The 72,089-nt window shown below is 40.5% G+C and overlaps 1 long non-coding RNA gene across 1 annotated transcript; it reads right to left on the reverse strand.

Annotated features, from left to right (window-relative positions):
* Positions 1-25,616: 25,616 nt before the first annotated feature.
* Positions 25,617-34,183, reverse strand: LOC124285848. The gene is made up of 3 exons (XR_006900896.1): positions 33,975-34,183; positions 33,568-33,573; positions 25,617-25,626 (listed from the first exon to the last, which is right to left on the reverse strand). It is a non-coding gene; the product is annotated as an uncharacterized LOC124285848 (long non-coding RNA).
* Between the last annotated feature and the right edge of the window lie 37,906 nt (positions 34,184-72,089).

The following is a 72,089-nucleotide window of genomic DNA, read 5'->3' on the forward strand; positions in this document are numbered from 1 at the left end:
ACTCTGAGAAAGGCCTGGCGCAATACATCGGCTGTGTTCGGCCTTGGTATGACATTATTCAGTCTCCTCTGAATTTCATCCCAAAGATGTCCAATTGGGATTAAATCAGGACTAAGGGCTGGCCACTGCATAATGTTGACACCGTCTGCTGTAGGAAGTCCCGTGTAGCTCTGGCAGTATGGGCCCGGGCGTTATCATGCTGGAACATGTTTTTCCGGTGACGTGCGAAATGTGGTATGACGTGGGGTCTGAGAGCTTGGTCGATGTAGCGCACCGCTGTGATGCCGTCTCCTCTCCCTGGGCCAAGGTTCTGGAACACCACAGGACCAAGTCTCTGGTTCAGGCCTATTCCACCCCAAACCATGGTGCTTGCACCTCCCCATGAGTCTCTGTCCATAACACATTGGTCTGAGTAACGCTGGCCACGTCGTCGCCATATTCTTGTGTTGTAGGGCAAGCTGTAGACGTTCACGCCGATGACGAAGGGTGAGGATAGGTCCACGGTAAGGTCTACGGCAATGGAGGTTCCCGCTGAAAGACGTCGGCGTACTGTATCAGTACTGATTGGTCTTCCGTGTGTTCCCACTGTCTGGCGTGCTGTTTCGGATGCCTGCGTGAAGGGATTCTGTACATACTGTCGCACAACATGTCGGTCTTGTCGTCTTGTGGTCACCCTTGGTCTGCCAGTACGGGGACGATCATTTGTGGTGTTGATGGCCCTGCTGCAGCCTGTAGATGGTCGGAACGTTGACCTGGAAGTGATTGGCAACGGCTTGTGCAGTGTGGCTAGCTTCAAGTCTTCCTAGCGCCTGGTTCCTCTGAGTTGTCGTGAGACGCGGCATCCTGCTGACGTTGTAATGTGAATGTTTCAACCAGGTTTTGGGGTGCATTTTATAGGGCTGGTCTTTGTGAACAGCACGTGCAGCATGAGTTGCATGAAAAACATGAAGAACACCGTACCATCTCCGAGATCAGGTTGCGTTTTTGAAACAATTTCCTGGGTTCCATTCTAAGTTTGGGAAGGAATGTCTTTGCTCAGATAAAATTGTAGATGTTGTCAACAATATACAATCAAAACATTAAATGAGTTTACAGTTATCCGTTTCTGCGAAGGAAAATTTCAAACTGACGTTTCTTTTGCTGCTTAGTATATGTTTTAAACAAACAATGTGTTCCTGAATCAACATCACATAGTTATGAGACTGAATATTCCTCCAAAAGGTCAGCATAACCTGACCTGGCGGTGGCACCAGCCACAAACTGTTTTGATCCAAAAGTCTATAAAATACTTAAAATCCCGCCCAATATTCTCACGGGCGCTTCTGATTTCGTCAGTTCGATATTGTAATATTATCTTCAATAAAAATATAATTTCAAGACCGATATTTGCTCAGAATTATTATTCTTATTTCCTTTTCCTCTCGCAGCCAGTATAAACGGATGCCACAACATGACTTCTCCTTTGAAACAGCTCACCGGCACTGTGAACCAATTCAAATTAATCAAAACTATATTTGCAACGCTTCGCTATCTTATATCCGGAACACCATGTATTAACACTCTACTCAAATTGCAGATCCATATCCTAGTCACCATCCGCCACGACCTCTGATAAAATATTATGCAGAAAAAATACAACACTAACTGCTTGTTTTGAGGTGCATTTGGCTGATTCCGAATGCCTCAGCCTGGGAGCAAACAAAGAGCTTCTCCACCTCCGTGGCTATTCAAAGCTGCAGTGGTGATAACTGCCATGTTAGACCTTGATCCGTTTCCTATGTTGACATGTGAGAAATTAAAGTATCGAGTACACTGACAAGTATTTGCAGAAAATACTAATTTGCTCCTCCCAAGATGGCCCCGGGCACCTTCCACGAACCATCTTGGGATGCAAATGATGAGCATCGACTGCTCCGGCCTTGCTTACCATATGTGCCGTGCCCTGGTGATGGGGATCGTGTCAAAACAATTATGTTCATTGAAACAATTTTGAAATGAGAAAACTGCCAGCGAAAATATGTTGAACCAGAGGGTTGTGAATCGAGCATTGACAAGACGAAAGGGCTGTCGGACAAGCAGATCGGTTGGCAAATAGCAAGGTACATATATATTGAAGGTGTATATTTAGGATGTAACAAAAGAGTTGATCGATCGAAGGATGGCCATGCATAGAATGAGACAGAGAGCGTACACATATGGTATGGTTTAACCGTGGTTTGATACAAAATGTTTAATCAGCGTCAGGGTTTATGTACAGATTATTTGATAGTCGTGGCTTATTCCTAATAGAAAAAGTATATATACCAGACGTTTTTCTCTGGTTTAATATCTTGGATATTAAACATCGATTTCTGCTGAAACAGTGTATGAGTGTGGTTAAACACCGCTGGGAGCAGTATCCCTGTTATGTGACGGGAAGAGGGATTCTTTAAGAGGGAAATTAAAGGTTTCTCACCTGCATTTAATCCTTTGCGTTACATAATATTATTCAAGTTCCTGGAGCTGAAATAAAACGGCAAAGTGACTAAGATTTTTATGCCTCTTTTCGGAATATCACGACGGGGGCTATCACAAATGGGCTTTTAAACATTGTTCCCCTGTGGGGAATCAAACCAGAGTCTCAGGCGTAACGATTGAACGCTTAACCAGAAGGATACACTATCAATCCCTTATTACCTAAAGCAAACTTGTGGCTTTCCATCACATTGGTACATCCCTTGTGACACTGGACTCCAGCATTGCTGCCAAAATACAAATTGTCTGCGTTCTGTGGACATTCCAGCTCCTTCATCTCTAGAAGAGTCTCCTCTAAGTGCATGCGATCGGTTCCCATTATTACAGCTGCTGTATCATCGTTCAGTGCTTCGATTAATATAGAAGATGTGATAACCGTGGACGAAGTTGGAAGAGAATTTGTGATGTAGCATCAGAGGCAGAACAAGTGGTAGGGCGACTACTACTACTACTACTACTACTACTACTACTACTACTACTACTATTACTACTATTACTACTACTACTTCCGATCGTTTGTTGCTTAATGCACTCAGCAATCTTCCAACTATAGAATTGATGTTCAGTAACCCATGCTTGTCGTAAGAGGCGACTAACGGATCAGGTGGTCAGGCTCGCTGACTTTGTTGACACATGTCATCGTATCCCAATGTGCGTAGATCGATGCTCATGCTGTTGATCACTGGTATGTCCAGACACGATTATGTACAGACACCGCCATATAGCTGGAATATTGCTGATTGCGGTGTTAAACAACAAACAAATCCTTTGAAAGAGGATGCGATATCGCCATGCTTTGAGACTACATTAACGCTGACATTTCCGAAGGCGGTGTATTATTATGTGTATATTTAGTTCTCTACTTCCATGACACCAACAGCAATAAGTCTTTTATATTGCGATATTAAGGTGAAGAATGGGGCGTAATCTTGTTTTTATCCCTTTTTGGCCACCGCCAGCTACAAGTGACCTCTAGTAAACTAGGCTAAAATGATTACCAAGACCATGAATAACAATACCATATGCTGAACGAAGGTAATGTGGCCATTAATCTTATCAAAAATTGAGTAATATAGTCCACGGAGCTGGTAATAATGTTGTCACCTCACAAACGCTCGGACGGTAATTACATTGGGAAGAAATCTTGTCACTCTTAGAAACAGGATTGATGAGAAAGGAGCCATGGGAAAAAGGGATGGTTGCATCGACGGTGACGCAGAAGACGTTACCGTGTCACAGTTGCAGCAAATAATGACAATTTACCTCCTACGTACAGTTAACACGAATCACGTATATTCTATCATTCACATATATTCTATCATTTCAGCAGTACCTCAAGCTAGCGTTACAAACTAAGTAAAAATGTCAATACCAGAGAATAACCACACTCGAGTGTCCTCCAAAGCAAATTGCATCGGGCTTAACAGGCATTTTGAGGTGAACACTATATGAATGACACCTGGTGTTCAGAAAAGGGGAAGCGCTGGGCTACCGGCAGCATCTGTAACACCCAAAACATGCGTAGAAATGTAAATGCTTGAGAGTGAGTGAGTGAATGAGTGAGTTTAGGTTTACGCTCCTTTTAGCAATATTCCAGCAATATCACGGCCGGGACACCAGCAATGGGCATCACAAATTGTACCCATGCGGGGAATCGAACCCGGGTCGTCGGCGTGACGAGCGAACGCTTTAACCACTAGGCTAACCCACCCGTTTGTTAGTGTCTGACATGCTCCAGCTGAACTCCTGCAATACTCCGGCAACTGTACAGTCACGTGAAGGACTAAAACTTCAGTGAACTATAGTGCATATATATACCAGAGCAGCTGTTTTTGTTGAAAACTTTTGAAAAAGGCGTGTTAATTTTTAATTACGTTTGAGAATATGCAGTGATGCTCGAGTGAGTGAGTGACTTTAGTTTTACGCCGCACTCAGAAATATTCAAGCTATATGGCAGCGATCTGTAAATAATCGAATAGGGACTAGACAACCCAGTGATCAACAGCATGACCATCGATCTACGCAATTGCGATACGATGACATGTGTCAACCAAATCAGCGAGCCTGACCTCCCGATCCCGTTATTCGCCTTTTTCGACACGAATGGATTGCTGAAGATCATTTCTAACCCGGATCTTCACGGGTCACGCATGTTCTGAAACTAAATATGATACGTTAATTTTGATTAAAGAATTTTTAGGCCATATTTAAATAACCTTAGTAACCTTTCCCATAAAACAGATGCAAGCCATGTCGTATTTTGTAGTGGAATTCAAGCACTCAATACCAGGCGCGATCGATTCTTTTCATGCTCAAGCCTTGTAATATTTTGGTAAAAGGGAGTGGGCAAAATGGTTCAAACACTTAATCTTTGTTGAGAGCATGAACGTTCTCTGTGTCAATAACAGCTGCATTCAACAACATTGTTCTTCATCCTTGACTTTCCGCGGAATATTGCTTGCGTCTGACGAAGGATCAAATATGCTGGTTAGCCAATGGAGGCTATGTAATAGCACGAAACTTGTTTAAGTGAGTGAGTTTAGTTTACGCCGCACTCAGCAATATTCCAGATATATGGCGGCGGTCTGCACATAATCGAGTGTGGACCAGACAATCCAGTGATCAACAGCATGAGCATCGATCTGCGCAATTGGGAACCGATGACACGTGTGAAACATTCATCAGTTGATGTAAGTAATTCCTCGAATGCCGCCGGTTAGACTTTATAGCTTTGATTACACCAAATTCAAACTATTAGCCGTAAAACATGGATAATGTGAAATAACTTATACTTCGCCATGTTTACTGTTTTGAATTTATTTTTACCATTTTAAAGTATCATGGACATAACTGGCCGAGGAACGACAGAAATAATTGAGAGCGGGCAATAAGGTTGTGGTTTGTATGCAGTGTTCCAGAGATGTAAATGCTTGTATGTTAAAAGGATAGGTCCTTGGAAATTCTGGTACAGGTAGTGTTCAAGTTGTATATACATTAGCCATAGGGCGGTACATGTACCTCTGTGTCAGATAGACATATGGAGGTACCTCTGTTGCTGAGAATAGCCTGAAGGTACCTCTGGCTCTGTGGTAGAAATACATTTTAATGTATATCTGTGGCAGAATCATATTTGAAGCTATCTCTGTGGGAGAGAAATATTTGTAGTTATTTCGGAATTCGAAAACTTTGTAGGTATTTCAGTGGTATGCAAACATTCGAGGGTATTTCTGTTGGAGACGAACATTTGAAGGTGTTTCTGTGGCAGACGAACATTTGAAGGTGTTTCTGTTTCAGACGAACATTTGAAGGCATTTCTCTTGGTAAGGTGTTTCGAAGGTTCATCAGTGGCAGAGAAAAGTTTGAAGGTTCATACGTGACAGAAATTGTGGTATGCAAACATTCGAGGGTATTTCTGTTGGAGACGAACATTTGAAGGTGTTTCTGTGGCAGACGAACATTTGAAGGTGTTTCTGTTTCAGACGAACATTTGAAGGTGTTTCTGTGGCAGACGAACATTTGAAGGTGTTTCTGTTGCAGACGAACGTTTGAAGGTGTTTGTGTGGCAGACGAACATTTGAAGGTGTTTCTGTTGCAGACGAACATTTGAAGGTATTTCTCTGGTAATTTTCGAAGGTTCATCTGTGGCAGAAATAGGTTTGAAGGTTCATCTGTGGCAGAAGATAGGTTTGAAGGTTCATACGTGGCAGAATTCATTTGAAGGTTCATCTGTGGTAGTAATAAGTCTGACGGTTCGTCTGTGGCAGAAATAAGTTTGAAGGTTCATACGTGGCAGAAATACATTTGAAGGTTCATCTGTGGTAGTAATCAGTTTAAAGGTTCATACGTGGCAGAAATTCATATGAAGGTTCATCTGTAACAGAAATTCATTTGAAGGTTCATCTGTGGCCGAAATACATTTGAAGTTTCATATGTGGCAGAAGAAAACGTTTGAAAGTATCTCGGTAGACAACCATTTAAAGGTTCATCTGGCAGAAAGGTACCTATATAGCTCTGCACTGTTATCAAGCCCCAAGTCTTCACCAAAGTTGTGAACAATCTGTACCATTTCAAACTTTCTTCCACAAATATAAACTTGTGATAGCAAATACAAGACTCAAAAGGATGTTTTATATTGGCATGAAACCCCAAGTCCATCATTACAGTTGCATTTACACTATTTTAAGATACCTGTTCATCTGTCATATTCATCAATACCTAACAAATGACAGGCACAGCGTGGTGCAAAGCTATTCCTGGTTCATAGTCCTCACCATCTATCTGTATGTTATTTCATCTTGCCATCTATCAAGAAGATTTTTAACTCTTGACAACGAAATGAACTAACACTTGAAATTACACCGTTACATAAAGTAGTACATGTCATCATATTTCGAAATGTTTATTGATGTCTATTTCATTAAAACCCTGTAGGAAGATCCAGGGTATTAAATGACTTTGCGTTTGATGTCATGTTTTCTTCCGAAACCTCGAAATCATAAATCATTTGCGTGCGAGATATAACGAATCTTGTGACATTTTCTGTTGAGTTGTCTTCAAGTGCAGGAGTAAGTTTACATTTAAAACCCTTTCTACGTCTTAATATGAATCATAAACTTAATATCTGACGATGGTTGTGATTTCAAAAGCAAATCCGAATGAACTTAAGCGGTACATATGAAACCGTTTTCAAAATGAGTATTTCTTAAGATAACTTGCTGACAATGTCATCTTGAATATTTCAAGTCAAAATAGGACAAAACATTTGTTAGTATGACATTTAACATTTGTTACAAAGATCCGTTTTACTTCAGCTAACTCTCAATCTCAAATTACCAGAGTATGATATTAAACTGAAAGTTAACTCTTTTTAGGTCATATATGAAGCATCGGAACAAATACAAAGACTTATCTATTTTGAGATCAGATACCAGATAACCTGAAAGGAAGAACGAACAAAACACATAAATCTTTCGAAATTAATACTTTTCAGAAACATATATAATAACTTCAGGTACAGCTGAAAAACAGCTTCAGAACGGCTCAGACTGGTGTGTCCAGCGAATAGTAAATTTATTAAAGCCTTAGGCAAATATGTTTAACGCAATACTTCAATACAGAACCGTTTACAGAATGAAAAACGAAAGGATAGTAAAAAGAAGGGAATATTTCATTTCGAGGTGATATTAGTTGGGAACCAAAATGTATGACTGTGTATGGATTTAGAACATCATTATTCCATCCACAACATGTTGTGAATTACGACGTGCAAACACGTTAATTTCGTGCGAGCATTTTTCATGCATAATGTGCACGTAAACACGGCTAGGCCAAAATTTACATTAACACATGTCAGTGTGTGTCTACATCTATGATAAAAACCAGTCTGAAAGTTGCTCATATTGTTTTAAACTCAATTAAACATTTTTTTGACATGCTGCGTCTGCAGGAACGGCTACGTGCAGTTGGCATGTTGGAAGGTGGAACAAGAAAGAGCATTTTAGAACGAGCAAAGAATGTTGATGGCACACGCTTATTGGGTCAACCAAGGCAACACAAAACTGTTTCATCAGAATGACTATGTTAAAAACCGTTGTCAAAGTGCCTCTCCATTGGAGATGAGCTCCACAGAGCTACAGGTGTTAGAGTGAGTGAGTACACGATTCGCAATCCGCTACACAGATGGAACCTTGATGCCAGAGGTCGACGCGTTAATCCCATGATTCACGGACCGTTTACGCGCCGACATTGACATCGTTTTGTTTTTCAGGATGACAACTCAGAAGCACACCGGGCTCATATTGTTACTGAGTACCTACAGCAGGAGATCAGACTCGCCTCACTATGGTCAGCATCTGTCACCAATCGAGCTTGTCTCGGATACTTGGACCAACCACCGACTGCTTTCAACGAACTTGGCGCTGCCCTACAGGAAGAATAAAACTGAATGAACGAAGCTGACATTGGACGTTTGATGAGGGTATGCCTCGTTGAATCCGGTATTGTCGTGAGAACAGTGGCAGATTGACGTCATTTTAATGAGTTTGACATTTCATGATGAATGACATGATGGGCGTTTGGCCACTCATCTAACAAAATGTATCAGCATCTGAGGTTCAAAAACTAATAATATTCTCATTAATTAGATGTCCCTGTTACATTGTTAAACTATTTATCTCATTAAAGATGAAAATATCAAGTTATCACACCTTTTGTTTTAAATATCCCTTACTTTTAATAGTATGTGTACCTCGACCAGCATACTCCATCAGAGTCATCTGCAGCCTGAAATAAAAGATTGTGACGTGATTTATTTCATCTTGGTAAAAGGCTCTGGCCTTGTTCCCCAGGGTAGTGTATTAACACAACACATTATTCCCCTCAATCACCGAGGGCAACAAAGAAACCTGAACGGCATTACCTTCCGTACCTGCTTCGTCATTGACCGAAGGTCAGGTTGAACGTCAGGTAGCTAATGCAATTTCATTGGTTGCTTGACTTCAGATCAAAAGTCCCCTGTCATGTGGAAAATTAAAAAAAAGCTTTCGTCATGGATACCATACAACACATTACTTAACGGGTGTTAATTATTCATTATCACCATTGCGTAAAGTACAGGCGGGTTTCAACGTTAATGTCGGTTGCTATTCTCTTGGTTTGCTCGCATACATAACACACTGACATGAACATAGAAAAGTAATTTTGTATGGGAGGGATGTTTCCCATTTAACAAACTACGTGTATATACACTGCATCCTCCTGTTTGTGGCGCTCTCCGAATATTGGGATGAATAATGAATGACGACGCGGTTGTTGACAGCCATCAGCGATCCACGGTTTCGGGCTTAATAGAATTACATCAGTTTTTATCAGATTATGAAATTCTAGTAGTAGGACGTTAATTAAGAATGTAACATGGGACGAGTTGAATCCAGATATGTTACGGGAGTGTTGTGTCTTTACATTATGCATATTATTCATAACACATCGAACAATCAAGTTAACACTTTAGTCCAGCTACAACGAGTCGAACTGGATGCCTGAGCGGTTAATGTTATTAGTTCATGGGAATAGCAAACATATGATGGGAGATTCCGACGCCTGAATAAAAATGGTCATATTGGTTCTGATGGCTTCTGCTGTCATGGAGTGGTTGGACGATAGAGAGGTGGTCAAGCGACACAGAAATCTTGCTTCCAGGACATCTGTGGGCACAGCAGTTGATGACAATCTTTAATGACTCTTCTAACAATAATCTTCCTCCGCAATAAAGGCAACCTGTTTGATAGGGCTACCTTCGACAGAAAGATTTTGGTGGTACAATTCTGATCATGCTTCCTGCACTCTAAAATAGATGCCAGTGGTGTTGCCGGGGTATTGCTATAATCGATGTAACGCTGTACTTACTGACTAATACGGTGCCAGGCCTATAGTAATCGTAGTTTGTCGAACCGGATGGAGCAATATTGCAACAGCTCCAGCCTTTGGTGTTACCATTTTCCACCTTTTGATTTACCATCGAGCGTGCTCTTTTTGTCAGGATTTCAAAGAGCGCCATACCACTCTTAATCAGAAGTTGTTTGATCAAGGTTACAACATTCAAGGCCTCAGTAAAGCTTTTAAAAGTTTTATGGTAGACATGTGGAGGAAATTTCCAAATTTAATGCAACAGACAAAAATGATGTCCGGTGCAATTCCCTATTTTGACTTATACCATACGTTCATGAATTATTTCAGGTGAACAATTGACTAGACTTAGCATATTATGTTTAAGACGGGTGCCGCCGCTGGGGCATGATATCCTCACCTTTTCGGCAACACCTGGTTTCATTTACTGGTGATTCATAAACACATGCTCTGTTATCGTATCGCATGGTTACAATCACTGGATTGTCTGGTTCTCCATTTGTTTACAAACAACACAGTACAGCTGAAATACTGCTGAAACAAAGTTGTACAGTCGACTCTGTTTTAGCAGAGATTTCTGATGGATTTGGAAAGGGTTTTGTCGCTTCTAGTCTATTTCAAAAGAAGGACTGTGTTTATATCCCATTTATCGAGTAGTTTCTGGTTAGAAATACCATTGGTATTTGCATCAAATGTTTACTCATGTATGAAATTTATGAGCGAATTAATTGTACTATTCGTTTGACAATATCAATATTTTCTTTGATGTTGACAATTGCTTGGGTTAAAAAAGTTTCATTTGCAAAAGCTGAACGTGTTTAATAACAGTAAAATAAACAAACGTAAAAGAGATTGCTCCATTGGCGCAAGCAGAAAGGCCTATTAACAGCTGTGTACAAATGCAAACTCGACAGTATATCTTTTAGATCATGTTACAGGGCAGTGGTGAGAGACGAATGGTATGACTGTAATGAGGATATATTAGTTCCCAAATCCTCAGCAAAAACATCAGTTCAAGTGATTTTAACCTGGAGTGTTACCTTACTCAAAGACTATAATTAGTTTATACATTAATTCCCGGCCTGCGTTGACCCCGTGTGTAGAGCCTCAAATAACGAATGATTTGCGGTAAGCAATGGCAGCCCTCAATCAGTAGCCTTCCTTCAACAGGCCATAAACAAGCACTACAACTGATGAGATACCCATCATCGGATGCTAAAGATACCCCTCTCTACTCCTTACAAGTTACAACAATGGTTTGATGCTATTTACGATCTCCCGTTGATTGCTTCAGTTGTCCCATGGGTTTGAATGAAACACAGACGAATCTGAAAAGGGACTTAAGAACAAAGACGTTGTGGATAAGATATGCAAGTTTCACACGGATTCGGGGGCCATCAAGAGCAGAATCAAGTTGAAAGATTAAAACTAGCTTTGAATAAAACCCTGCGCTGGATCTTAGCACTTGGATAAATATCGCCATTTGAGAACATGGCCAGTTAATGCAATTGGTATCGTTTACCGAAAGCGTTTTGAAGACGAACCCCCAAAGACATTTTTTTCGGATTAAGTGATTGCTTCACCAAACACTTGTTTTAAATATTGCCTTTGAACGTCTGTGATTGAAGTTTGTTGAAGTAAAAGCCTGTTTTATATTAATATAGATTATTCCAGAGCAAATTTGTAAATGTAATTTTGAGATGACTTCTTCAACCATGCATGTAGTGGTGCATGTTATCCGAAGCCAGGCAGCCCAGCGTTGCAAAACTGTATCGTGAAGATTCTGGACATGCTTATAGCACACACGCCACATCTTTGGAGCCAAGTAAAGTACATGTATTTAATTAGCCTGAAGTTGTCGCTTCCTGCTTAGCTCTCTGTATTGTTACCATATCAAATGTCGACACATTGTTCAGAAGGGCACACACCACCATCACCATCAGATGCTTTACAGCAGAATAGGGCATGAACTTCTGACAAAACACTCATCAACGACTTGACTGAAAAATGTGCTTCAGACGCTGGTTCTGATGGGTAGTTATACGCTCTTGTCAATATTACCGTTAGCCCTGTACAACCCCAATATGTAAAATAAAAACAATATGTAAAAACTGACGTAATATGTAAAACCTTAACGCAAAACTTAAAAAATAACGCAATATGTAAATGATGTCTTTAACGCAAAAAGTACAACACCTAACGCAAAATGTAAAAACAATTTTTAACTTAATATGTAACAAAATAACGCAAAATGTAAAATCCAGTTTGAATATTGGGTGTGGCAATCGAAATCCATTTTTTTCACAAATTTGGCAAAAACTGACTTTATTGGCAAAAACTAAGACATCACTTTCTGTCTCGCTGTCCCTCTGATCTGGACAACTTTCTCTCTCACTGTCCCTCTGATCTGGACAACTTTCTCTCTCACTGTCCCTCTGCTCTGGACCTCATTCTCTCTCATTGTCCCTCTGCTCTGGACCTCATTCTCACTCACTGTCCCTCTGCTCTGGACCTCATTCTCTCTCACTGTCCCTCTGCTCTGGACCACATTCTCTCTCAATGTCCCATTGTTCGGGACTACTTTCTCTCTCACTGTCCCATTGTTCGGGACTACTTTCTGTCTAACAATCGACCGGAACTGTGCTACCTCTATCTTTGTCCATTCTACCTGTTCTACTCTTAATTTGATCAGGTGGATTTGGACTCATATAGAGTTTCCCTTCATTTTCAGGAAAGTAGCCAAGATGTATCACTGGACTCTGTACGGGTAGAATCTCTTTGGGGAGAACTTGTGTCACTGTTCCGTTTACATCAAAGATTCTGACCTCTATCATAAGATTCTTGATATAACCGCGAGATTCAGGTGATCATCATGTGCCCCGTGAGTGAGTGAGTGAGTGAGCATTTGTCTATCTACCAAGAAAAGTAACTAATAGATCAATTCCATTTAGGAAAATGTTTTGCTATTAATTCACCACTAAATAGGACAAATCTGACAATAAAACTGGTCTCTCAACAAATCAATGAAAAGAAAAAAAATACAACCCCCCAAAATGATGTCTGCAGAATTCCATGTTACCATACCCAATAACATTAAAAATTGATAAACCACTTCTTGAGATATAGTGCAAACCAGTTGTTTAGACGGACAGACTGACGGACGGAGGGTAATTTTATATCCCCATCTTTGCGCTACATGCGCGTTGTGGGATAAAAAAGGCCAAAAGTTAAAACCGCCTTGAATAGGACATAATGAATACATCCCATATGACCATTTATGTAAAAATACTATGAAGAATAAAATGATTTCCTGAATACTGTCAAATATAGATTATGATATCAAGCATCGCTATACATGTATATTACACAATTATCGGCTTTACTTTGATTTTAAATGACCCAAAAGATCAGATATTAATTAAGTTAGAAATGAGGTTAATTTTGACAGAAATATTGCAATAACTTAGTTATTTTGAAAAACAATAAAGTAAAGTTTCGAAAAAAAATGAATTTCAGTCGCCAAGACTTATAAACAACAATAAAACTGCATTTTACAGATTCCTGTAATCCTTTATAAATTGCGTTAAATATTGTTTTTATATTTTGCGTTAGGTGTTTACATATTAAGTTAAAGACTTTTTTTACATTTGGCGTTAATTTTTTACATATTGCGTTAGTTTTTACGTTTTGCGTTAGGGTCTTACATATTGCGTTAGTTTTTTACATATTGTCTTGATTTTACATATTGGGGTTGTACAAGTGTAGCCCCCTGATGTTATAAGCATTCACACATCCGCCGGGGTAATTTTGGTTTGTCGTGTTTGGGGCTCAGTGTTTCTCTTTAACATCTCTTGGACTGAGTAGAATGTTTGTAAAGACAATGTATTCGTTATTTTTGTCAGCTTGGGTTCATTAAGTTTTACATGACCCTGTGTTTCCGACCGGAGCGTGCAAGGTCCCCTTTCCGAAAGTATCCGTTTGTTCGAAAATAACTGTTGGCAAACGAGTTTTTTATAAGACCAAACACATCATCTCATATGCAGGATGAACACAACACTCAAATGATACGGACTGTTGTCCTTGCGGGTATGTAATTTTTATGCCTTTTTTGTCAGTTTGTCTGGCCATTGTATCCAACAACTGTTCAAGTTGTCGAGGTCACGTTGGCTGTCGAAAGCGAAAAATATTTTGTTCGTTTTGTTCACGGTCTAGAATTTCGAAACGATCTTAGTGCTACTGTGTTATCATGAATCTTTCGAAAGGACATCGAACACTGTCGTGGCTAATTCAAGACTATCGTATTCCAGAGTTTGTCCTAAGTGTATAGTTCGTCTTCATCCAAGATGTCGACACGCTTTTGCATAGAATTTGAATAATAGATTTATAGGACAACTATGAATATTCCTGGACAGAACTCACAGAATATGGAGCACTGTTGTACTTTGAAATGCATTGCCAGGCTATATTTCAGTATACTACGCGTAGTATTCCTGTGAGTCAGCAACGCATAGTTTATAGTCCACGTCCCTTCACACCCAAAAATCAAAGTTCTTCTCATACCGGTTTTGGCCAATGCCGTGGTTTCAACCAGCCAGACTGCTATGGTCATTGGTGTGTTCAAAGTTCAAAGTTGGTTCGGATCAGCCAGGTTCATTGCTGTCTCTGATCATTCTCGAGTAAATTACCTGCAATTCAGGACAGTTTGAAATGTTGATGTTTCAGTTTCGTAAATAAACGAAATAAACATTGCGATAAACATTGACCTTTCAAAAACATGAGAACGTATCACAGGTTTCGTATCAGAAATACTGAGACATACGCCTTTGGCTTGAGACTCACGATTTTTCATTGACTTTCATGAGAAGGGAATTTGCAATTATGCGTTGGCTTCAGGGGGCCTTCGCCACACTGAACCCCCTACTACGTTCAACCCTGGACCCGGCTGAAGCCAGTAGTGACCATCTCAAGAATGTCTCTCTTTGGGTTGGAACGGCTGCTGACAGCGATCAGGATAACTATAGAGTCATTCCCCTGAAACATATTTGTATCTATGCTGAATGAAGAATGGAACTACCTACCTTCATTTAAGTCTGGAAAGGATAAGTCATGATAGTATCTGCAACCTGACTGCGACGTAAACGGTTTTTGTTGAGTTGGATGGTTGGGAGTGGTCTCCATTTGTACATAGTTTGGAGTGATCTCCCTTACACAGTCCCTAAAACTAAATAAAGTTCATTTGGTAACTTTGACATTTTAGCAAGAATTGATATCTCTATATGATAACAATAAATGCAGCTAACCTCTTTCCACGCCCATCTCTGCTAAAAGCGAGTCGAGTGTACAATTCTGACGATAGCATCAGCAAAAATATATTTAAAGCCTTTAAATACCAACACAAAGAATATATTTATGAGTCCGTTTATTCTTGAACTAGATTGTATGTATAAATATAGCAATAACATCTAGTTGGCAAATTGGACATGTCAGTTATTGGTGCGCTGTTTGGTTTTGAGTTACAAAGTGTGATGCTGGTGTTTTAACCACGAACTTGAATTTTGACATAAAACGACGTTTTATCAAACCCATCCTGTATACATCAAACGTGACCACGTATTTCAGTGCTGAATGTCTGTAGATCAATCATGGCACCAGAATGCTACAAAAAAGAAGAGAAAAAAGAACCAACAACTGGAATCTATGTGATCTAGTGACACCTAAATTCGTGATACGTCGACTAAATGTGACTGAAGCATGCAAGCCTTCAGACAACTGTAATACATGCAGCTAATATTGATTAGCGTGTGTGTGTTTTACAGTGGATGGACATGATGGAATTCTTTTGTGGCGATGTTGGAGAGTGGGTTAATACAGTAACTATTATCCTGTTTACTAGCAGAAAGATATTATTCATAGACAGCTTCTCATTCATGACACGTTTAAATGCATATAGTTGCTCATGTTTTCACTCGTTTGCGATCTATTGCATAGCCTTGCTTACGCCAGATACTTGCTGTTTTCAAGGTTTACAAAATCTTAAATCTGTCAATGTGGCAAATGATCAATATTGAATGAGATATTTGAAGCCACATGTTAATAGGAAGAATGTGTTTATGGTATAAGGGCGCTTAGTTATGTTTGATAACTGCACTAAAACACCGGAAGTAGAGGCGTCAGTTACCTTGTACAGATGCATAAAACGTAGAGAAGGATCTGTTCTTAAGATACGAGAGAGGTTATTATAATTGTTTGGTCAGTGATATGATACTCCACTTAGTAACCAACAACTTCAACTTCTGTATTGTGTTAAGGTATATAGTCAAGACGTGTTCATAAGAACAACACGTCTACATGTAGGACTTTAGGGGAAATTATCCATATCAATGTGTGTTAAAGAATGCCATCTGAATGACGATTATCATGAAGTGGAGTAAGTTTCTGTGTTTTGGTTGCCTTCGGCTGGGAACAGCACTCGTGAATTCTTTACAAGAGTTACGATAGGTGTTCTAGATATATCTACGATATGCCAAGGATTAAGACATTTTAGAATCTTTAATCTTATCGTAAACATAAGATTATCTTTATCCAAAATGTAAAATCAAGTTCATATCACTCCAAGACGATACGAACGTTTCACTTTTTTATGTTTCTTGTGTGTATATGACAACATAATATGACATGAGATGTAACGGTAATGAAAATGTATCTGATCCTTAGACATGTTTACAGTCGATGGTGAAACATTCAAGGGATGGATGGATAAAGTTTGACACATTTCATCATTTGGTTCAACAGTGAAAATGCAAATGTCAAAGAGACCTCTGACAATTGGCTTCAGAATTTATTTGGAACCTCTTTCAACATTTCAATTTCAAACGGCCAGCATGCCAACACTTCTGAAACGAATTGCAAGGATGTTATGGGATAAATATACCATTGGCAGAATGTGGATTAGAATCAACTGGATGTTGACTGAGATCAACTGAATGTTGACTGGTCAGTTCTGTTTTCGAGTGGCAGACAAAGTAGGGACATCTGTGTCGGTGGTACACGGATTCATCTTGAGGTTCTGATAGCAATAGAACTGCGTTGGTGTTCTGAAGTTGTTACCTTGGGGATGCTTCCAGTAACCAAGTTGTGGCATTTCTAATGGTCCACTCATGAGATAAGCAATAGCTGGAGGGTGGGAATGGACTGTTGAAGATATAAGGGTTTGTCAGCATAATGGGAACTAGTAAGCGAGTATGGATTTACGTCATAACGAGACGTGGGTGTCACACTGGACATTGGGGATTAGGAGAACGCCTTAACAAATAACTCATCTCACGCCCCGATCAACAACCAGGACTAGTCGTCGTAGGATAAGCAGCGGCAGCCGTAGAAGCAGCTGCAGCAGCAACAGCAGCAGTAGAAGTAGCTAAAGGGATCGAGTAGTCTGACTAGTTGATTTGGTTGACACATGACATGGTATCCCCATTGCGTAGCTCCATGCTCGTGCATTTGATCAAAGGACTATCTGGTCCAGACTCGATTATTTACAGACCATGCAGCCGAAATATTGCTGAGTACGGCTTAAACAACAAACAAAAGTAGTAGTAGTAGTAGTAGTAGTAGTAGTAGTAGTAGTATAATATTCATCCATACTTCGTCATTACTTTACCGTGAACTGAGAAACTGCTCTGTGTTGAAAATTATGTGGTTGACATCTAGAAAGACCCTTTATCCATTTTGCCAAAAGCCGTGGCAATATCTGCATACCTGAACTCATACGAAGAGATGTTGCCTAACATTTGGAGTCGTGTATAAATCTGATACACAGCTAACACATGAGTGTTTTTTTTATAAACCCAGCCTTATCTTTACGACAACAACTGTACCCCTTGCTACCAAACCAAGATATATGTGAAGCTGATTAGAACTTGTCATGGCAGAGGTTGTCTGCTGAATGAAGTTGATAACACTGGTTATTCAACCAGTAATCCTAAATGTTATCACGGTACCTGAACTTCGATAATCTGTTCTTTTTATCAAACGGGACGTACATTAGATCCTGGAACACATAATTTGCATAATTTTCCAAAATACACCAAAAAATAGAACAAGGACGAAACAAATGAAAAGCACGTATTCTCTACGCATGTAACATATCTCCTGCAAGACATCCAAAACATTTCTTCAAGTCTTCCATAGAATAAAATTAATGGCAAAATGAATAAAGCGCTTACAGAGAAAATCCGGAGGATCCACCGGACCGCTTTACCACCAAACATCTATGCATCGACTGTCCACCACTGTAGATCTGGTAATATGGTATGGATGAAGAGTGAGAAGACGGCTAACGACCGTGAATAAAAGGATGCTGCCGTCTATCATAATGGCATTTGAAGTGTTAATTTCTTAACCTTAATATGCGCAAGAACTGATGATGAAAATTCACATTCGACATCTTAGCGATATATCATCTGGAAAGTAAAAACAGGTTTACACCACGCTGACCTTTATTTACTTGATGTGCGATCATGTTTGCGTCTGTTTCATCATATTAGACTAACAGTAATGCAACCTTTAATTCAGGGGTTACGTCACTCTTTGATGCCAAAAGCTGTTTATCAAAATCGGAAGTTGAAGAGGTTTTGATAAACTTTTCCACGTTGTAATTAAGATGAATTGACTCGTTTTCTGCCTTAGGGTGTTTTGAAAATTTACACCAAATCGTTACTGAGCCATAAGAGCATCGACAAATGCATGCTGGCACTATGCCGCGTGCGGCGTTTTTTCTGGTTGTACATGTTGTAAAGATCAAACCAAATTAAATGTCTCGCAATCACATGCGCTAAAACTCTGTCAACATAATAGAACTTAATTGGGTCTCAGTGAAAGCTAATGTTCCGTGTAGCATATTGAATGTACAAAGCGGCAGCCGAATGCAAAATTACGACGCCGCAGCTCTTCAAATAACCTTTTCTTTGGTTTCAATAAGGATGAGAAATTTAATTCTAAGGACAAGGAAAAACTCATTCCTTTGGCATTTTTCAATGCATTCTGTTCCTTCATTTCTAAGCTAAAAAATCTAGATTTTCTTACTTTGAAATAACAAGACGGCGTGCGGTAATTTACATGTAATCTCGATCTATCAGCGTTCTGTTTGAAATTGGAACAGGTCTTTGATAGGATGCGCACGCAACCCAGGCTATGTTCTGGTATCGGCGGAACAGCTCTCAGTCTGGTCATGTAAATTGGATAATTCGTGCGACGATTCCAAGTGGAAACTTCAGGCTCCATGTTCGTTTCCACAAAAAGAATTAATGTGAAATCAACAATCCTTTGATGCCGTGAGCCGTATTTAGAACGCGTTGTGTTTGGTTTTCATTGATTTACGTCAAATACCGAAGTTGAAAGATGTATCGTGAAAAAGATGTAGCATACACATTACAGTGCGTATTTTTGTTTGTATATTAAAAATATCGGTTAATTATTTTTCGAAAAACGTCCCATCTCAATGATTTTCACTTACACTCAGATTGTTAAATTACTTATAACTTCGTTAAACTCTGACTCCGCGAGTCGTATGAATGCTTGTCGGATGCAACTTTGCGATCCGACTTTGGACTTCATTCCTCTTATTGCTGTATGACTTAAGTACTGTTTACACCTTTACGTCAGTCTGATCCGACAATATTAATGTCCCCATAATATTTACATTCTGCCTCGACAGTTTGGAATTTGCTATGTAATATTGGTTCCTGTTTGATAATTTGATAATTTTCCATCGTCGTACGACATTATGTAAATTTCTCATGTTCTTTTTCAAGGAATACAATCTTGTTAAGGACCACCCGTGCCTCTCAGTTATTAAACTCATTAAGTTGATCTCTCACAATCGGATGACCCTTTAACCTTTTTTACTTGGTATATTTATGGGAACTCAATTTCTTAATGATATCTGGATGATAAAGACTTCTAGACATATACTCTCCCCAAAAAGAAACGCATATAGGAATTTCAACTGTATTTTTATGTTTATTTTGAAACATCTTGTAGGCTTTATCAATGAAATACATATATAGCGAAATTGCACACTGGGAATGCAAACTTATCCGTCTTTGGCACCAACTCGAGGAAAGTCACATGGAGTGTCACATGGAGACGTGTGGTGGCGCTGAAGTCAATACCGTGTGACCACCGTGGGCATCCAGAACTGCACGGCATCGCCTCGGCATCGAACGAATAAGTCTCAGAATCTCGTGTTGCCCAATCGCAGCCCACTCTGCCTGTAGTGCCTGTGCGAGTTGCTGAAGTGTCTGGGGCTGAGGGTTACGGCGTCGCACCCGTCTGTCCAGGGCATCCCACAGATGTTCGATCGGGTTTAAGTCCGGTGATCTTGAGGGCCAGGGGAGCACATTGATGTTGTGGTTCTGGAGGAAGTTTCTAGTGTGACGTGCTGTGTGGGGCCTGGCATTGTCCTGTTGAAACAACTCCCTCTGGCGATCAATGATTGGAAGGAGGTGTGGGCGTAGGATTTCGTCACAGTACCGCTGAGCTGTCAGGTTGCCCTGGATCATCACCAAATCACTTCTCTTACGGCAGGTGATCGCTCCCCACATCATAACACTGCCCCGGCCGAATCTGTCCACCTGGGGAACGCAAGCGTCGGCGAAACGTTCACGTCGACGTCTGTACACCCGCATTCTTCCATCGCGTCGTTCCGATAGAAATCGTGATTCATCACTGAACCAGATTCTACGCCAATTCGGTAGGTTCCAGGCCTGAACGTTGGTGTACCATTGAACTCGATGTCCACGATGTTGTTGTCGAAGCACAGGGCCAAAATAAGGTCTTCTGGCACGTAAACCAGCCTCTCTCAACCTGTTCCTGACGGTCTGTGCAGAAAGCCTCCTCAATCCGGGTATTTGTCGAGCGGTACTGGTCGCCGTAGCTGTTCGATGACGCAGGTGATGTACCCGGATGTAGCGATCCTGCGCCGCAGTGGTTCCTCGAGGTCGCCCACTACGAGGGGCATCTGCTACCGCATTCTGCCGGCGATATCTCTCTCAGAGCCTTGAAATGGTGCTTTGGTGAACATGCATGCGTCGGGCAACTGCACGTTGAGACTGGCCAGCTTCACGCAAACCAATGGCGATATGACGGTTGGCTTCACTTAGACGTGGCATTTTGCGTTCGTCAACAATATTCCAAATACAGTGAATAATCGACATACAGCGATCAACCTTTTATACCCATCATCTGATCCCCAACTTTCACGTGCATTGCATATGAATTGTGTATTCTGTGACACTACACGCCGAAATTGAAAATCATGCTGTTAAATACGGGTATTTTACGGATGGTGCGTTTTGTTGTGATGCTTCAAAACATAAACACCATAGGACTCATAAACAGAGCAAAACCTTTTATAAAATGAATCACGTTTTAATTCATTGCTACATGAAATTGCTATTTTCATGATGCATTTCTTTTTTGGGAGAGTATATAATAAAATATTTAAAAAAAAAGTTTTAAACTGTCTTTATTACTTTCCGCAGACCCTGCAGCAGTTAAAATATCAGTAATGAAGAAAACACCAAAGTTGATCATTAAAAGACAGAGAGTAATCCCATGACCAGTCTGTGAAAAGAATGTTTTTCCTTTCCTTCATTATTTTGCGATCGATGATTACAGAAACTATTCCCACGCGGTTTCATTAATAGTTCAACCACCGACACTGTTTTGTCAAAAGCGCGCTACGTTTTCATCACATGACGTCAATGTTGGGGCTAGGGGCGAAAAATACTTTTTAAACTTTGCTTTTCAAACTACGTTTCTGTGTTCATATTTCATTCAGCCAAGAGTGAGTGAGTGAGTTTAGTTGTACGCCGCGTTTAGCAATATTAAAGCAATATCGCTGCGGGGGACACCAGAAATGGGCTTCACACGTTGTACTTATGTAGGTAATCGAACCCAGGTCTTCGGCATGACGAGCGAACACTTTAACCACTAGGCTACCCCAACGCCCCAATTCAGCTTTAACCTTTGCTTGACTAAATGTGTGTGAAACAAAGAGCGTGTGACCCCTTGTGTGACGACGTTTGAAGTAAAGAGGGTTTGGTAGGAGCTGTGTGACAACAAACACTAACTGTTTTATGCTGATCTGCATGACAGGCGTGTGGTACAAGAGTGACAGGCGTGTGGTACAAGAGTGACAGGCGTGTGGTACAAGAGTGACAGGCGGATGGTACAAGAGTGACAGGCGGGTGGTACAAGAGTGACAGGCGGGTGGTACAAGAGTGACATGCGGGTGGTACAAGAGTGACAGGCGTGTGGTACAAGAGTAACAGCCTGGTGGTACAAGAGTGACAGGCGGGTGGTACAAGAGTGACAGGCGGGTGGTACAAGAGTGACAGGCGGGTGGCACAAGAGTGACAGGCGTGTGGTACAAGAGTGACAGGAGGGTGGTACAAGAGTGACAGGCGGGTGGTACAAGAGTGACAGCCGGGTGGTACAAGCTTACCCTTATCGCCAATACTAGCTGTCATCACTTTCAGCGGTCCTGTATAATGTTCAGATTTTGTTTCCTATTTACGCTCAATTACAATCTATATGGTTGGATAACTAAACATGTATTTAAGTCCCGGCTGTATAATGTGGGGTATTTGATCTCTGCCACATTTGTGACAACCACAGATCATAATCAGATTTCAAGTTTGATCGTAACCAAAATTTGTTTACTTTTTCAAACAGCAGAGACTTGTACAACATTACCACAAAATGATATAAACGTCACGCCAGTTTCACAATCATGTGCAAGAGAAAGGAAAATAATGAACTTTACGTTGATAAGTATTCTTCCTTGAACTCGAAATATAAATCAAGAATTCCAACTGTGTTGCGCAATATTATCAAGCGCCATGGTCCTTCAGCCAAAAGATATTCCCGTACGACTTGGAGACGTTATTACACAGACGATCAGCGGGATCGTTATCAAGTCGGTTATTCAGGCCTATATGGACACCAGAATACCGTTTAGATGATCTGAACAGACACGGCTGAATGTAAATAGGCCTGATAATCTGTCGTATATCTGGGGTTCTAGCCTCCAGCTTGATGTAACTACCATGCAATCATGGGTTGGCGTGATATGACCAGACAGTATGCGGGACCCCCGACCCTCAACAATCCCACCAAATCTCTCATTTTACCGTGACACTAATCTTCTTACCGCGCGGGTATATCTCATTGACGTCGGCGTGTCTCATTGATCGTATTAACACAATGTCTTGCATGAGGTAACGTATCGGAGACTGCCACGTGGTGTCACGTCATGTAGACACGGTATGTGTCAAAGATGAACGTCTGTCACATAAGCTCCTCGATGCCAGCCATCATGTCATCTTGCTCTGCAGTCATTCGATCCTATTGTTGAACTTTGAAATTATTTCCCACAATTCAATTATGATAACGCTTTCTCTGTGTTATGGTCTTGAAAAAAATCCATATCGTTTGTCTCCGGAGTGTGACCTGATGCCACGTCTTTAGAAACACTTTGACATTTGGAGGTGATGCCTTGGCAACACGTCGACTCGTCAAAGGGTTTGAGCTGAGTTAAAAAAAATACATAAAGCTTACAGTATAATACCCTTGTGGCACAGGCTGTCTTCTGCATAGAGTCTAAATATAAATCTTCTTCGAGCATATCAATATCAGGCAATAAAATCAAACACGATCTGTCTTGTTGCTCAGCGATATACCATTAGGGATTACAGCGGATGGTCATACTTGTGCGAGCATAACGGTCGTTTAAACATGATAAATCTATTTTTCGCTAGAGCAGTTCAGTCCAATATATACCTCCCGGCAACCATAAAATCACATTAATAATAAAATCCATATGCAGCCCATGCAGTATTTAGACTGGACTACACATTGTTTGAAAACACAATGTGAACGTTTGGTTAGCACGAAGCTGAAGTGACCAAAAGGTAACTTTGAACTAAGAACGATAAAGGTCCATTACAATACTTTGTAGTTTCATTCATGGTGTCCCCATGCGGATCATTGGAGCCGACACGGTCCCTTTGTATTTGAAGTCTGGCTGCAATGTGCGTGAAAAGGACGTAAAACGGCCGACAGTCCCTAGTCACACGTGGAAATGTCTATGAAGTAAGTATTGAGAAGACTCGCAGAACATCACATGGATGGATTATGCGTAAACCTTCTCTCGCTGAGGCTAGGAGTCTGTCTCTCTCTGTCTTCCTCGTGTTATCAGTGTCCTGATGCAGTGTGGATATAGCCAGCTTCTGATCGCATTCATATGTCATCCTCGTCACCGTATCGCTGACTGGGTGTTATATTGCTTAATGTATTGCAATACATGACTTCACTCTTGCTCCCTTCATGTGCTGATTTTATATTGCTGTAGTACTAAATTCATTCAATTGTCGTAAACATTCTTGCTCTTGCGGAAGTCTGTCTGTCTGTCTGTCAGGAATTAACATAACGGGTATCAGGGTTTTGAGCCGTCCCAGCCCTAATACACACTGATACTGACAGTGGATGTGAGCATCTGCATCTATACTTTCAAATATCTTTCAACTATCATAATTGCTGTCACTGCAACACGGAGTGAGTGAGTTTAGTTTTACGCCGCACTCAGCAATATTCCAGCTATATGGCGGCGGTTTGTAAATAATCGAGTCTGGACCAGTGATCAATAGCATTAGCATCGATCTGCGCAATTGGGAACCGATGACATGTGTCAACCAAGTCAGCGAGCCTGACCACCCGATCCCGTTAGTCGCATCTTACGACAAGCATGGGTTGCCGAAGATCAATGCTAACCCGGACCTTCACGGGTCCTGCAACCATAAGGATATAGCAACCTCTATATTTATTTCTGTCTAGTATATATAGTTCCCACATATATCAACGTTAATTGTAATTCAAAACCAGAAACAAAACTACATTTGTGCATAAACATATACCCTACATTACTTCTCTTCGAACTTACACTGGACTAGGTGTATCGCTGAACAAACTAGTTCTGTGAATAATCGTAAAACAACGTTAAACGGTGTGTTATCAACATGTATATAGCGTATTTATTTTTCAATATGTTTTCAGAAAAAAGGCGCTTAAAAACAATGTTGCTGAATGAACAACCAGCACATATAGGTTATTTTGTATTTCTGCACAATCTTGGCAGCAAAGGTATTTTTTGTCGCTGAATTGGGCTATGCAAATATATAACGAGGTGTCAATTATATACAATATATAGGGAGATGATTTGGTGCCCACTGAGTAGCGTTCGGAAGTCGGTGGATTCGGATTAACGAGGACCGGATTACCGCGGCCTGACTGTAACTTAATCAATCAACTAACTTCCGCTTTCATTTCAAATCGCATAATATGTGAAAGATTGGTTGGACTCGTTTAAAATCATTCTTTACACCAAACTCTGTCCGTTTAGCATTCATTTGGTTGTAATGACTCAGAAATCTGTTATAAAAATATCTGCGTTCCATTTGTCGATATTCATTACACTTAAAAAAGTGTTTACCTTTCAGTACTTTATTAGTAGGTTTAGTTACATTTTCGTATTCTAACCGTCGAGTTGACAGTTTTCAGACACGCTAAGTTAGTATTCCAATATATCTAATCGTAAAGACAGTTTGCGTGTAATGGCGTCTGTGTGTTGTGTAGAGAGTTGAAATACATCTCATTTGGACGACACAGGCGTTGTTCTATATCCATATGTCACCTCTAAGTCTGTCTTCTAATCTCTCAAAGACAGCATTCAATGTTACCGCAGAGGATACTGCCCGGAAGAAAGGCATTTCACGAATCTGGAGTCTTTGAAGACCTCCATCAGGCTTGTGACACAGTTTGAACCAGCTGTACATCCGTGTTCTGTCTTAATCACTTCATCGACATGACTGCACGGCAAAGTCAAAATGTCCCCTACGGTTTCATGACCATAAGACATTCGTTATCTAAATAAAAAGCCAAAACAAGACGCATTTGCGAAATGCCTACAATCGACATTGCTGTCTCCTGCTCATGAGAATCTTGGGTTTTTTATGAACCATTTAGAGTTCTCTTATAATTTCCGCAGACATGGGCAAGATTGCTGTGCAAAGAATTGTATTTATTTTAAACTTTCGACGACAACACATTCTTTGTTGACGTCATGCATCTTCAGCTACACAAGAGTAAGTATTGACTGATAACACAGAAATAGCTGTCCAAAGACCCATTTGCTGCAGTAAGCCTACAAGAGACATGTCGCCGTTTCATCCGTTTCTGCAAATGCAATATATTACTGTGTAACAAAGTAAAATCTATACAATCAATGCTGTGGCCTGACCTTTGAGGACTGCATACAATAATGATTTCTTTGGTCTATTTTACCCATTTTCCTATCGTACCGGCTTGTCAAAATAATCGAGATCGTCAGCTAATTAAGAGCATCCCCAGAACTTCTACATGTTGACCGGTAATAGAAGAGTATTACAGCGATGACATTCGTGCTATTGTTTAGACAACGAGATTCCACTGGGATTGAATCTAAATTTACCATGCAGCGATGCTCTAGATTGTCACAGGTCAAGGTTAGTTTCGGACTTCAACAACATATTTACATTTTATTCAAACTGTGTCCGTATGTGGGTAGAAAAGGATATGATTGCATTTTTCATTTTGTCATAACTGACTTTCCATTTAATTGCCATCACTACTTAGCCTTTTTCGTCAAATGGAATCTGCTTCGGTAGATGATGCAGACTGGTTATGCTGTAGACGAAATAAAAAACCGGGTTCCAAAGAAAACAAACTGAAAAAGAAAGATACATAATGCATAGAATTCTGCTTGAAATTCCGTTCCTCAGGGCAATAAATGACAAAACGTCAAAAGTCAATGTAGAAAATCCTGACATATACACAAAACATAAAACAACGATAGAGAAAATTCAAAATCCAAGTCTTTATTTCTTGGAGGCAAAGAATTGATTTGGATATAATGGAAAAGAAATTCCGAAAAAAGATTTTTGTGTGTGTGTTTTTAAAAAAAATATATAACATAGAACACAATTTTGAAAACTGATAAAAACGCTTTTACAGATAGCTAAATGCAGCCAATTACTGGCATTGACGAGGAAAGACCAAGCATTCCAGGGATTGGTTTGGGGAACAGCTGTGGCCTACTCCCGGCAACTACAGCCTTGAGAGTCCAGTGACAGACGATTACAATGATAATGTGCATCACAAAATAGGTCTCCATTGTTGTGTTTCAATTATGACACCTGTTTGTGTCGGAAAAAATAAAGCAGTCAAAATCTACTATGGCACCATGGTGTGATAGTATTAGAAACTTTTATTGGAAACTGTTCATCTGTGTCCATACACCATTTACAATGACCCACCTGTTTCAATTCTCCTTTGGATACAGGGGGTGGTCCCAGCAAAGAAAGATGACTTGGCTAATGGTAAGATCATTCGACCAGTATCCTTGTCTGAATACAAAGTACAAAATATGTACAGGGTGTCATTACACGACACTTACAATGATATTATCTATATGGAGAAAGGATTACGGACGGGTTGTAAGTGTTGCCAACATCAATTGTTGGTTGCAAAATGACCCTTGAAGAGACCAAAGGCGTACCACTGTAACCTCTCAATGTATTGGCTACACAACAGAAAAGCTTCTTCAGAAAAGCTCCTGCATCTAACGAGTGAGTTTTGAGGTTACTGATATGTATTCACCTCCCGGAACAATTGCTTCTTTTACTCAAATCCAAGGGATAATCAACACATTTTCAAATTCCAGTTTCTCCATTTTTCATCGCTTTTAAATGACATTCCTTTGGACTTGACAAATGCAACATTCTTCATCTGATAGATTGACGAGGCAGGGTCAGTCAGTTTAATAGGGAGAGGAATTTTGGACCATCTCGTGAAAGGTCATGCCTCCACCTACTTTTGATGCAGGTTAGAGACAAACTCGAAAATGCCCACATGAAGGATAAACCTCAGGCAGAATACAAATGTAAACTTAGAACGTCTGGAGTTCAGAGCTGTATGCTGGCAACAACGCAAAAGCCAACAATCTTATTCTGTAGCCGTCCTTTCTTTCTGTTGGTGACTGGACGAGACTAAGAAATGCAGTGTACTGACACATTCCCGCTCACCCTGGCCGACAATAGACCCCACCACCTTCGCTCTTTCCCCAATCACATACATTTATCAATTACAATGGGGAATGGCGGGCTCGTGGTTTGATTAACGTGGAGGCTCTTCGTGTCAGGTTTTAAAGCAGGTCAAGACTCACGATGAAAACAAGACATTCTGTGGGTTTCTTAAACGGGCCAAGGAAATAGGACATAATCTTAATGTCAGTGTTGATTTTGTTAATGATTCCTTACTGCGAAAGGTACAGAAAACAGGGTGTCGACCAAACAAAGTGCCATATCAAATCAGCACAGACTTCGTTTTTCAAAGGAAGGTTCTCTGAACGACAGTTGCAGTCTGTTGAACATCAACCCTGACTTTGCCCTTCTTGATAACTCTAATGATATTGAATCTATCTAATTGAATTCTCTGTCACTTTTGACGGTAATGTGACTGACAAGATTCAGGAAAAACATGACAAATGTGTGAACCTTGCTGACTAACTGTCACACTTACATCCCAAGTATCAAGTTTTCCGATTCCCCAATGTACTCGGTGCCTCAGGTTTGGCACCTCCCAGTGCGTTGACTGATAGAAACACAGTCCTTTTGACACTCTGGGTAATGCAGAAAGCTGAGTTTGGGTCTAGTCTCCGAGACGTTCTTGGTTTGTTCGACGAGGCAGCACTTCCTTGGGGAAATCCCATTCACTGTCCGGCATACATATAAAGGGGGCAAGGTCCATGAGCTGATGATGAGCCAAACCAGCCTGTGCACGGATCACCCCAACCCTCTTTGCTGCTGTCTGTTATTTTAACCAGTAGAATAATGCAAAAAAAATGGCACAGTGACCAGGGTTGCTGCCGGAACAACAGCCCTTCAATGTAGATACTACTACTACTACTACTACTACTATCGTTACGGCTGCTACTTCTACTGCTGCTGCTACTACTGCTACTACCACTACTATTGTTGCGGTTGCTACTACTACAGCTGCTGCTGCTACTTCTACTACTGCTTCTATTACCACTGCTGCTGCTTCTACTGCTACTGCTGCTACTTCTACTACTGCTTCTACTACCACTGCTGTAGCTACTACCACAAGTGTTGCGGCTGCTGCTTCTACTGCTACTACTGCTACAACTACTGCTACTGCTTTTTCTACTGGGGAGAAGTCCCGTTCACTGTCTGAGGAGCGGACAATGGCTGTGAGCTGATAATGAGCCTCTGTGAAAGAATTTAAAACTATTGTAGCAATTCGAGATACTTACGAGTTGAAATCTCAAGAGAAATGACATTGTAATAGCACTAAATGTAGTGTCCTGAAATTTATATTAAGTATCCTGAATGTCAGCATGCCAAAGGAGGACAAAAACATAGCCCTGATGAGATTCCGTATAAATTGCCTCGTAAAATCGTTATTTTTCTGAACATAAATTTTAGTGTATAATTGGCGTCAGTGCTTATTTGGAAGCGACAAGACATCCCATATTAAGCGATTGAGTAAAGCTGATTGCAGACTTAGCCAAGAACGGGTTCTCGTTTGACAAAGCGATCTTAACGCTACGACAATCACATGTCCTATACTTTAACATAGAGTTACGTCAGTAACATATCTTTGCATAATCTGTGTGCAAACAAGTACTACCTCAGTAACATGTTTAAGCAACCACAACATATTTTCCCCTGGTGAAGTCATACAATGATCTCGATTTAGAAATTTCCCCTGTGCATAAGATTCTGATTTGTGTTCTGAGAGGTGTAGCCAAGTGGATACAGCGTTCGCTCGACGCGCCTAACGTTTGAGTTTGATTGTTCACATGGGTGCGATATATGAAACCGATGTCTCCTAGCATCAATTTTGCTGGAGGATTGCTTAACTACTCATTTTTTAGTGGAATGCAATTTAAATTATACAAAGTAAAATATTGTTATTTTGATGTGATAAGTATACCACCCTGAACAATCTCGCCCAAACGCTCCTGCTCGAAACGGACACAAATATGTCCCCCTCGACGTAAATCGATCCCTATCCAGATGCTATCTATTTGGGATTAATGAGATTTGATTATCTTCAGATACGGAGACTTAATCAGCGGTACTCCTCAGGTGGTGTTTTTACTCAGCGCAATAAAAACAGTGCACGTGCACTTAAGCATCAGTTTCATGGCCTGACCGTACCATCAACACATTCTAAGCAAACACGGTTTACCATACCATAACATTCTACTGAGAGCCACGCTATGGCTCTAGGCTGTTTTTTCTATAAACATCCAGACGTCCGTGATAGCCTTGTTGACAGGTATAAAACGTTACAAATCACTTAAATGATGTTTTCTATGATGGACAATAAACAGATCTACTTCTCGGAGCGGTTTTTGCTTCAAGACAGACGTTCCTGTCGTTGCTGCACTGACTTATTACTCGCATTGTATTACCACTTGATCAAAGAGCTTTTGCTGGTAATATCTGCTGGCATTTAATGGTAATATCGGCATGTACATTGTTCTTGCAGTCTCGCGATATTTCGCGTAACGATACATTTAACAAGGAAAGTAGTCTCGTCTGTCTTGAGAGAGAATATTTACTTTCTCTCCGATTAGCGAAAGTATGAAAGTTGTTATCTGTCTGATTGAAGAAGTGTTTGGTGTATGCAGGAGTATGGAGAACGTCATGTTGTATGTCTGCTGAAATGATTTAGGTGTGATGTGAGGTTTCGCTTGCGAGATTAAGGTACTTCTATCACAACGTGTGTGTGCATCTGCGTGTGTGTAAATGTGTTAGTTCGTGTGTGTGTTTGTGTGTGTGTGTGAGTGAAAGTGTATGTGTAGAGACCATATCGGCATATAGTATCTGGTGTGTGTGTGTCAGGATGAGCGTGTTAGTGTGTGCGTGTTAGAGTGTGTGAGTGTTAATGTGTAGTGTGTGTGTGTAAGGGTTAGAGTGAGCGTGTTAGTGTGTGCGTGTTAGGGTGAGCGTGTTAGTGTGTGCGTGTTAGAGTGTGTGAGTGTTAATGTGTAGTGTGTGTGTGTAAGGGTTAGAGTGAGCGTGTTAGTGTGTGCGTGTTAGTGTGTGCGTGTTAGGGTGAGCGTGTTAGGGTGAGCGTGTTAGTGAGTGTGTGCGTGTTAGGGTGAGCGTGTTAGGGTGTGCGTGTTAGGGTGTGTGAGTGTTAATGAGTGTTGTGAGTGAGTGTGTGTAAGGGTGAGCGTGTTAGGGTGTGCGTGTTAGGGTGTGTGAGTGTTAATGTGTAGTGTGTGTAAGGGTGTGCGTGTTAGGGTGTGTGAGTGTTAATGTGTAGTGTGTGTGTGGTTTTATAGCGTAAACTCACTCAGATACCATGCCTCAGTTCAACATGGAAACGCCCATCAGACATAGTAGCCACTGAATTATTCCGTCAAAGCAGAGGTGAAAAGGGAGCCCGAAGTCATCTATTCCAAAGTACACTCTTCCAAGCAGCCTAAAACGGTCATCAACGAATCTTAATCTTTTTTTTAAAACCCCCAATTTAATCAATAATGCTTCTAGCAGATAAGTCTGAGGATTATTAGTTTTGGACTTACGCCCGTCCTTCTTTGACAGTTTGTTTATATTTCGCCATTTACGTCAACAGGATACACAAAAGATAAAATATCGCATAATATATACAAACTCTTATTGATAACAATAGCAAAACCTTAGCAAATTATGTACTGAGTTTAGTTCGCTGGTTCTCTGGACAGGTTGTGTTTCGGTTAAACAACAACATGTTTACCCACAAAGCAACAAGCATGTCCAGGGAGTAACAAACTAAAACGTAGTCCCGCACGTCTAAGGGACGCAACTCTGCGTCATACGTATCCTTGAAAAATGACAACAAATCAAACCATTATATCGACATTTTGTTTACATATTTGTCAAGAGGCTGAACTTAATGCCGCAGACTGTACCGTTAGGTAAATACTCGCATATCACAATTCCGTTTCGAAATAATTTTACATACTCAGGAAAAGAACATCTTAAGATAGTGTACACAACATGACTTATTGAGTAAACATGAAAAAACAATACATTTACCACATCATATGGTAAAAACAAAACTTGACAGATATATATCTTTGGAAGACATTCGTCTAATTTTAGTCCAACCTTACATAAGTGCAAGTTCAAGGGTATAGGGAAATTCTGAATTATAAACTTCCAAATGCACGTTTAATAAATACACATGCAAACAATATCTTTAATAGAGGAATATTAGAATGAGTCCGCAGGTATGGTTTTACTCCAAAATTCCAGCAATATCACAGAAAATTCAAGAAATGGACTTCAAGCACTGTACTTATGTGGGGAATCGAACCGGGGTCTTCATCGGGAGGAGCGAACGCTTTAACCACTAGGCTACCGCACCGCCCCAGATGAATATCCGAAAGCTTTTTTGGATCAATTCTAACCCGAATCTTCACGGGTCTTCAAGTCACGAGATTACATGTGAAGCAGTCAGAATATAATAATTCAACCACATTTCCACAGAACTTCTCCATTCGGTTATTGCCCATACTGCGTTATCATCTCCAAGAGAAGAAAACACGTAAACATGAAGGCCAACATCCGTCTTGAACCCGACAAAGAGAAAACATGCCAATAAAAAACACTAATTAGAACAGCAAGATTGGTCCAAAACTACTACCGCCGTTAAAGCACATTCAAAGACGTCCTTCTTGACAGCGCCAAAACTCCTTACAGCGATAAAACCACGTGAAGGGTTCACGCTCACCCACCAGATGTTGGTAATCGTACTCAATTCAGCGCTCTTCAGCGTCAGCAAAGCAAATGATGACCGATTGGAGAATTCCCTACGGCAACATGTTCAAATTGTAAGACAGCTTGCGTAAAATGTTTTGAAATCTCCGTGATTACACGCCTTCAACGCTATTACGCGATGCCATACCGCTGCTCCGAACATCGCCTTTCTTGGCATAATGGGAAGCATGATTGTCAGAAAAGACCAATGTTCGCTCATCACTGCACGCCTTTCCTACATTGTAACGAACCATTAATCTTTGGAGTCTAATACGCGCTGTTTTGGCTTTGGATCTATTGATGTTACTTTGTCAAATGATTGTCAAAGGGGTGGTTGCATTTGTGAAAGAAAAATGTTTGCCTTCAACATTTATTTGATCAAAATCAATAATGGACGTCGTGATCTCCTTATTGTGTGGGGATTATGACGTCATGGTACCAGTAGATGGCGCATGGAAGGAAAACAACAGCTTTCAGATCACTCTGATGTTTCTCGATGTTGTTTTCATCTCCATCTTGTACAAGAAAACATAGTTTGAGCCCCGAGAAAAATATGTATCAATACGTATACACTACTATGTAATATATGATCTGGGACAAAGGAATAGCCCAGTGGTTAAACATCACGCCTATGGTACTATGGTCACTGTGTATACTATGGTACTACCCTACACTGACACTACGATAGATGGAAATATTAGTGTAGCAGACGCACGTATACCTATGGCGCCAGAGCTTGTTCCACGCTTCCAACACATCTCCATAACGCTTCAAGCACTCAAAACTCTTCTGAAAACATTTCAATTCAAACGAGCACATGACTTTCTCTCTAACTGGACGTTTTAAAATGGCTAACTTTACTGTCGACATAACACTTTTCGAAACCCAGGAGTATGGTTGTACCGCTAAACATGATTGGAACGGGTTTGGAGACAAGGAGACTCTTGATCAGATTAGCATCTTCTTTGAGAGGCATTTAGAAGTTGGCGCAGTAAGGAAGGATAACAATATATGGATGAACAACTTCTGTTTTCATCCTAGCATAAGAAATAGCCATTCTATGGACACTTCTGTTAGTAGTGACAAAAATGTATTGTTAAGTTTAGCAAAGATAAGAAATACTTCAAATTATGATTAGCTTTTCAGCATATGAGCTGAAATATTGTTTGATAAGGTTGTATAATACTCTATTGTAATTTTACAAGAGTCTCTTAGATTTATCATGTGACAACACTAATAAGGTACCTGCAATGTACGACCAGCATCAACACACTTGTTACACATTACTGCAATATGGGCCATGGCCTTGAATACATGAATAAAACTGTCTGTCTGTCGGAACAACTTCATTATTTCTGTGAGAGCTTCCAGATTAGCATCGGGAAACCATTGTGTCATTATTTCTTGTTCTTGCCTACACTTGGAACGTCCAGGACACTTTCCGACACTGCCGGACCCGTGAAGATCCGGGGTAGAATAGGTCTTAAGCAACCCATGCTTGCCACACAAGGCGACTATGCTTGTCGTAAGAGGCGGCTAATGGGATCGGGTGGTCAGGCTCGCTGACTTGGTTGACACATGTCATCGGTTCCCAATTGCGCAGATCGATGCTCATGCTGTTGATCACTGGATTGTCTTGTCCAAACTCGATTAATTACAGACCGCCACCATATAGCTGGAATATTGCTGAGTGCGGCACTAAATTCACTCACTCACTCACGATTCGTCGACAACCTACTGTGGAGACATTTGAGGATATGCCACTTTTAAAGACATCGTCTAACAAAGGCTAACAACGACTCACAAAGGCTAACAATAACCAATAACCGCAATCACGTGTTGGTAAGATCCCTGCCAGAATTACGTCTATATTGCGACAAAAACTCTTTTTCACATATCAAAAAGTCTCAGTGTGTGTCAGTCTAAGATCGACCTCTCCATCAACATCCCAATTTATCCCGAAATAGCTAAACTACACAGTGATTGTTGATTTACAATGTTGCTAACATGTCTGCACAATAAATGCCTGTGATTACGCGACTGGAGGACTGACTCCCCTTGCCTACATCTACAGTCGACAGTGAGTGACGAGGAAATTACCTCGTTCAGTCTTCAGAACACTTCGCACGCAATTTCCCCTATTTTGAAATACATGACATCTATATGCGCGGCCTTTCGTTCGTTATCATGACATTGGCCCTTGGAGAATTAAATGGTCCCAATTTGGCCGCGCCGAGACAAGAGTAGGAGCTACACCCGACTATTAGTCGCAGACTGGACAGAACAGGACATGGCTTGGAACCCACCAGCCACAGATATTGCCCAGGGGTGAGCAAGTAGCTTTAAAAACATCTAATGACACAGTCCGTGTGCATGATAGGTTGGAAATCGTCAGTCTGTAATTACCATATAGATGTCTGCAAAGGGCATAAGGTGCTGGAAGAAATACAGACCAAACATGCCTACAGTCAGAGCTGTGTACAGATGCTTCTCCTTTGCGCCCCGGTTGGAAGGTTGTGCAATGTAGATTAATGGCATTCAAAAGAGGAAAGCGAGATTGATATATACGAGCAATTGCGGGAGACCCTGGATGAATATATGCACTGCAAGATCTGTTGTCATCGTGGAACCTACGATACACTCTAAGAATGGTGAAAACAGATGTAATCACAGTTAATATTTTAATGTTTATCATTATCAAGAATAAAAACTTGATATTGAAATGTCATTTGGATTTTATTCATGGATTGTCTACAGTGCTCAGATGAGGTATTTTGATGTTTTATATACATTATCAATGAAATGATTTTGTCATTTGTTTAACGTACCTTCTGAATTTTAAAGTTTAAGTTCAAGAACTCGATCTTCATTTACTGCAACCAGTAGCCCAGGAATGACACACATTTATCAAAGAGAATATTCAACATCAAACATTTTTGGTGCCATTATATTGAGTGAGTGATATTTTACTTTCGTCCACTCATACATGCAAATTGAAACCCAAACTGTACAATACGTTTCCCTTGCTTATGTTACATTTGCCTATGGTCATCGCCATTATCTAATCACTACGGCCACACGAGACCAATCTAAAGGTCGCCTGACCAAAGGACAGTGGTGCTTGTTATACATCAAATACATATTTCAATCATCCTTTCAACAAATATCAAGCACCAGAACATGATTGAATCTCCGACCTTAACCAAATCATATTTCAAGCTTCGTCCTCGCAGGATCGGTGTCCGTCCTTACGAGTCCTTGATCCAAGGTCGTCTCTTTGAAACTGGGCAAGGTCATGACGACCCTAGGGACAAGCAGCCTCAGAGTGAGACAGACAAGAAGCGCGTAGCAAGCCGTCCGTGGATACTTCAAACCAGCAGACCGAGTAATTTGATTCCAGCATCCTATAGCTCCAATGATGTTGAGTATACGTTATTGAAGCCGAGGCAGGTGATACAACCAACATCAGCATCTGGGAGGATATTGAACGTCAGCGGCAGACTGCATTGTAACACAACCTAAGGCGACACGTATTGATGAAACTCTGCTGGACTCATATAGCTCCGCTCTACACTAACGACTTATAATTACAGTTAGAGCAAGGCATAAAGATAGGGATTCCTCTTCATTAATTCTTCACTGCAAAGGGTAATGGTGTTCCATAATACAATTTTTTCCTTACTCTAAATTTAGATTGAGCTGCCGAAAATTTGCTTTAAATTCAATATTGCTCAGAACGACCACGAAATTATCGATTTCATCTCTGGTTTGTTTGCAACCTGTTTAGTTGTACGTATGTCCTGGCGGATATTTATAGATGTACTGTATTCTTGGAAACTAGTTACATCATTCTTTATTTTCAACAGCACTGTTGCTGAGTTTCCCTTTTTGTGAGTTAACTTTTATTTACTGCCAAGTTTTGTAAAAATGTATTTTTAACTGCACAGTCATCAAACTGATGACTTAAGAACAAAAGACAAGTTATGTTGTGACGTAAATGCACTGTTTAAACGCATTCGTTACAAAGCAATCGTTTTTAGAGCTCCTATAAAAACACTTTGCTTCTGAAGGAAAGAATCGGAACAACACAGGCAATTTATTTTATGGACGTATCCAATTAAATTTAAAGCTCTCAAGTGTATATATATTTTCGGATAAATAATTCATGACGGTTGGTAATTAAGTCATTTATCAATAAATATTCGAGTTGGTCTGTATTGAATATAGTAGCCAATATATTGTAGTCACTCCTTGCCTTAAACCTTTGGCCTCAAAGGCTTCAAAACATTTGAACACATTACATCCCGAGGCTTTCAATTTATTTTTTGGCCCCAGAGGAATATATTAGATTGAAAACAGATTTTATCGACAAGCGGCCATTGTGATTAGAATGCCTAATACCACCTCTTCGGGGTTTTAGTCCGCTAATGGCTTAGAACCGCTCGACGAACAGTGCCATTCACAGCCCGAACTTTGTTAGAGATGGTACAAATGGAATACACGAATCCAAGGATATCGCTAATAGCAAAACGCCAATGCGGAATCAGATAGTTTTTGTTGACATTCAAACTGCATCCTATGTTGAGGATTTGGTGACTGCCAGACAGTAGGGCAACGGAGGGTGTTTGACAATACTCGGGAGTTTTTTTTATCTTGTAATTGAAATCTTTGAAATTCCGCATTTCACGATAAAGGTGTATTAAGGCGGATTATTGAGTTGGAATGGACTTTCTTAGCCGAAAGGTTACGTTAATGTGTATGCATTGTGGTGGTGCAGGTGTGTGGCTTAGGAGGGCTGGTTTGAGAAACGGATTGACTCTGAAAATAGAATGTCGTTTGAGATGCTTGAAAGCAGCAGGTATGTTCAACGTGGGGTGAATGTTTATGTGTAGTGAAATCTCAGTGGAGCTGAATGATATATGCAGTGAGATCTTTAATCATCAAGTGATTCGGAGCCCTAAGTGTTTTTAATGTTTCGTTTCGATGACCGTGGTGTCTGAGAAACAATTCAAAGGTTATGACAACAGATGATGTTCAATATAAATACCATCAGTTATTGTTCTCTATATCTCTGCCATTTGGTAAATGAGAAGACGTTACCGACGTTGGATTTCCGCAAATAAGAGTTTACCGTTTCAATTTCAAAAGAGATTTTTTCAACAGTTACTCCATTTCATTATGAGACCCCTTCCGTATCGCCTTTCCCATCTCAATCAACCGTCAACTGTTTGGCCCTGTTCACTGAAATATTCCTTCAGTTGGTATTTTTTTCATTTAATGGAACAAGCAAATCTAAATCTAAAACATGGTTGAACTATATAGAACAAACTTTATGGATAACAACTTCTTTTTATTCGTGAGTGCGACGTTTCGATACAGATTCTTGTACCGTTGTCATTATGCTTGACAACGGTACAAGAATCTGTATCGAAACGTCGCACTCACGAATAAAAAGAAGTTGTTATCCATAAAGTTTGTTCTATATTGTACTTCCCAACTTCTAAAATGCCACTCAAACAAGTTATGGTTGAACTAACCTTGCTATTTCTTTGTAGAACATCTATGAAGCTCTCTCAAATTGTGATTACTTGTGTATGAACAATTCCCAGTCCGAGCTTGGCACCCGTGAAGATCCAGGTTAGAATGTGTCTTCGGGAACGCATGCTTATCGTAAGAGGCGACTAACGGGATCGGGTGGTCAGGCTCGCTGACTTGGTTGACACATGTAATTGTATCCCAGATGCGTAGATCGATGTTCATGCTGTTGATGACTGGATTGCCTGGTCCAGACTCGATTATTTACAGACCGACGCCGTATAGCTGTAACATTGCTGTGTGTGGCGTAAAACAACGAATAGATCTAGCTTGCAATTGGCAGTTGACGTATCCTCATCCACCCAGGCTCATCCCTTTGGCAGGAGAAAAAACAGAACAATCGAAACATGGCTCGACGAACAGAGCCATAAAAATTCTCCTCGAACCGTGTATCGGTAACTTACTATAAGGTGTCATAGGTGTCCAATGTGTCATACTCTAACGTTATTGTGACACGTTCATCTACTCTCCAGTGGATGACTTTGTTTGAAGCCATTGTATCCTCTCATCGAGCACTGGACACTGAAGTTGCTGTGCTTGAGTGTAGGTCAATTCAGAAGAAAGAAAAAAGGAATAAAGGGTAATCTAATGTCACTTCCATCATTCTTCCGATATAGCGCAAGTGTCTGAAGCGTGTATAACGTATATCGGTTGTCAATCAAGCATGTAAATGAAACACGAAACATATTATGAATGAGCCATTGTATGTAAGCATAACGGCAGGCCTCCAGAAAGGGTTCTGTATACAGGATTGACAGGGGGATCAATACCAACATGAATAGGGGCTGTCGCGAGCGGTAGTCTGTGGTGTGATAGATATGTGAGGTAATTGGAATATGAGCAGTTAGTGAGTTGGGTTCAACGCGGTTTGAACACTATTTCAGTTAAAGCAACCCTGTAAAGATCCGGGTTAGAATTGGTCTTCAGGAACCCATGCTTGTTGTAAGAGGCGACTAACGTGATCGGGTGGTCAGGCTCGCTGACTTGGTTGACACATGTCATCGTATCCCAATTGTGGAGATCGATGCTCATGCTGTTGATCACTGGATTGCCTGGACCAGACTCGATCATTTACAGAGCGCCGCCATATAGCTGGAATACCACTGGATGCGGTGTTAGATAACATACCACCCAGTTCCAGCAAGGAGTGTATGTATGTATGTATGTATGTATGTATGTATGTATGTTTGTATGTATGTATGTATGTATGTATGTATGTATGTATGTATGTATGTATGTATGTATGTATGTATGTATGTATGTATGTATGTATGTATGTATGTATGTATGTATGTACGTACGTACGTACGTGTGTGTTGTATGTATGTACGTGCTTGTGTATTTGTGTGCTTGTGTGTGTTTGTGTTATGTGTATTTGTGTGTGTGTGTCTGCATGTCCAATTCGGACTAATGCTTGTTTCAGAAACCATGTCGTAGTATATCATGAATACCAACTCCGACACAATACACTGAACAAGACACCATGCAGTCAGATGGCTCTGCGCTATTCATGATGATAAATGAATAATTATAACACATACAGCGGAACAAAACAAGTGTCAGATAGTCAAAGAATTATACTTGGAAGCAAAAGAAACTGTACCCAAAATGATTCTATAACATGTTCGATTTTCAACTGAAAATATATCTTACATTTTCTCTTTGAAATATAATTTGATTTACAACTTTTATAATGTAAAAATATACATTTGCATAATACAAACAGGCCGGTATCGTAGACACACTTTATTTGAAAATCAATAAATGCGCATTTATCGGAACAAATTTACATTTAAAACATGGGTCGTGTGATTATGGATTCATTTTTTACCCCTGTCTTTATTGCGCCAATACATTTTTCACAAAAATACTCAGCTATTTGAAGAACCGCTGGAGGCAACAGTGATGGGTAAACAATGAAAATTATATATTATCCAGACAGTCCTTTCAATTTGTAATTTCCCATAAAACAAACCCAGTGTACTGGTTTTGACTGAAACAAAGCAGAACTTACATGATAACCAATTTCATGAAAAAGGAGATTATTGTTACAGATATTTTCATTGAACAATCTGAATCTTGTGATTCCCTCGTCATCTCACTGCTAACATCCAGACTCGACTACTGCAACTCACTCCTAGTGGGCGCCACTAGTGTTCAGCTATCGAAGTTGCAACGAGTGCAAAATGCAGCTGCTAGAATCGTAACCCGGACCAAACCATCTGAACATATCACTCCAGTTCTTAAGCAGATCCACTGGCTACCCATCCAGCACAGAATAATCTTCAAACCTCTCTGCTTTGTTTTCAAGGGTCTAACTGGCCAAGTGCCGCACTACATTACTGAACTGATTCAGCCCTACATCCCCGCGAGAACATCACGATCCAAATCCAAGTCACTGCTCGTGATCCCTCCAGTGAGAACGTCCAGCTACGGGAAAAGAACCTTCAAGTATGCTGCCGCAAAGACATGGAACGAACTGCCTGAATGTTTGAAAAACTGTTCAGATATACATGACTTCAGACAAAGTCTCAAATCTCATCTCTTCAGAATGTCGTATCCAGATGACTAGTTTCATCTCAAGTGACTATGTTTTTAATTCTGTGCGCTTTGAGCATTTAATGTGAATGGAAATAGCTCGGTACAAATGGACTATAATAATAATAATAATAATAATAATAATAATTCCATCCAGATCCTAAAGCTAAATGTTCCCGTCAATTTTCGGGTAGAGCTGGTCTCCAGTAAATCATGCTTACTACAACACAGACAGTATGTCCGGCAACGGTCAAACCTAATTTGGTAAGGTCATCGTAACTGGAATGTGGCTAAGAGTTAAAAGAAACAAGCAAACCAAAAATAATTATACTTGATTGACACATTATAACATAACTTCTTTGAGAGGCATTTAGAAGTTGGAGCAGTAAGGAAGGATAACAATATATGGATGAACAACTTCTTCAACAACATCACTTGCTTGGTAACGGTGTTAGAACCGACATCGAAACGTCACTCTCATTGTTATAAAGAAGTTGTTCATCCATACATTGTTATTCTTTCTTACGTTGTAACACAACTGCAAGTTTACTAATTTCATGAAACTGAGGTACCACCGATATCTCAGAAATACATCTCAGTTATTCACTAATATTTTTTAGTCAGACCGTCAGTTTCAAGACTAAGTGACTGTATAACGTAAGGAAAATAGCATCCTCGACGTTCCATGAATAGGACCTGTAGTGCTACCAAGTACATACAACTTGGTGATATATTGAGCTGAGCTTCTGACATGTTCTTCAAGTCAGGCCGGATACTTAGAGGACGTCTTTCTTAGTCCGACAAGATGGGCGGGAGAAGTGACGTCAAAGAGTCCAAGTATAGCTAAAAAATCCATACATTCTGATCAGTGAGTCATGTCATGCCATTACTTGGATAGAGATCGGTTCTATTAGTGGATCATTCGTTCACGGACTAAATCGACATTATTGTTACATTAAAAAACATCAATGATGTATATGTATTCGTGTCAGTTTCTGTGTGACAAGGCATTAACGTAGGCAAACAAAATGGCAAACACAAATGGCAAAGTGTGGAAGCTTAAGTTGACAAATTCATCTAACGTTGAGTGAGTGAATGAGTATGGTTTTACGCCGTTTTACCAACATTCCAGCAATATCACGACGGGTACTCCAGAAATAGGCTTCACATGTAGTGCCCATGTGGGGGTTGAATCCAGGCCTACTGAGCGAACGAGCCTACGAGCGAACGCTTGGACTACTAGGCTACCCCATCGCCCCTCATATCACTATAGATGTTGGAAGAGGTAAAGTCATTAAATTCTACCGGGTACCCATGTACTGCTGAGGCAGTGATACTGAGTTCTACGGGTGATCGGAAGTGTCAGTCTCTTTATTAGATTAACTAAATTTAGAATTGCACCACGCATATGTACGCTTATCCCGTGGGCAGGATCTCACAGTCATTACCTGAAACATGCATAGACGCACACACACGCTTACGCTCACGCACATTCTTTCGAGCGAAAGCACACACGCTGAGAGACACGCACTGTCACATGTGCACATTCATGAACGTTTGCAGGAACACACATTAACGAAGTGATACATACAAACACGAACATGCACACGCACACGCATTCTTATTGCACACACTGATTGACGCGGGCTCTCACATGCACATAATAAACATCTCACACACGCAATCAACTTCTCTCACACAATCAACCTCACACACACATCATCTGTCACACAGTTCCGCACACACACACTCGGGCACGCATTATTAAACAGGTTCAAACACTCAAGTGCGGAGACCCATGTAACACGTGCACTCACATTCAGGTTCGCACGGACACGTTCAAATGAGTTAGATCCTTCCTGTTATCGTCCTTTGATGTTTGTTTGTTTGGAATGAACAATACACGCCTAATAAAAACGCCGTGTATTCGATTGACGAGGAAGCCGACGAAGCCCTACTGCTGGGTTCAACGGTTCCATGATTGCATCAAAAGATTCAGCGCAAGAAAGCAACAGAACCAATATGAAATTGCTGCATTTAAAAATTCTATTGATTTCATGCCATCTACATCTTTTTCAGCTGACAAGAAATAATTAAATTATTCTTTTTGATCACGCGGCAGTCACTCCAGATTCCATCGAATGATCATGTGTTAGAAACTGATAGCATTCCCACGCCTTTTTAATTACAGAAAGCCAGGAAGGTTTCACAATATGTTTTTCAGATGGCATTTCGCGATAAGAAGGTCAGTTATTAATTATTGGGCTGGTAGTTCACTCATGTTTCCGCGTGTCTCTCCATCCATTGAGTCATTTATTCAAGGACATGTATATTTGACTAGACATCAACCTTTCTTTTAGTAGTTACGTACAGTCGATCATCAGCCCAGTTCGTTAATTATTCATCCATTGTGACAAGGTTCTGACATCAGCTGTCATGTTTCTTGACATCTCCATATGCTGACATTACTACTGCCAACGCTGAATTCCCTTTTTTGACTTAACATTCCATTTAGAATGATGCTTTAGACCGTGATGCTTTCACGTAAATGGTGAAAATGAAACATTGTAAGTTGGAAAGATTAAATGTTGAATATATATTTAATAAAACGATTTTCTTTCCAAAATAATGAAATCCTCCAATTTCATGTTATACACAAGAGGGGCGATGGGGTAGCCTAGAGGTTAAAGCGTTCGCTCGTCCCGCCAAAGACCCGGGTTCAGTTCCCTACATGGGTACAATGTGTGAAGCCCATTTCTTGTGTTTCCCGCCGTGATACTGCCGGAGTATTGTTAAAATTGGTGTAAAACTAAACTCACTCACGTTTATACACATGAAATATATACGAGAGTGCATACTTATAAATGATCACATGTGGTGTCGCAAGTCACAGTGCAGAAAAACGTCCCTTTTGGATGCCAGAATCCTATAACCGTGGCTTCGTGTCACGCTTTTCTTCTGATTAGGATTCTGGGCTTATAAGCACCATATACTTGAGGGATTTACCAAGATGGTAACTTGGCGAAACTGTATAGCTTTGCACTCTAGTTCAGCTAAGAACTTAGCCATGTAATAATATGATGTGCATACTTGCTATACAATATCTGCACCTTGAAGCATGCTGATAGCGCTACGTCACTAGTAATTTTCTGTTAGTATGCACTCGATAGTCATTCTCAGCTCCCTGGGAATTATACAGCCAAAGCTGCCTATGATACACTGGAAGGAGATGCCATCAAATCCTGCATTGTCTTGTTCTTTTTAATCTCTTCTCGATCAAAAATAGTTCATATGTCCTTTACGTGTTTCATACCACTAGATATTGAAAGGGTAACATTCTTTACATTCTACCGGGTACCCATGTACTGCTGAGGCATCTTTCGAAAAAGTTACTTTCTGAGGAGACACCACACGTACCACATATTTCAGCATTGGGCAGGACACAAGAGCTAGAAACGTAGGATTAAGGGCCTATCACCGCTGTGATTCTGTTCACAGCAGCGTAAAATCTCATTGACGTGTTACCTCATTGATACACATATCATGAAGTAGGGGTGGGTATTACAGTGAAGACCGCCTCCGTGGTGTAGTGGTTAGAGCGTCCGCCCGGAGAGCGGAAGGTCGCGGGTTCGATCCCCGACCGCGTCATACCAAAAGACGTTAACATAGTGTACTTGTTGGTCCCTGCCTGGCGCTCGGCATTAATGGGTACAACAAGGACTGGTCGGCTCGGAGTCAGTATAATGTGTCTGAGTGGGGTATTCATGCTTCACTGCGGCATGGTATCTCAGTGGGCTAGCACTATAAAACCAGCTTAAGTTTGGGCTAGTACAAGCAGCCGCACATTCACATACACACGCATGCACGTCGTCATATGAGCGAAATATTCTAAAGCACGACGTTAAACCCAATTTCACCTCACCTCACCTATTGCAGAGAATTTTCATATTGCGAAAGCTTATATTGCGATATGTATTGCAATGTATTGCAAGAAGTTTTTTCAACAAAAAACTACTTATAAGCGAGTTAATGCTTGATTTATAAAGCAAAAACACAAAATGACTATGCTTGATTAAGCTTTAATAAAAACTTTTAATCATGACAAAATAAAAATGTATATAATGTTTGACACAAATTAAACAAAGAAAAGAACAAGTTAACATCAACACAGTGGTTACTAGTTTGAACTAGTTTCTCCTCTCTAAAAACGCCCTGAGATTTTAGACAGCAATTGACCTGGTCAGGACATATCAGAGATCACTGGTCATTAATGAGTAAATATTTAAAACATTCAGATCAAAAACATTGCGAACACTTGAACACAAATTGTGAACACAACTTCAAACCGAATTTAACTTGACTTCCGGTGTGAAAAACGGAAATATCCGAAAATATCCGAATATTTCCGAGTGTCACGAACTTTTCCGAATTCAATGCATTGTCAAAATATCGGTTTTCGATCAGCGTATCGCAATACGTATCGTTTTCATGTATGAACCGGTACATAGCGGCAAACCGGTTATATTGCGCAGCCCTATCATGAATAGATCAATTGTGCATCCTTTCGTGACAACCAATGTCTTTGATTAATGTGGGATTTAAAGTTGCATCACCTCGAGACATTGTTGGCACAAAAGGACGAAACTACCTCTTTCCTGTTCTTTTCAATCTCGTCATGATCACACGTATCTCGAATAACCTTTCCGTTTTTCTTGTCACTAGAGATAGTGGAAATCAATCTTATTTGCATGCTTTAATTAATTAATTATGAGAAAAAAATGATAATATCCTTGCCGTTGCAAGCCCTGCGTTCATGGATACTCACAGAGGGACGTTAGGTTCTCACACATGGTCGATGTCGTGTGAAGCGAGTATATCCCGTTAGGACTTTAAATTTCCGCTCGCAACAGACTGGCTTTAATCACTAGAAGCCGAGTCATACGATATGCTCTAAAGTAACATGTAATCGATGTGCAGGTATAGTTATAGCAATCCGATGGCCGGGTTGAATCACAGTCTCCCTCCGTGTAAGCTAGCTGAAGTAAAAGATGACGGATACTGCTTTTGGCAACAATCCAGCTACATCAACGTACATTTTACAGTAAAATAGCATTGATTTATTTTATCATTTCGGGAATCGAATCCGGGTCTTCGGACAAGAAGGGTGAACGCTTTAACCGCTTGGTTGGCCTGCCATACCAATACAGCTAAATAGCATGAATGAGTGCAGTTTTACCTTACGCCGATTTCAACAATCTTCCAGAACATTCTATAAATGGGCTCAACACATTATGTACATTACATACCCATAGAAACAAATAACGGAATACAGGAAAATTTAAGCGTTCCTTTAATATTTTCCAGTTTTCATCACCAACTTTGAATAGCACTGTGGGAGGAAATCTGAGAATAAATAAAGGAACACTGTCATGAAGTATTATATATTGTATTCACATGGAGATTCGAATCCATGTCCTCGGCGTGACGAGCGAAAGCTTAACACTAGGCCAGTTCTTGCCCACCTAAAATACGGGTCTGTATTTCATGAACTTCTTTATCCATTACCTTAACACGTGTATCACGTGCACCCAGCAATAGTCCAGCTAGATGAAGACTGTCTGGAAATAATCCAAACTGGACCAGACAATCCAGTGATCACCATCATGAGCATCGATCTGCGCAGTTGGGATACCATGACATGAATCAACCAAGTCAGCGAGCCTGACCACCCGATCCCGTTAGTCGCCTCTTACGACAAGCATGGGTTACTAAAGATAAATTCTAACCCGTATCTTCAAGGGCCATCAAGTTTAACTAGGGTTAGGGACTGTGCCAACAGTAAGGACACTTATCCACATACCCGTATATCAACACACTGCATATGAATGCATGTATTAACTTAAAGAAGGATATTAATGATTAAATGCTTTACCGGTAAAGAACGCCGCGATTAAAGGTTAAAGACATAGTCTAAAAAGCGACGCCAACATCTTATCTAAATTTGAATAATCTATATTTGCACAATTATCAAAAAAAGAATCAATGAAATGACATGCTTGAAAAGAACGTGGATACAAATTCGAGATCATCGAACACTTTCGAAGTCATACGAATCATAATGCAGAAAGTACAACAATAATTTTTGAGTGAGTGAGTGAGTGAGTTTGGTTTTACGCAGCTTTTAGCAATATTCCAGCAATATCACGGCGGGGAACACCAGAAATTGGCTTAACACATTGTACCCATGTGGGGAATCGAACCCGGGTCTTCGGCGTGACGAGCGAACGCCTTAACCAATAGGCTACCCCACCGCCCCAATAATTTTTGAGGTGAGACAAGTTTAAATAATCCGCTGCACCTACGTTATGTTTTGTCTGTCTGTTTGTTTGTTTCCAGTTAAACGTCACATCCAACAATATTCCAGCTATTTGGCGGCGGTCTCTAAATAATCGCGTCCCGACCAGACAATCCAGTGATCAACATCATGAGCATCGATCTATACAATTTGGATACGATGACATGCAACCAAGTCAGCGAGCCTGATCACCCGATCCCGTTAGTCTTACGACAAGCATCCTGCATTATTTGTAAGCTGGGGTTATGTCGCATTTAATCCACCTGAAATCAGCAAGGCCTTTGAGCAATAAGAATATTCAACAAACCAATAACATGTTCATCTAAGGTGTTTTTACTGCAAAGGGACATGTGGGTAGCCCAATGGTTAAAGCGTTCGCTCGTCACGCCGAAGACCCGGGTTCGATTCCCCACATGGGTACAATATGTGAACCCGTTTCCTGGTGTCCCCCCAAAATTGCTGGCATATTGCTAAAAGCGGGGTAAAACTCGCTCACTTTTACTTTAACGAGTATATTCAATATACTATATGTAGCCGAGATTATACGTTGCCTCTGTCGTATATACATGACTGTAATAATATCGTAGAAAGAATTATTATAACAACCCCTGTCGCAGTGTTTAACACTATTTAGCGCATGAACTGGTTCCCTACAGAATCCATCACGGTGTTAGATAATGCAATATCGTGTCTATCACTCCCGAAAGCACAATAATTATTTTAGGCGTTCTTTTCATTAACCTCGGAAGTGAACTGAGCTTAAATAAATTCTCACCGGGACGTTGTAAACTTGCAACCGCAACACTCACTGTCGGATATTATTACGCAAGGGGATTTAGCAGTCGTGCCGTGCAAGGTGTTTTCAGTCTGGTTATACACATACCTATTTTAGAATGGCACCTGTCGAATTTCTGTCATACTTAATAAAAATCGTTTTGTTTTCCCAAAATGCGTACCATAACATGCAGATGGGAATGGTTATAGCAGTTGCACTGTTTTTGTAATTAGCCGTAATTGACTGTAATCTCCTATAAATTGTACAGTAACTGTATTTTCTTGTTAATACCTGTAAAGAACATCTGACCATTGTGCAGTCCACTATGATATAACGAGGCGTTACGTACAGTACCTAGCACAGTAGCATTCCACTTTTCTGATCCGTATTCACCAAGACTGTACGCAAACACAAGACCAACAACTGGTACTCAACTCACTATCCTGCTGGCATGTGATTAGCATTACACATATATGGACAGTATTCAATAGCCCTGGGTCCGGATCCACAAAGCGTTCGTAACGTTACGACCTGTCGTAACTCTAGAGTTTACCATAGGCTTACGAATGTCGTAGCGCTCCGAATGCTTTGTGGATCGGGACCTACAACACTGACACCAGACGAAATAGTGCTGTGATCCCCAGCGATCTTTAAGATCAAGTGTCTGTATTCTGACATCTACTTACGACAAACGTAGTACTCCGATCACGTTGGGGAAAGGGCCTCGTACACTCACTTTCCACTAACATGGGTACTGGTCACAGTCCTTTACACCAGCCTAACAGGGACAGTAGTTACCAGATCTGTACACTAATACCAGACTATATGGGGTGTCACTCACACTCCTGTCATTAACACCAGACTAACAGGGACAGTAGTTACCAGATCTGTACACTAATACCAGACTATATGGGGTGTCTCTCACGCTCCTGTCATTAACACCAGACTAACAGGGACAGTAGTTACCAGATCTGTACACTAATACTAGACTATATTGGGTGTCACTCACACCCCTGTCATTGTCACTCAGATCTGTACACTCCTGTCATTAACACCAGACTAACAGGGACAGTAGTTACCTGATCTGTACACTAATACTAGACTATATGGGACGCTAGTAAACAGTCACTGTACCAACACTACACCAACTGAGTCAGTTCTTACCAGGGATGTACAACAGCTGGATCACTGCCACACAAGCACCTGTAGTAACACTACACCAACTGAGTCAGTTCTTACTAGGGATGTACAACAGCTGGATCCCTGCCACACAAGCACCTGTACCAACACTACACCAACTGAGTCAGTTCTTACCAGGGATGTACAACAGCTGGATCCCTGCCACACAAGCACCTGTACCAACACTACACCAACTGAGTCAGTTCTTACTTCGGATGTACAACAATACTGGATCACTGCCACACAAGCACCTGTATTAACACTACACCAATGGAGTCAGTTCTTACCAGATCTGATGTACTAGACATAGCTGGATCGCTACCCCACAAGCACCTGTACCAACACTACCAACACCAATTGAGTCAGTTCTTACTTCGGATGTACAATAGCTGGATCACTGCCCCACAAGCACCTGTACCAACACTACACCAATTGAGTCAGTTCTTACTTCGGATGTACAACAGCTGGATCACTGCCCCACAAGCACCTGTACCAACACTACACCAATTGAGTCAGTTCTTACTTCGGATGTACAACAGCTGGATCACTGCCCCACAAGCACCTGTACCAACACTACACCAATTGAGTCAGTTCTTACTTCGGATGTACAATAGCTGGATCACTGCCCCACAAGCACCTGTACCAACACTACACCAACAGGGAGTCAGTTCTTACTTGGGATGTACAACAGCTGGATCACTGCCCCACAAGCACCTGTACCAACACTACACCAATTGAGTCAGTTCTTACTTCGGACCTGTACAATAGCTGAGTCAGTTCACTGATCACCCCACAAGCACCTGTACCAACACTACATTAACTGAGTCAGTTCTTACTAGGGATGTACAACAGCTGGATCGCTGCCCCACAAGCACCTGTACCAACACTACACCAATTGAGTCAGTTCTTACTTCGGATGTACAATAGCTGGATCGCTGCCCCACAAGCACCTGTACTAACACTACACCAACTGAGTCAGTTCTTACTTCGGATGTACAATAGCTGGATCACTGCCCCACAAGCACCTGTACTAACACTACACCAACTGAGTCAGTTCTTACTTCGGATGTACAATAGCTGGATCGCTGCCCCACAAGCACCTGTACCAACACTACACCAACTGAGTCAGTTCTTACTAGGGATGTACAATAGCTGGATCACTGCCCCACAAGCACCTGTACTAACACTACATTAACTGGACCACTATCCACAAACTTCTATATACTAAACAATTGTCCACGGTTCGGAATTGGTAGTGGACACATATGTTCCAGTCGTCTAAGCCGCAAAATCCGCCCCTATATGTATGCCACTACCATTTGTCGTGTCTTGGAATTCCAGATTCGCCTTAATTAGGATCATTTGTTTTCCCTGATAAACGTATAAGGCCAACATCACATTGAATGTACCCCTCTCATGAAACTTACACGACCTTGTATACTGACATACTGAAACTACATCACTCTTATTCAATGCTAACTAATAATACAAAGAGGCGGTGGGGTAGCCTAGTGGTCAAAGCGTTCGCTCGTCACGCCGAAGCCCCGGGTTCGATTCCCCAAATGGGTACAATGTGTGAAGCCCATTTCTGGTGTCCCCTGTCGTGATAGTACTGGAATATTGCTAAAAGCGATGTAAAACCAAACTGACTCACAATTAATTCAAAACTGCACTCTTCAAACCGACAAAATCCGATTCACCCACAAATCAACTACGGCGGCGTGTAACGCATACGTTAACGGTGCAAAGCGAAATATTGACGTTTAACGCCATAACATTATAACTTCATAACGCCAAGCGTCCAAGTTATCGATCATATGCCCTTATTATAAGATAATTAGTCACGTGACCTTAATAATCACTTTAACAATATGTGGTATCTTCTCTTGACATCAAACATTGACCGTAACGAACTAATGCCCGCTACTTACGTAGATATAAATAACCAATTATGAAGCTTCGTAAGGGGTTGTTGTATAGCCATTGACTGCTTAGGGTGCCTCTATTTTAAGACAAGAACGGCATAATTCTTGTCAGTAATAACAGCGTTAGGCAGGACCCGAGACCAGCCATTGTGAAGTTTATTGAGCACGGAGCCCATGCAACGTATCGATTATCGGCCCTAAAGTGATTACCTTATCGTTGCATAGCCAAAGTTAAAGACAAATTGGATAGGCTAAATAGATCTCGCAAAACATCAAGAAGGCTTGAATATTTTGAAGGAAACATAAAAATGGTTTCGCACAAGTGACATTTCCACACTCAATCAACGTCATACTAGTTCAAACGTATCTGGAAAATTGTAAATTGATACGCGAGAAGCAAAGTAATTATGTAATATGACGGCCATCAATGATGCAATGGACGCATATTAGGAAATGGAGGAGGGTGTGCTTTTACCAGGAATAACTTAAAAGATGTGTTTGTTCTTATTTTCATATCTGTGGATCTAAAGGTTACATCAGTTGCATGTCATGCTCATCAGGAACTGTCATGTAAAATTGGAAAGATTGACCGATGAGCATTTTTTCTGCTGACAGCATCCCTGATTTATCTTTGCATTCGGTAATGGTTTCCTTGGAACAACCTAGCTGGGATGGGGGTAGTCTGTAATGATGCGATGGGGTAGCATGGAGGTGAGTGCGCTGACCCGTCCTGCGTAAGATCTTGGCATCATTCTCTGCACAGATGTAAAGTGTGGAGATCATGTCTTGTGACCTCCGCCGTGATGTTCCGCTGATATTGCTGATATGCGGCTTCAAACGCTTGTCACTCACTCACTAACGTCAACTTCGTTCGTCTTGATTTCAAGGGGCGGTGGGGTACCTATGGTTAAAGCCTCCGCTTGTCTTCGTCAAGACCTGGGTTCTATTCCCCACATGAGTACAATGTGTGAAACCCATTTCTAGTGTCCCTCGCCGTGATATTGTTGGAATATTGCTAAAGCGGCGTAAAACCATACTCACTTACGCTGGTTTTTCAATGGAAATGTGTGTGTGGGTGAGTTAGTGAGTGGGTATCATGAGCACGTGAGTCGGTGAGTGAGTGAGTGAGTGGGCAGGTGGGGTGAGTGAGTGAGTGAGCGTGCACGGTTGTGATCCTCTCAATACAAGAAATCTTAGATTCAAATACAAGACCATAGCTCCCTGCAAATTTTGCTGAAAGCTTGGCGGGTAATTCTCCAATACCTAACCAGTACTCATGATGCAGTTGAAATAAAATTAATGCAGACAGCGGAAACACGGGTTTCAGCACAACAACTGACGGAATATTCTCAATTCAGTTACCGTTGTGTTAGGGTCCAGTTGGAAGAGTCATAAAACAGTCATAAGTAATACAAGCACGCCCCACACTACTACACATACACACACACGCGCGCACGCACGCACACACGCAAACCTTCACATCTCTCTATCAGTATCGTAATCACTAACAACGCGACATTAAATTCCCTTTCACCTCGCTTCACCTTTTCGTACCGATCAAAAGTCCCGCTATTTCATATCAAAGGCTTCCAGAATTTTGATTGTGTATGTTTTCAGTTCTGCTTAAGATAATTTCTCATTTGTCTTTTCTTCCATATGAAGCAACCAGCTGTGTTCAAAGAGTCCGCCGACAGAACATTTATAGAAAACAACTGATTACAAGAAAAACATATCTCATTATACGGACTTGATCAAACGATGAAAAACAAAAGAAGCAAACAATTGTCCCGTAAAACCTGGAACACTGAATGTCGTCGTCTGCTTGTCATTTTTATCGGGGGACCCATAATTTTTTCGCGCTTAAGTAAAATAAATGTGTTATCAATTAATTAGAAAAATTGATTTTCTTCCCAGAATGACAAGCGGTGAATATTTCTGGATCTTACTCGTCCTGCAATAAAATTTGAAATATGCGAACACATTCACAGAGAACATTCAAAGGCAGACTTTGACTGATTGGAATATTTCGGAAAACTAATTTCGTTGGAGTATGACGCAAGGTTTCCATGGATACGCATGTGTTGGGGAAATAAATCTAGAATAACACCTGCAAAAAGCGGTGATACGTGAAAAAGGCACGAAGACAATATTTATCAAAGCGTGCGTTCCGAGATTTAATACCTTCACATGGATTAAAGATTAATTTGAATCAACAAGTCCTGTAGAAATTGTGATTAAATCAGACACTTTCGATTAAAACCTCAATAAAACTTAATGTTGGAATTTACAACATGGCAACGAAGGATGCATTAGATGCTACTACTACGACAGCCAACAACGTCTTATCCCAGTGACTAGTTTCTAGCGACACCGCGCTGGTGCCGACACTTCAGACGTTACGAGTGGTCAGTAATAGTGCTGCTGTTGTCTGATATGTGTTTAGTGTTAGTGCTGGTGTTGTCTGATATGTGTTTAGTGTTAGTGCTGCTGTTGTCTGATATGTGTTTAGTGTTAGTGCTGCTGTTGTCTCATATGTGTTTAGTATTAGTGCTGCTGTTGTCTGATATGTGTTTAGTATTAGTGCTGCTGTTGTCTCATATGTGTTTAGTATTAGTGCTGCTGTTGTCTCATATGTGTTTAGTATTATTGCTGCTGTTGTCTCATATGTGTTTAGTGTTAGTGCTGCTGTTGTCTCATATGTGTTTAGTATTAGCGCTGCTGTTGTCTGATATGTGTTTAGTATTAGTGCTGCTGTTGTCTCATATGTGTTTAGTGTTAGTGCTGCTGTTGTCTCATATGTGTTTAGTGTGCTGTTGTCTGATATGTATGTTGTCTTATGTGTTTAGTATTAGCGCTGCTTTTGTCTGATATGTGTTTAGTATTAGTGCTGCTGTTGTCTCATATGTGTTTAGTGTTAGTGCTGCTTTTGTCTCATATGTGTTTAGTGTTAGTGCTGCTGTTGTCTCATATGTGTTTAGTATTAGTGCTGCTGTTGTCTCATGTGTGTTTAGTAATAGTTCTGCTTTTCTCTCACATGTGTTTAGTATTATTGCTGCTCTTGTCTCATATGTGTTTAGTTTTAGTGCTGCTGTTGTCTCATATCCATGTGTTTAGTATTAGTGCTGCTGTTGTCTGATATGTTTTAGTATTAGTGCTGCTGTTGTCTCATATGTGTTTAGTATTAGTGCTGCTGTTGTCTCATATGTGTTTAGTATTAGTGCTGCTGTTGTCTCATATGTGTTTAGTGTTAGTGCTGCTGTTGTCTCATATGTGTTTAGTGTTAGTGCTGCTGTTGTCTCATGTGTGTTTAGTTAGTGCTGCTGTTGTCTCATATGTGTTTAGTGTTAGTGCTGCTGTTGTCTCATATGTGTTTAGTATTAGTGCTGCTGTTGTCTCATATGTGTTTAGTGTTAGTGCTGCTGTTGTCTCATATCTATGTGTTTAGTGTTAGTGCTGCTGTTGTCTCATATGTGTTTAGTGTTAGTGCTGCTGTTGTCTCATATGTGTTTAGTGTTAGTGCTGCTGTTGTCTCATATGTGTTTAGTGTTAGTGCTGCTGTTGTCTCATATGTGTTTAGTATTAGTGCTGCTGTTGTCTCATATGTGTTTAGTGTTAGTGCTGCTGTTGTCTCATATGTGTTTAGTGTTAGTGCTGCTGTTGTCTCATATATGTGTTTAGTTTAGTGTTAGTGCTGCTGTTGTCTCATATGTGTTTAGTGTTAGTGCTGCTGTTGTCTGTTGTCTCATGTGTTTAGTATTAGTGCTGCTGTTGTCTGATATGTGTTTAGTGTTAGTGCTGCTGTTGTCTCATATGTGTTTAGTATTATTGCTGCTGTTGTCTCATATGTGTTTAGTATAGTGTGTTTAGTATTAGTGCTGCTGATATGTTTAGTATTAGTGCTATGTGTTTAGTATTAGTGCTGCTGTTGTCTCATATGTGTTTAGTGTTAGTGCTGCTGTTGTCTGATATGTGTTTTAGTATTAGTGCTGCTGTTGTCTCATTTATATGTGTTTAGTATTAGTGCTGTGTTGTCTCCATGTTGTCTCATATGTGTTTAGTATTAGTGCTGCTGTTGTCTCATATGTGTTTAGTATGTGCTTTTATATGTGTTGTTAGTATTAGTATTAGTGCTGCTGTTGTCTGATATGTGTTTAGTGTTAGTGCTGCTGTTGTCTCATATGTGTTTAGTGTTAGTGCTGCTGTTGTCTCATATGTGTTTAGTATTAGTGCTGCTGTTGTCTGATATGTGTTTAGTATTAGTGCTGTGCTTTTGTCTCATATGTGTTTAGTGTTAGTGCTGCTGTTGTCTCATATGTGTTTAGTTTAGTGTTATGTGTGTTATGTGTTTAGTGTTTAGTGCTGCTGTTGTCTCATATGTGTTTAGTGTTTAGTAATGTGTTTAGAGTTCTGCTGTTGTCTCATATGTGTTTAGTATTAGTTCTGCTTTTGTCTCATATGTCTTTAGTATTAGTACTGCTGTTGTCTGATATGTGTTTAGTATTAGTGCTGCTGTTGTCTCATATGTGTTTAGTGTTATTGCTGCTGTTGTCTCACATGTGTTTAGTATTAGTGCTGCTGTTGTCTGATATGTCTTTAGTATTAGTGCTGCTGTTGTCTCATATGTGTTTAGTGTTAGTGCTGCTTTTGTCTCATATGTGTTGAGTGTTACTGCTGCTGTTGTCTCATGTGTGTTTAGTGTTAGTGCTGCTTTTGTACCTTTACATTGTGTGCTTAGTATTAGTGCTACTGTTGTCTTATATGTGTTAAGTGTTAGTTGTGCTGATGTGTTTTTAATGTTTTGTGTTTAGTGATAGTGCTGCTGTCATCTCATATGTGCTTAGTGTAAGTTCTGCTGTTGTCTCATTAAATGTTGTATTTAGTGTTAGTGCTTCAGACGACTGTGTAAAAGCGTACACTATCGTACCTCTAACATCGGTTGTTTATCACTTTGCTCTTTGACGTTGCTCAAAGTCATGCACTAAATAGTGTTCTCTCATGGCTATAACGTTATCTATCATTTAAGTTCAGGCTGCCCTGCTTTGCTTTCAAAGTTTGTGTTTCTTGTGATTTTCTGATTAACATGAACAGCTTACCGTGCCAGTCTTTTACTTACCTTACATACATTTAACTATTCTTTATAGAGTCTAATCTAAACTGAGCAAAAAAGGAGAAATAATAACACACATCAATAAAGTTTCATGTGCCTCTGAATACTAACATCTCTGTCCACAGACGAATGTTCTCGCTCAAAAGCCTAAAAATGATATTCCGTAAGCGCACTGTTCGACTTCGGCAAAAAGAAGAAAGTGCAATTTATCTGGCCTGTCTGTATCTTCAGCGTAAACATTTATGTAGCGTATCGTGAGTAGCTGACGTTCTGCGAAACATAGATTTTATGGCTTGTACCAAAGGACTGTCTGCTGTATCTTGGGATAGGATGGGGAATTGGTGTGATGGGGATCCTGCTGGTTATGTCATTCACCGTTTGATCATGGAATGAATGATAGCTGGTTTCAAACTGACAAGTGCAGATCTGAAATAAGTCTTTATTTTAGCTTTTATGACAAGCAACTGCCCACATGAATTATTATTAACTAACATGCCTGTTTGTTAAATTGTTTTGGAGCATTCGGAAACACCATGGTGTCTGTACAGCCGTAGAATCACGGAATCGTCGCATCACGGTGTCATACGAATGACATCACAGCAAGCACAGCGTCGCCTAACGGTCCCCACAACCCCCACAACTGACCAGAGGGCAGCAGAACTGTCCATTAGTTGCTGCAATCTTCCCGACCCACTCGTTCACGAACCCAATTGACATTTCGTTCCTACAAGCCGACTGACCATGTGTCCGTGTATCTGACCATCGGTTCCTACAATCATCCTGGCAATCTGATCCAGTGCCCCCAACCGACCATGTTTCCTACAATCAGTCTGTTCTTATAACCACGCTGATTACTTGTGTCTCAATAACTTCTCTGAGCATCGCTTCCTATAATCCAACAATTCCTGAAGCTAAGTTAACCGTTTTGTCATCTGTGATCTTTTGACCTAAACGTACAATCTAAAAGTCCACATAGTTCTTGCCAGAATAAAGTATCTATTGCGTCCACTAGGGGATTGTAGTATCAGATTTGTATTTCTAAGATGCCCAGCGGTTAGAACAATCGAAAAAAACATACATTATCAGACAATAAAGGTATAGTTTTTTGATGACGTAACAATTGAATGACGTTATCCCGTCACTGCGCCATTCTAGTGTGCCCCCTCGTAATCGAACCATTTTACATTACGTCACAATGTAAGCGACGTCACGATGCATATCAGTTGTCATCGCCTCGTACGGCCTCCTACAGTAAACTACTGCATTGCATCCCGTTTCTTGGTTTGCAGTTGCTTCACTCACCTAACATCACTGGTGGAAACAATACGGTTATGTTTTCTGACGTTTTAAATGTCTCAATTCGACTCACAAGTTTTCAGCGACACGGTAACGTTCGCAATGTTTACATTCCCACAATGCAATCGTGGAATGTCGCTTGACTACTCAGCTTCGTCTGGATGTACTGATCTAAACATACGTTGGTAGTAGAAATGCGACGTTCACATGGTTTACGTTAATCACAGATGTAATTAAAATAATTTAGAGAAGATATTTAATCCGAACGTAAACCGTCATCAAACTGTTTATCATTTGTTTTTCTGGTAACGTTCGTCTTAACGTAGGGGGGCAGGCACATCAATAGAACAGCGCGCCAGTTAGCCCTGTGCGAGGATTCTTAATTTAGGTCACCGACACCGTCGTTTGTTTTCTGCCTTAAATTAATCGTAATTATCCTTAGAAAGTATTAAATTTGGCATCTTAGAAAAGAAATACAGTTCGCTCTACCACCATGTATAGTGTAATAAAACACACTTTCGCCCTGAACTATTATGACGTTAAAGCACTCGGACGCAAGCGTCCTCGTGCTTTAACTATAATAGTTTAGGGCACAAGTGTGTTTTATTACACTATACATGGTGGTAGAGCCAACTGTATTTCTTAAATACATTTGTATATGTAATCTTCGACACACGAGACTCAGTTCGACGACACTGAGAATAGCTGACAGTCCGTTCAAATGTTGGAATTACAGGTTTGTGTTCGTGAACGCAAAATATCACTTGGCATCTGCTGCCAATAATATGGATGAAAATGTGCTCTGTCACAAACGGCTACAATGTTATGGAATGAAAGCTTTTAAGTCTTGTGTTCACGTCCCATCATGGCCACCAAAATCCTCGCAGCCAGCCGTTCCGCAAGGCCGAAATGACCATCCACTCTCTACAGTCGGGTTGATCACAACCAATAAACAGTTGTAATGTCCGCTCCACGATCCCACGGTGGCAATGTGTATCCATCAAACAATGTGACCGCAGCACTGGCCATGTTCTCTCTACCGCTGCAAAGAAACTCCACTACCCACACCCAAAATGGACAACCGGTTCTCACAGCTGCAATGACCTTCAGCTACCCGCAACTGAACTGGACACATCCTACTCACAGTAGTAACGGCAATCAGAACCTCAAACCCCATTCCAGCCGCAAAGCCCCTCCGCTACCTGCAACCGTACTGGACATCCGGGATCTCTCCTCAAATCTGACAATGACCATCTTCCCCCACCACAACAATAAATATGCAGACTCCCTGCGACTGCGATGGCCATTAACTGCTCACAGTAGCACATACCTTCATTTCCCATAGCTACCATGGCAATAAACTCTCGAGAGCCACACATACCATCAAATCACCACGGCCTTAATGTCCATTCCATCTCGTAAGTGACGTTGACCAGATGACCCTGCCATTCCAGTAATGACCACCAACTGTTATCATTGGGGTACTGACCACCAACCATTCTCATTGGAGTACAGACCACCAACTGTTGTCATTGGAGGACTGACCACCAACTGTTGTCACTGGAGGACTGACCACCAACTGTTGTCATTGGAGGACTGACCACCCACTGGTCTCATTGGAGTACTGACCACCAACTGTTGTCATTGGAGTACTGACCACCAACTGTTGTCATTGGAGTACTGACCACCAACTGTTGTCATTGGAGGACTGACCACCAACTGTTGTCATTGGAGTACCGACCACCCACTGGTCTCATTGGAGTACTGACCACCAACTGTTGTCATTGGAGTACTGATCACCAACTGTTGTCATTGGAGTACTGACCACCAACTGTTGTCATTGGAGTACTGACCACCAACTGTTGTCATTGGAATACTGACCACCAACTGTTGCCATTGGAGTACCGACCACCAACTGGTCTCATTGGAGTACTGACCACCAACTGTTGTCATTGGAGTACTGACCACCAACTGTTGTCATTGGAGTACTGACCACCAACTGTTGTCATTGGAGTACTGACCACCAACTGTTGTCATTGGAGGACTGACCACCAACTGTTGTCATTGGAGTACTGACCACCAACTGTTGTCATTGGAGTACTGACCAACCACCAACTGTTGTCATTGGAGTACTGACCACCAACTGTTGCCATTGGAGTACTGACCACCAAGTATTGGAGACTGACCAACTGGTCTCATTGGGAGACCACCAACTGTTGTCATTGGAGTACTGACCACCAACTGTTGTCATTGGAGTAACTGACCACCAACTGTTGTCATTGGAGTACTGACCACCAACTGTTGTCATTGGAGTACCGACCACCAACTGTTGAGTCATTGGAGACCGCCAACTGTTGTCACTGTTCTGACCACCAACTGTTGTCATTGGAGTACTGACCACCAACTGTTGCCATTGGAGTACTGACCACCAACTGTTGTCATTGGAGTACTGACCACCAACTGTTGTCTCATTGAGGACTGACCACCAACTGTTGCTCATTGGAGTACAGACCACCAACTGTTGTCATTGGAGTACTGACCACCAACTGTTGTCATTGAGTACTGGACCACCAACTGTTGCCATTGGAGTCATTGGAGTGCAGACCACCAACTGTTGTCATTGAGTACTGACCACCAACTGTTGCCATTGGAGTACTGGCCTCCAACTGTTGCCATTGGAGAACTGACCACCAACTGTTCTCATTGGAGTACAGACCACCAACTGTTGTCATTGGAGTACTGACCACCAACTGTTGTCATTGGTGTACTGACCACCAACTGGTCTCATTTGCCATTCTCATTGAGTACTGACCACCAACTGTTGGCATTGAGTACGTCTCATTGGAGGACTGACAACCAACCATTCTCATTGATTACAGACCACCAACCATTCTGTCATTGGAGTACAGACCACCAACTGCTGTCATTGAGTACTGACCACCAACTGTTGTCATTGGAGTACTGACCACCAACTGTTGTCATTGGAGTACTGACCACCAACTGTTGCCATTGGAGTACTGACCATCAACTGTTGCCATTGGAGTACAGACCACCAACTGTTGCCATTGGAGTACCGACCACCAACTGGTCTCATTGGAGCACTGATTGGATTCACCAACTGGTCTCATTGGAGCACTGACTACCACATGTTGTCATTGGAGGACTGACAACCAACCATTCTCATTGGAGTACTGACAACCAACAATTCTCATTGGTGTACTGACCGCCAACTGTTGTAGAGCATCCAACGGACATAAAAATACCAGTAACCTTAACTTGAAGTTCATTTATTCATTATTTCTTGTTGATTTCAATAGAAGACACCGTTGGTCCAAGTATTTTACTAACAGCATGAAAATAGTTATGTTCTTTTATGAGCGAACTTATACGGCTATGTAGGAGACAGTTTTGTTAAGTCTCGTTAGAACGTGTTAAATATAGCTCTCCTTTCCCAAGGAAGTTGTACCTATCGAATTTCATTTTGACAAGATTAATCATTCCCTGTTGCTTTGTTATCAAGGACACACAGTAAGCCCCTTTTCATCGCTTAAGCACACTAAAACAACCCTTAGGGCAAGCCAGATCAATATGGATAAATATTGGCTTTTTCGTGGAGAAAACCATTTGTGTGAAATCTAATACTATCTGGTCCAATTTGAACTGATAAGAGGTGTCCATTGGCAAATATTTAGGAACCAGACTCCATTTCAATAACCCTAACTAGATTAACGGGAGCGTCTGATTGCCCGTGTAACAAAACCAGTGTTAGAACAGATTAGGTGAGCTAAATCTCCTGCAACAAAATACACTTACTTTTTCAAATAAGGCGAATTCATGTAACGGCTATTACACAGATTGACATCAGTAATCACCCTAATTAAATTCGTTTATAAAAGTACAGACTGGCCAGTTCATGGCATTAGGTGGCGGTGCGGTAGCCAAGTGGTTAAAGCGTTCGCTTGTCACGTCAAAGACCATGGTTCCATTCTCCACATGGGTACAATGTGTGAGGCTCATTTCTGGTGTCCCCCACCGTGATTCTGCTGGAAAATTGCTAAAAGCGGCATAAAACCATACTCACTCACTGACTGACCCATGCCACTGGCTCAAGGAAAGACGTTTAAGGTCCTGATGAAACTTACGTTTACGAAATAGTTGACAAGTTTAATCCGTATTTCGCAGTTTCATAACGCTGGCCAATCTCTATTAACAGTTTATGAGGAACTTGGAGATTTAATGCGCATCTTTATACATCTGGCCCCGTGACATACTGCAATGTATGGAAGAGTCTCTTCGCTATATTTCCGGTTCCAATGTAGTCGTGGTATTGATTCAGTAAAAGCGTCAAGGGCACCCAATGCAGGAATTCGCTCGTGGGTTGCGGAGCGTCACCAGAAACAGATACATAAACGTAATAAGTCCACATGAGTTAATGCGGTCAACATGCGGGGACATACTAGTGCGTGGATACAATAAATGTCCATTTTTATTTATATTATTATTATTAATATATAGACATATCAGTGGAGATTCCGGGTTAAAATATCTCGTCCTCAGCTACCGATGTCGTAAGAAGTGACTTGACACATGCCATCATATCCCAATTGTGTAGATCGATGCTCATGATGTTGATCACTGGGTTGTCTAGTCCAGACTCGATTATTTAGCTGGAACGGGGTTAAACTAAACTCAGTCAGTGAGCCAGTCATGGGACGGTGGTCAGGTTGGATGACTTAGATGACTGAGTGTCGGCGTATCCCGAGCATGGAATATTTGTTCATGATATTAATCACTGGTTTGTCTGGTCTAGACTGGATCATTTTCATGCTGTAATGTTATTAGGCGTTGCACAACAAATGCAGCGTAACATCCCAAACAGTGAGACAGGGAGCTGGCAGTTTGATTGTGTCATCGGGGCTGTTTACACTGGAGACATTTGAATTATTTAAATTGAATTAATTAAGACATAGTTCAATAATATATTCATCTGTCACAACTACCACTACTTCTTATACTACTATTTATACTACTACTACTACTACTACTACTACTACTACTACTACTACTACTACTGCCACTACCACTGCTACTACCATCACCACAGCAACTACTACTGACACTACTACGATAATGTGAACTACTACTACCACTACTACTACATATCATCATATATTATATAACGATATAACTTTATATATTGATATACGCCTGCAACAACGAATGAACCTACTTGACTGCTTTCAACACTCTTTCCTTCATATCATATGTTTGCAAGCCAGGAAAACAACAGCTTGCGCCGAAAGTAATTAGATTATCAACACAACACTTGAATTAATCTCAAGGTGGTCTGATTCCTTAAAGTGACACATTGCCGTAGGAGAAGGCCATTTCGAATCTAGCAACTGCACATGTATGTTACCGAAGTAGAAGAAGAAAGTCCTTTTTATCAAATGTAAGATTTAGTTCTTGTAGGCCAACGGTACGCTAGCTAGCAAACTCATTATTGCGCCATACAACTTCTTAATGATATCTTGCGTAGCCATTATATAATTGAATGTTATGCTGCGACAGAGTATAAAAAATCGATGCTTTAATGAACATGGATAGCAGTATTTGCAAACCTTGCTCCGTCATGATGAAAAATGCCTTTGGCCTGAACTTCAACTTGAGCAAAAGTGAGTCTCGAAAAATCCTACATGGCTGAAATGTAACGTTTTTGCCCCTGGTTATTAGAGGACCTAGGCTGACGCCAAGTGAGAAGCTGTAATGAACGCGGGGTTCTACAGGATCTGGACTGACGCGGAATGGAAGCTCAGGTCAGGAATGACGTTAACCTTTTTTTAACAAAATGGAAACGCTTTTTAATGATGTAAGGTGGCTGTGTTTGAGAGAACCTAACAAATGACACTGGTTAAATTGACTTAATATCGACAGGGGGTGAAAGGTAGTTGAAATACTGTACGCATTTGTCACCTGAAGACAAAAATAAGATTTTGAAGAAACAAGATGACGATCGAGTTATTGGAGAATGTGAGTTGGGCATGGTGATACATTTAGCTACTTTGCCAAACCATGGCACAGGAGGTACTAATTGGTCTTAACAATATGAGTGAACACGGATGGGCAAGGCCATACACAGAGGCCATCGCTACTTGAGATAGGGAGTTGTTCCAGTTTGTGCAATTTCAGCTGATCCAGGTACATTTAAGCATGTTCTTTCCACGAAGATTGGTAAGAGCGTCATACTACCCAATTCCAAAGTTATAATCATCAGCTTTACAACATCCGAGACTTACTTAAGAGTTCCAAGAAGCTTAGGAGTGAGTGAGTATGGTTTTACGCCGCTTTTAGCAATATTCCAGGAATATCACTGCGGGGGGACACCAGAAATGGGCTTCACACATTGTACCTATGTGGAGAATGGAACCCGGGTCTTCGGCGTGACGGGCGAACGCTTTAACCACTTGGCTACCCCACCGCTGCCCAAGAGGTGTTTTGACACTCCTGTGACAAAGATTATATGACACGCAATTCCATATTTTCGACTTGTACGTTGATTTTCAGGTGAATAGTTGACTTGCATTTGTGTGTTAGTGACGGGTGCCACCGATGGGGCAGGATTGGCTTGCTCTTTCACCAGGTATCATCGCAATTTGACAGGGCAAAACATGCTCGGAATAAAGTCGAAATCACCTATAATGGTTTTGTCGCCTACATTTACTCACCACTTTCATAAATATTCGAATTATAGCGCACAATGGGGAACCAAACCCGGTTGTGACGATCGAATGAACTATCTACTGAGCTACCAGGCTTATTGTTAGTGTTTAACAAATGAACTAATTCCTAGGACATTTTGGTTCATGTATGAATATGCATACACACATATAAGACATAACTTAATGTGATCAAACGAATTACACTCAATACTCGCGATATTTGTGACAAAGATTATGCCCCTTCGTCCGTGTAATTCCATTCATTTATATATGGTTTTGGTACGAACTGGCACGAATTACAACGTTTAATCATGTTGCATTCCCTCTGGGGAAATCAAGAAATCTAAAAAAGACGAATAAACGAATGTGAAGGGTGTGAACCTTCTCTACAGTAGAGCAATTCTTCTTGTCCTAAAACTATAACGAACTTATATACCTCTCAGTACTTCAGTGTAATTCCTTGACTTGGGCGGTAAAGATTTCTATAGATTACGTACGATAATTGGCTAAATGCAGTTAGTTACCATTCAAAGCGATCCACAGTCTATATCTTCGAAATGTAATTACTCTTTTAATTATTTAATAATTACTTTTTTAACCTTTATATAAATATAAATTTTCCCTTACACATCGGCATAGCAACCTTGGATCTGAGATATCTTTAAACCCAAACCGATACTTGGTTGATATATAATAAGGTTAATAATGATCTTTGGGGAATATATAATGATCTTCGGTTTGCACATAATCACAAGGGTAACTCTCGCTCATAGAATATTACACCAAAACGTGACGGAAGGCCGCAAAATGGAAATCAATTAGCATATATTCTTACATCGTGTGGTGGCTCATAGTGGTAGCCAGGCGGATGGTCTTGAACGTTTTTGCACATACATCCAAAGGCATGTTCAACTGGGAATAGCAACAATGCTTCTGGGAATTGCTCACACAGACCTTAAATTGGATCCGAGACGACTCATTTCGCTTCCAGATAATTATTTGATAACTACTGCGTTACTAGCGTGGGTATAGGGCCTATGAACTGTGTATGCATATGACAGGTTGGGGAAACCTACCGATCGGCCTATAATAGGCCAAACGGGATATATAGGCCATTCCGCCTATTTTGCTATAGGCCGATTGGCCTTTAATTATGATATTTATCAAATAAATTTAAAGTGGTGAATTTCCGCATGAGGATATTAACATCATTCAAGTTTTGATGTCCTAAGGTTTTCATTCAAACCCTTTTTGAGCATTTTCATCACATAATAAAGGAGTTTGGAAATTGCTAATTAAATATAAGTCTATAATATTTTTGACAATTTTCACTGAAAATTAATGACATAGATATTCAGTTTTAGTTTTCAAAATGAAAATCTGTGCAAAATTGTGTTCCTAAATGAAACATCTTTTCCTGAACATTATATAAGTTTCCATTTTGTCCAAAAACTTTTTTTTCAAGCTGAGGAGGTCCATTAACTATTCATCTCTATGATCATATACAACCATTTCGTGTGGAAATTGATAGTTTGTGAAATAATAATAATAATGGTCAAATATAGCCCGATCGGCCTATAGCAAAATAGGCAGAACGGCCTATAATATCCCGTTCGGCCTTTTATAGGCCGATCGGTAGGTTTCCCCAACCTGTATGATTAGGGATATAGTCACCAGGCAACGAATTAAACAACCTTAATTTCATGATTGCCTAAAATGAAAAGAACGGATGATGGGTGGCGATTTAAATGGTCGGGTTATCAGATGTTTGCATGTTTGCAATGCTATTTATATTATATTTATATAATTATTATATTTTGATAACGTTGGTGAAATTTAAAAAATGAGTTGGTCAAATCCCTTTTTCAAGTGTTAATCTTCTTTAGTCCAGCAGATTGTTCAGAGTATTTTATGTGTCATATGTATTGACACTAGACTCTTGTTATCCAACATTACAAAGGATAGACCGGAGTTTAATTTTACTTGATACAGTTTAACTCAGTTTTGAAGTCTTACAGGGTTAGTGAGTGAGCTGGGTTTTTACGCTGCTTTAAGCAATAATCCAGCAATATCACGGCGGGAGAAAACCACAAATGGGCTTCACAAATTGTACCCATGTTTGGAATCGAACCCGGGTCTTCGGCGTGACGAGCGGACGCTTGTACCACTAGGCTAACCCACCGCCCCCAATAACATTTGTGATGAAGATTTGTGATTACCTTGGTAAGCTCGGGTATGTTAGTTGGTTGGCCCATAGCTGGAATATTGCTGATTGCGGCGTTAAAGAACAACCCAACCAACCAGTTAATTGGGTATTAACTATACGAGCATACTTCACAGAATAATAAGGATTTATCTATGATTAGGAAACAGCCGAGCGAGCTGCACGTTCAGAGGAAACTGGGCCAACAATGCCCACAGGAGACAAAGGAAAGGTTAGTGTTAAATATGCTGAGTATGCAGTATGGAGTGCGACAGAGGTTATTAGCGGATTTTTCACTTTAGGCCCAGACTGACTTGTTAAGTGATGCCTGGTACTTTCAAGGCTGATTTTTGGCCCGGTGGTCTCTTCCCTCCAGTAACCTTCTTGTCAAGTGAGTGAGTATGGTTTTATGCCGCAGGGGAAACACCAGAAATGGGTTTCACACATTGTACCTAAGTGGGGAATCGAACCCGGGTCTTCGGCGTGTCGAGCGAACATTTTAACCACTAGGCTACTCCACTACCCCTTGTTATTAAGAGTGGGATTGGGGTTGGGGATGATTTAGGTTGTCCAAGACGCTAGAAATCGCTGCATTGTGCTCTAGAAACCTATGAACGTGAGTTTGAATACACTATTTATCCAGATTATATGTGTTTTAAGGTTTGTGAGGTCCATGCCATATCCAAACGGCGACACTTTAAAATCATTATCCGGCAGAAATAGACTGAAATACTGATCCAATATGGCTTTGTATTCAACGGATACTCAATCAATGCGTCAGCCTATACCATTGGGAGTGTCTTTCAGAGTACACTGGAATATATATAATAGACGACCTTGACATTACAACTGAAGTATATACAATTTAATGCACAGTTTATTGTCAAATAACAGCTGAATTATAAATTAAGTAAACGTATAGTCAACAACAACTTAGTGTTTCCCTATTTACTATTGACGTGTTTATACAGTGACTGTCAAGTTAAGTATTCCAAAAGTATGCTTTAACTGAGTGATCGGAACCTATGACGCAAACGCTGGAATTCTCCTAATATGGTCGCATAATTTTTGCACGTACAATTCCCATTGTTTGGATGTATAATTCCCCTTATTTAGATGCAAACTTTCCCTTATTTGGTTGTAACATTCCCCTTATTTTGATGCATAATTCTCCTTATTTTGATGCATAATTCTTCTACTATGGATGCACAATTCCCCTTGTTTGGATGTATAATTCCCCTTGTTTGCTTGTATAATTCCCCTTGTTTGGTTGCATAATTCCCCTTATTTGGTTGTATAACTCCCCTTGTTTTGATGAATAATTCTCCTTATTTAATCCTTGTTTGGATGTATAATTCCGCTTGTTTGGTTGTATAATTCCCCTTGTTTGGTTGCATAATTCCCCTTGTTTGGTTGTTTGGTTGTATAATTCCCCTTGTTTGTTTGTATATTTCCCCTTGTTTTGTTGCATAATTCCCCTTATTTGGTTGTAAAATTCCCCTTATTTTGATGCATAATTCTCCTTATTTGATCCTTGTTTGGTTGTATAATTCCGCTTGTTTGGTTGTATAATTCCCCTTGTTTTGATGCATAATTCTCCTTATTTAATCCTTGTTTGATTGTATAATTCCCCTTGTTTGGTTGTATAATTCCCCTTGTTTGGTTGTTTGGCTGTATATTTCCCCCTGATTGGTTGTATAATTCCCCTTCTGTGGGTGTATAGTTCCCCTTTCTATGGATGCATAATTCCCCTTGTTCGGTTGTATAACTCCCTACATTTGGTTGTAGACTTTCCTCATACGGGTTTATACTTATCTTTATATAGATGTATATTTGCCCTTATACGGATGTATTATCCCCAAATGGGTGTATAATTCCCCTTGTTTGGTTGAATGATTCCCCTTTTTTTATGTATAATTCCCCTTGTTTGGTTGTATAACTCGCCACATTTGGTTGTATAATTACCTCATATGGATGTATAATTATCTTCATATGGATGTATATTTCCCCTCTGTGGGAGCATAGTTCCCCTTCTATGGATGCATAATTCGCCTTGTTCGGACGTATAACTCCCCACATTTAGCTGTATAATTACCTCATATAGGTGTATAATTATCTTCATATGGGTGTATATTTACCCTTTTATGTATGTATTATCCCCGGTTATGGATGTACAATTCCCCTTGTTCGGATGTATAACTCCCCACATTTGGTTGCATAATTACCTGATATGGGTGTAAAATTATCTTCATATGGATGTATATTTACCCTTTTATGGATGTATTATCCCCATATGGATGTACAATTCCCCTCATATGAATGTTTAATTCCCTTTCTCTGGATGTACAGACTCTATAATTCCCCTTAAAATGGATGGATAATTACGTTAACACGAGCATGCTAAATTGGTTACTTTTTGACTATTGGTCACAAGAGATTTAGTCTCCTGAATTGCAGTTGATTTGTGAGTGACATCTTAACGATGGTGCAGTTAACAGTGCAACTTGAGAACGGGACTTCTGGCCCAAGAGGGGATCACAACGTTTCCACAATGCGTCGAGGCACTGTTGGTAATTAATATTGCCATGAGTGATCGCAGTTGGTGGCATAGAACGTAAAAATGTGGAAAGTATCAGAGGGGATATTTGTGATTTATACACCCAAGTTGGCATCAATTCCCCGGGGGCACTTCACTGTAATAAATGCCAGCATAAATGGCTATGATGGTTGAAGTGAATGTGGTGGGGTTTTATGCCACTTGGAACTATTAGTCGGTGACGTAATGCCGTGGTACACTGATGCGAAGAAATATCGATGAATGCTGGGGCGATGGGGTAGCCCAGTGGTTAAAGCGTTCGTTCGTCACGCCAAAGACCCGGGTTCGATTCCCCGCATGGGTACAATGTGTGAAGCCCATCCCTGGTGTCCTCCGCAGTGATATTGCTGGAATATTGCTAAAGAGGAGTAAAACTAAACTCACTCACTCAATTATTTTGCTGACAGGTGTAGTCGGGTAGGTCAGTGGTTAAAGCGTTCGCTGGTCACATCGAAAGGACGGGTTCCATGTATAACAAACAGCGGTACAATCTACGAAGTCCGCATCTGGTGTCCCTCAACCTGACATATCTAGGATATATTCACAGCATTTTCCCTCACTTTTTATTGACAGCTAGGGGTACGGGTTTGGGTGTAACCAGTGGATCCCTGTATTGCAGAGGTGGTACGACCAAACGACGCATTCCAATCAGCATATCTAATTTATGTGTCTAAATACGGACGTAATCGAGCAGTTCCGAAGGATAATAATATTGCTGGAATTGTGGATATTGCTCCTCCAACAGTTACAGTCGCGTCCACTTCTGAACAAATCTTTTCAGCAGATGTTTTCCCCATGTCACACCAAACCTTAGTAAATATGCATGATACGCAGCTCTGTCGGAAGTCACATCGTTAAAGACCCACGCATTTTCCATTTTGAGTTGGTGGTTACCTTTCACCTTTCCTCACATGGAAGCTTTGTTAGATCGTGGTAAACTATCTGATTTTAATTAGGCTGGTGTTAAAGATTAACAACCATATATTATACAAATATATTGAAACTGCAATAATATTGTATCCAAAAAGCTGAAATTGTTCTTGGTTAATATCATTAGTTTGATCTAGGAATTTTTACTGGAAAAGACTCTTGATTATCGGCTGAAAGAGGTTCCATTAAAAGGCAAACTATCGGTGACAATTATGTATCAGATAATAATAACACTGAAAATATATATAGCGCTAGACCCAACCACTAAGTGGGTGCTCAAAGCGCTACAAATGCTGTTGAATGTTTAATGTACCGTTATATACGTCATTGAAAGTACGGTAACAAAATATCCTGTCGAACACTTAAAGAAGGAAATATAATTACTGTCATTATCAGTTAAACCTCTTCATTGACATATGTGAAACAGGGAAAATTCAGTCGCGAGGGCTGCATATGTTTACCTACGCACAGTGTTTATCGCAAAACCACCTTGTATTAGCTAAAGGAGCTATTGTTTGATCTACATGAACTATTGAGATGCTTGTGCCATGAAATGCCGAAGCTATTATAAATCTTTCCTCAATTAGAATATTGCTTCAATGCCGGTTCTAACGCATGATTAACTTTGCTCCAATCTTTCAAAATACCGCTGGAGTCTCATTCAATCCGGAAATTAAAGCGATCGGTGTAGAACGTAGAGGAAAATTAACTCTCATAATTTCATAAAATATTCAATATAGCTGAGTGATACTTCCTTCGCATTTGAGACATGATGAATATCGACCTTAAAGCGATTCTATAGAAATATGAATTTTTGATAATAGCAAAGGTAAAAGATGACATCCTTGTCGCGGTACTGACATCAGTCCCGCCGTCGATGAATGTGAATCATTAATTGCCAGTGGAAAGGGCTGATTTGTTATTTGGGTCAGCTGGTGTAGATAAATCAAGATCGATCCTGGTGCTATTATACCCGCTGAAGCACCTTTAATTCATTCTTTGTCGACATTGCAAACCACCAGTGCGTTACAACATTGCGTGTTTAAAAGTATCATTAATGTAAGGGAAATTAACCTAATTTTAAGTTGCAAAGTATACTCTTTTCCCAGTAGACGTTTCTTTGTTTGAAGCACAATTTGCCTTTACGACTGTAATCGATAAGATATTATATTTCTGTACTGGATAATCAATTTCAGATTGATCATTAATGATTTATCCGAAAATGATTATACATGTATTTTCTTTTGTTCGATCAATTCCAGTGGGCTCTGTGGTTTAACTGCAGAGCTTTTGATCATTATCGTGCATGGTTTAAATATATCAATCCCTTCATGACTATATTATAATAAGAATTGGTTGAAAATTTAAAAACCAATCAATACGTTGGAATGGTGACCGTATCATTTATCAGAGACGTACTCTTTTTTCAAATAGAGTATTAAAAAAGGATTCATTATTGATTGTCAGATCAGATTTGTCGGGAAATATTTGTTTGTTGCTTAACGCCACCTACAGCAATATTCCAACTGTTGACAGCGGTCTGTAAATAATCAAGTCTGAACCAAACAATCCGGTCATTGATATCATGAACATTGATCGAACAACTATAACCTGTTCTCGGGATATAGGAACCTAGGAACCCTAAGGACCTATGATGGCCATAAGTGACGATTTAATGGATTAGGTGGTCGTAATATCGATCACTGGATTTTCTATTCCAGACTCCAGGCACGGCGTCATAAAACTGTAATGTGCGTCCTGAGACAACAAATACCTGAAATTGTGTCTGTGTCTACACACGAATTCAACTTTGCTCTGTGAATTCCTATCGTCAGTATGGTCGTTCTATAGAAACCATGAGATAACACAATAATATATATTTAACAATTGGTAAAATGATTCACCTCTGTTCAATCATCACGTCTTAAATAATCATGATTACAACGTCTTGAGCTTAACAGTGGAAGATCTGACCTAAAGATATTAAAATGATTTAATGTCCAACATAAACCCCTCCAT

This window comes from Haliotis rubra, unplaced genomic scaffold (assembly GCF_003918875.1).
Source record: "Haliotis rubra isolate DU_JTF1 unplaced genomic scaffold, ASM391887v1 Scf1, whole genome shotgun sequence".
Classification (NCBI taxonomy): Eukaryota; Metazoa; Mollusca; class Gastropoda; order Lepetellida; family Haliotidae; genus Haliotis; species Haliotis rubra.